The sequence below is a fragment of the Camelus bactrianus genome, chromosome 34 (genome assembly GCF_048773025.1).
Source record: "Camelus bactrianus isolate YW-2024 breed Bactrian camel chromosome 34, ASM4877302v1, whole genome shotgun sequence".
In the NCBI taxonomy this organism is placed as follows: Eukaryota; Metazoa; Chordata; class Mammalia; order Artiodactyla; family Camelidae; genus Camelus; species Camelus bactrianus.
In genome coordinates, this window is record NC_133572.1 from 16,588,680 (window position 1) to 16,660,768 (window position 72,089).

The 72,089-nt window shown below is 41.6% G+C and overlaps 1 protein-coding gene and 2 long non-coding RNA genes across 4 annotated transcripts in view; 1 reads left to right on the plus strand and 2 right to left on the minus strand.

Moving 5' to 3' along the window:
• Positions 1-512: 512 nt before the first annotated feature.
• On the minus strand, positions 513-8,229 carry LOC141575953 (uncharacterized). The gene is made up of 3 exons (XR_012504098.1): positions 6,482-8,229; positions 5,506-5,641; positions 513-4,817 (listed from the first exon to the last, which is right to left on the minus strand). It is a non-coding gene; the product is annotated as an uncharacterized LOC141575953 (long non-coding RNA).
• SSPN (sarcospan) lies at positions 6,078-43,737 on the plus strand. 2 transcript variants are annotated; one of them, XM_074357909.1, is made up of 4 exons: positions 6,078-6,400; positions 18,726-18,773; positions 33,306-33,392; positions 39,572-43,737. In XM_074357909.1, exons 1-4 carry the CDS (start codon positions 6,122-6,124, stop codon positions 39,935-39,937), a joined length of 780 nt encoding a protein of 259 aa, XP_074214010.1. In that variant the 5' UTR covers positions 6,078-6,121; the 3' UTR covers positions 39,938-43,737. The 2 variants fall into 2 exon arrangements, with proteins under 2 accessions (XP_074214010.1, XP_074214011.1); XM_074357910.1 differs by lacking the exon at positions 18,726-18,773 and having other exon boundaries at positions 6,084-6,400.
• A 15,412-nt stretch (positions 43,738-59,149) lies between these two features.
• LOC105062303 (uncharacterized) overlaps positions 59,150-72,089 on the minus strand; it is a 13,890-nt gene continuing 950 nt past the window's right edge. Inside the window, exons 1-3 of the long non-coding RNA XR_834683.3 lie at positions 71,346-72,089; positions 65,510-65,629; positions 59,150-59,285 (exon numbers count right to left, since the gene is read on the minus strand). The exon at positions 71,346-72,089 is cut by the window's right edge and continues 950 nt beyond it. This is a non-coding gene — a long non-coding RNA (uncharacterized LOC105062303). The remainder of the gene's footprint in view (positions 59,286-65,509; positions 65,630-71,345) is intronic.

Below are 72,089 nucleotides of genomic sequence, written 5' to 3' on the forward strand. Positions count from 1 at the left end.
CAGCTAAAATATAAATGGAAATAGTACTGGATTTACAGCAAGAAGAAAAGATGTAGCCTTGAGCAAGTCACTTAACCACTGAAGAAACTGACTTCATAGGGTTTTGGTTAGATTTAAAGAGTAATAATCTGAGTACTTTGTAACCTATAAAATACTTTGTAACCTATGAAAATACATGCCAGACATCATTGTTATTGTAATTTATAGAAAACTATGCTTTTGTTCTTTTAGAGAAATTTTTCAGAAAATGAAGTAGTTTCATTAAAACTTGCCTATACTTAGGAGCTATAACAAGAAAATGTGCCGTGGGACAGGCTACAGAAAGAGAATGGCTATGTATCTAAAATCTGCATCATTTAGAAGAATGTTGGTATTATGTTCATTGTATACATATCCTAAAAGAGGCCAGAAGATATGAATTCTCTCAACTGGCTTCCTCCCACACCTGCCAACTTAACTGTGTTTTATCTAGTCTTACGTTCTTTCCTCTTATCTCAGCCTGTGAAGGGACTTCCCTTCTGACTAATTCTCCCACCTTAAGAAACTTACCTGATTAGCTGTCCAAAAAAAGAGCAGCAGACTTTTCCTCAACTTTATATCATCCCTTTAGCTACCTCTTTCCCCTTTCTTTCCCTTCACAGCTAAGCTTTTCCATAGATACCTGCCCCCACCCCCCTTCATCACCTCCCACTCACTCTTAAACTCACCGTAATCTTGAAACTCTGTGTGGGCTTGCTCTTGGCAAAGGCAACCAGTGACCAGCTTGCCGCTCAGGTCTGTGGACACTTTGTGTTTATCTTACTTGATTTCTCAGTGGAGTTCAAGGACAGGGTCAATCGGAGCTACATCTGGGATATTCAGTGGAGCTGTGAGTTGGTATTTACATTTGCAGATCTAGAGCTAAGGAAAGAAGTCTGGGCTCCTTAGCTAGGCTTGGGATTCTTTGGTGAAGCCATGGAATGTGTAGCATAAATGCCATTTCTCTGTGAAGTAAAAAGTCGAACTCATCAAGAGATATACATTAAATTTGTGCAATTTTTTTTGTGTATCAATCATAGCCCGATGTGGTGATACCTAAATGTGTTGGTTTTAAAACACGTTTTTGATACTCCTTGATTCTGTAGTACTCCATCTTTGAATAGATGGCTTCTTAATTCTTTTCCCCTTGAATGTGAGCTGACTTGCTTCTAAAGAAGAGAATGTGGCTCAAGTGTTGCTAGGTGACCTCTGGGGCTGCATCATAAAAAGGACAAGTTTTATCCTGTTCTCTCAGTCTCTTAATCGTTCATTCTTGTTGAAGTCAGCCACCATGTTTTAAGGACACTCAACCAGCCCCGCGGAGAGGCCACATGGGAAGCAGCCAGCTCGCCAGCCAGAGGAGTGAGACACCTTGAAAGCAAATTTTCCTGCCCCAGGCAAAAATTCAGATGATTCCAGGCCCAGTCTTCAAGTCTTCAGCTAAGACCTCAGAAAATGTTAAGAAACAAATGATCCCCACTGTACCCTATTTGAGTATTTGACTCACAGAAACCAAGAAATAATAAAGAACTACTGTGGTTCCAAACCACTAAGTTTTGGGTGATTTTTTTATACAGCAATAGATAATTAATACAGAGGAACCGTTATGGCAGGAGAGAAATGAAGAGAGTTTAGCAAGATAATTTAGATTAAAAAAACTCTTTACTTTTTCCATTGTCAGAAACTGACGGAGATACAGTGGTTTCCTCTATTTCTCTTTTTATTACGTTTCAAAAATTGAGATATCATTACATGTAATAACATGCACCGACCTCAAGTGTTGTTCAGTGAGTTTTCACCATCATTTACACCCACGTAACCACCACCCAAACCAAGCTATGGAAGACTTCCATCATCCCAGAGAGTCCCCTCCTGTTCCTTTCTGGCCAATTCTCTCATCCCAACTCCACAATCACTTTTTAAATTCAATGATCATAGATTTTGCCTTTTTTATTTTTATATCAACAGAATTATGCAGTATGTTTTCTTTTGTGTCTAGTTTCTTTCACTCAGCAAATGTTAGTGAGATTCATGCCTGTATCAATGATTTAGCCTTCTTATTAGCATTCCACTAGTATTCCACTGTCTGCACACACTACACTGTTTATCCATTCTTCTCCCTGTATTTCTTAGTTATCATAAATTTAGTTATTTCTACCTTATCACATGCAGTATACATGAAAATTATATAGACAAAAATACATGTACAAAATTACATGCAGGAAAATTTGATATTATAAATAACATCATATAAAGGGGCAGACTGCATTAGGAAAGGATTGATAATTATCATCTCTACAGACTTTTTATAGAATGAGAAAGTTATAAGTCTTTGTTGACCATAAAGAGTACACTGCACATATGACGTTTAACTTGAAAACACAAACTGCTGTACAAAAATCATACATGGGTCAATTCTTTTGAGAAAAAAAATTGAGCCACAAGACAGACTTAGAATTAATGACATAGAAATGAAGAAAATAGAAAGAAATTAGAGATTCTCTTTTACTCGTTGTACATACACAAACATACACACACACACAATAGCATAGATCGGCAATATCCCTTGTACACACACACACACACACACACACACAAACGTACAGATCGGCAATGTCCCTGGGGTCATTTTAGATGTGGAGGCCAGTAAGGCATACATGCCAGTGTGTTGCATCTCACAAGTGAGTTCTCAACTGTTTTCTGTAGAGTATTTGATACTTCTTTAAATCACATCTAATCGAACAGTTAAATATATTTAATTACATGTTAAAGAGATTTGACAGAGACCTTGACACTAATAATTTTTCCTATGAAATCTTCTTGTTCTTAGTGAACCTAAGACCATGTGTTCAGAAATACATTGGTTTAGAAATTATTTCTAGTTGTATTTCCTAAGGACATCTTGTTAATGACACTGGTTTTAAAGAGAGTTATCTTCCCACTTTTGAACTAAATACATCCAAACAATTCTGAATTTGAGATACAGCAAACATAAAAAGTACTATGCTTAATTTTATTATTATCGGAATAGTCTCAAACCATATATTAACTACTCTCCTGCAATTTCTAATTTATCATGTCTGTCAGTGTTGAGTTTTGGGAGCAGCTGGTGGAGTATCTGAAAACGTTTTTTTCTACTCTGCCTTTCTTGATAATATAAATATCTGAAGAGGTCATTGCTTAACCTATAAAATGGAGACATTATAATTTATGAATACTAAAAAATCCTGTTCATTTCTGTTAAACTATGTGATGAGCTGGAAATGGTGATTTTTTTTTTCCATGGAAAGGATATATTAAACGAAGAGCTTTTTTGGTTGTTGTCCTTAAAGACCCTTTGATTTCTCTTTATCACTAACCTTTTGACAACTTCTCTCACCCTCTTTGTTTCTACTTCCCCACATCAATGAAGTGAAAAGACCGTTCTCAGCACTATCACCTTGTGGTATTGCCAGAGGCCAGGCCCCTTCAGAGGCAGATTCAAGCGTGCAATTGGGAATCCGAGCAGGTGCAAGGCTCCCCTGGCTACTGCCCTTCTTCGCTGGAAGTTGAAAATTGAAGTCGGCATTTGTAATCAGACTCAAAGGATTACAATTTATCTGGGCAGTTGTTCACTGCTACTGATTTCATTTGTAACTTGTCTCCGCTAGGCAATTAAAAGTAAGCCTTTATTAGAAAAATTTATGCACAAAATTGTAAGCCACACTGATCCTGAAACTTAAAAGACAAACCTACAGGAATATCTCATTATTTTGTTTACCCACTCTAACTTACATCTAATATAAGGCATTGAGGGAAAGGCTAAGAATATTTTATCCTTAACTAACTGACAGCCCAGCAGTGTGGTCAGCAAATAGCGTTTGTATCTAGTTACAAATTAGTAATAGAAATAACGGTCTCAATCAACTCCCGTATATATTATGGTGGTGGCTCAAGATATTTTTTTTGTAAAGTACTCAGGTACTCTTAGGTTCAAGGCTAATAGCTGACTCTGTGATGAAATACTGCCTATGCTCATTAAATTGTTTAAAATCACAAATGATTTAAACAGTCCACTCGCTTGTTTATCTACTGAAAGTAATTAATAAAACAGGTAATCCACAAGAGTTCACACTTGGTTCCCCTCTCTCATCCCTAACTAGATAAATAGCTTAAAAATCTGGTTACTTAATTTTGATACTCAATTTTTCATCTTTAAAAGTAGAAATGATAATTATAATAAGGTGGTTGAAGGGAGTTAACAGCCAAGGATGTAAAGCATCTAGCATGTGCTTGTAACAGAATGGATAGATACTCAGTAACTGGTAGCTGTGTTATTCATAAGAACAAATAATTAATTCCATGTAGTCCATTAGTTTCCTAAGAATATTTTCTAGGTTTACATGGAAAAACGAAGTATTGTTCTGTTTTGTTATTCGGGTTGTTCTCAGTCAGGCACTCGTCACGTGGGTGCCTTGTGTAACACCAGGCATTTTTTGTCCGTTCTCGCTAGAAATTCTAATAGTTTAATGGCCCCAAAGCTGACAACGACCTTCCCTCACCCCCTCTGCTCCTCTTGTGAGAGTGAGAGTGGCTTCTACTGCTTCTAGGTGGAATTCTGGGGTGTGTGGCTTGGTTTCTGCTTTTTAAGCTACTGCATTTGTTCCATGGACCATATTTTTCTCACTGATCCAGAAGTAAGATATAAAGAAAACACTGAAGTTCATAAAATAAGTAAGAATATATTTTATGCCTTCACAGGTACCTCTGGAGGGACTTGGCAGTTTTCCAGGAGCGCCAACGACGACTGATTCCTAATTCTGTGGAGACAAAGCAGGGAGTCAGAGTTTCCTCAAACTAGCTAATAGCAAACAATCTAAGAGCAGGCTTTACCTTAGCATCTTGACAACATCATTTATTTTTTAATACAGCTTTCTGAATGTAAAAATGACCATACTAAAGTAGATATAAATACTCCAAAGTGATGGGGTCATTTCTTAGTGGTTTCACTGAAATTTGCTCTGAGTGCTACTGAGGAGAGGTAAGTGGGAATTGATTTTATTGATTTATTCAGTGACTTTGGGCAGGGACCAAATCTACCTTGAGCATCCTTCTTTTCTCTTCTTTTTATTAAAAAATTATAACTTTGTTAATTTGGGGGGAATTAGATTTATTTGTTTATATTTATTTATTTTAATGGAGGTACTGGGGATTGAACCCAGGACCTCATGCATGCTAAGCAGGCACTCTACCACGGAGCTATACCCTCCCCCAGCATCCTTATTTCCTAGCACACCGTAGGTGCTTTGAAAATAACTCAAATGTGGACTCAGTTAAATTCTCCATGTCTCAGGTGTATAATAATCCCCCCAGGCACCTTGTGGAGATTAGCGAACACTGGCTGGGGACTCTCTATAAACGATTCAAAGCGTTTTAAAAACAAATACACGTAAGAGAGTTCGCATTTAGCCCAGCATCTCTATAAACAGTTATTTCAAAACCAAATACCTCAATGGGAAAAATGCCTTGATTTGTCAGCTGGATTGCAGAACTTAAAAAGAAACAGAGGAGCCCACGCCTTTGTTGGAAAATCAGAACAATTTGACTTCTGGAAGCGACTTCACAGCTTGGAGCCTAGCAATGCCTATGTTGGATTAAATTGTCTATTAATTAAACTTAAATGATTTAAACATTCATCACCTTACATTGCACCTCTCAGAAAACAAAAACAAAATCGAAGAATTGTGAGGAAAACAGACACCACACACAGGCAGACAGACAGGCAGATGCGCACACACACACACACACACACACACACACACACACCCGCGCGCGCGCGCACATTACACCCCCCACCCCCCGCGCGCGCAGCCTGTCTAAAGTGCTCGGGGTTTAGGAGGCGCCGGGCAAACCCCGCCCGGGGCCCCGCGGGCGCTGCGCCCCGCCCCGCGCGTTGGCAGTTGGCGACCCCCCTCGACTCCCCCTCCGCGGCGGGCTCCCCGAGGCCCCCGCGGGCTCGGCGGCGGGCCGGCTCCAAATGTTTTCCATATTTGTTCAGCCTCCGTAACTCGAAGAGCCGGGCGGCCCGCCCCGCGCCGCGCTCGCCGACGCCCCCGCAGCCGCCATGGGCAGGGAGCGGCCCGGCCGCGGCGCGCGGAGCCAGGGGGGGCCGCCGGCCGCCGACGCCGCGGGGCCCGACGACATGGGGCCGAAGAGGGGCGCAGGGGCCCCCAAGGAGTGCGGGGAGGAGGAGGCCCGGAAGTGCTGCGGCTGCCGGTTCCCGCTGCTGCTCGCGCTGCTGCAGCTGGCCCTGGGCATCGCCGTGACCGTGGTGGGCTTTCTCATGGCCGGCATCAGCTCCTCCCTGCTAGTCAGAGACACTCCATTTTGGGCTGGGATCATTGTAAGCATCGAGTCTGTTTTGCCTGAGCGCGTTTGCCGGACAGGAATGCCACGCCGCATGGTCGAGTTACCACTAACCCACCTGCATGCGCCCTTCCCCGGCTCCACGCCTCTAACCCGCGCTCCGCTCGGTGTCCGGTGTCCGATGCCCGCGCCGCACTGGGTCTGCCCGGCCGCCCGGCCGGGCGCGGCGGGGCGCGTGCCCTTGTTCTGCTTGTCGCTCCGAACGCCTCCGACAGGCCTGGCCCTAGCGCGCTGGAGCTGGGGAGGCGAGGCCCAGACTGCTTATTTTGTCACATTGACCATCCTCGATGACAAGAGCAGATTCACTTGGGCTTTTTCCTTCTCCTCGCCCGCGGACCCCACCCTTGTGCCTACGGAAGTAGCAAAAAGTGAATAAGTTCATCCTAGAAAATCAGGTTGGGAAAAAGGCCTGTACTTGGGAGTGGCCACACTGGGTAGTACTGAGTTTATTTTTTTAATCCGAGGTTCCATTAGTAAGTTTTATTAAAGAGCGGTCGAAGGCAGGAAAGGCGAATCCAGCAAGCACAGCCTTAATCCACTGGAGTCTAACGCGCTAGGGCGCTGGCCGTGGCAGAAGTCTATTTGGGACTCTGCTAGTGGACGTACTGTTCTAGGCAGAACACCTCTCGGCTGCCTACTTGGCTTAATTAAATGGATTCTCTGATATGAAATGGGTGCCACTTATTGAGCACCTACTGTGGGCCTGTCCCACTAGAGGTCTTACACACACTGCTTCCGATCCCCACATCAGCCTTATGGGAGAGTTACCATCCTTCCGTTTCTCACATGAGAGAACCAAGGGCAGACTTGCCGAGGGCCATGGGTTGGCAAAGTTGGCAAATCAACCCAGCTGATTCCTTACTGCACCAGACTACACCTGCCTTTTCCTCATTGAGCCACCCTGCTACCACATTTAGTTTATAATTTTAATATTATATTATAGTGCCTGGGGCTTACTAAAATCTCTTTCATGTGCATTACTTCATTTGCTCCATGAAACGACACTTTGAGGTGGGAACTGTTACTCATCTGAGGACGTGAGGACACAGGCTAAGAGAAGTTAAATGACATTCTCAAGGCCCAGAGGTGAACAGTGAGAGTCAGATGAGACCAGAATGGACAGATCTGGCTCCTCGTCTCATGTTGCATCATTCCTGCTATTCTGACCACAGGAACTATATCCCATAAAACAACCCTCAGAATAATTTTGTCTCAGGGACAGATGTTAAAAACACCTGATTAAATATGCATAGATGCAGGTATTTTCTCATTAAGAGTATTTGAACTCACAAATTCTTGCAGAGTAATTTAAAACTTTTAATTTGTGTACTAAGAATTCCCATGAAATTATCATGATTGGAGTTTTCTAAATCAAGTGATTTTAAAAATAGCTGTTCACTAAGATATACTGGGTATTTTTGTCACTTCAGTGACTGTCAACATACTCAGAGGAAAAAAATGTCTGGTCTTTGAGGCTAGGCGAATTCAGAGGAGAAAAGAATGAAACTTCTCTTGTAATGGTTCCAAATATCATTTGCAAATATGTTTCCCATCCTTTTTTAATTTCAACTTTAAAAAGTCCAGGACCAGAAAAGCATATTAGATGGGAAAAATTTTTGTCTTAATGTTTAAGGCATGAATGAATACAAATGGTGCAACTCTGAAATTTCATGAGATTCTTGTAGGAGCATCATGTGCTCCTAATTGCCCTCAAAGCTCCCTGGGTGTGGTACACAGAACATTATTTTCAGCCAGTTCTGTCCCCCACCCCAGTGTTCTAGGTTATAATCTGGGATCCACTTGAAATTTGCTGTTAGTGAATCCTGTACTGATGAGATCTGTCATCTTTTCTTTCAACAGCGCATGTGTAGAGCAGAGCAGTTAGTGGAGATGGCCCGAGACAGGGGTCCTAGGGGAGCCATGCAAGGAAAGCTGAGCCCCAGCCGGGCCAGAGCTGCAGGCTACGTGTCGCTGTCTCCCACAGACACCGAGCTTGTTGTCCCGTTCCGCTGTCTGTGGTGGGTCCTGGGGCACTCTTCCAAGCTTTCAGGGAAGGGAGAGGACAGGGAGGCAGGGTGGTGAAGTACAGAAGCGTAAACACTGCACCTGGTGTGGAGCCCCGGCTAGACCGTTATTCACCGAATAACTTTGGGCAGATTACTTAACTTCTCTAGGCTTCTATTTCTTTACTGATAAAATCAAAATGGTAATAATATCTCCTGCCTTTGAGGGTTGTCCTGAGGATTAAATAAATGACTACACGTTCTAATGCTTAGAACTGTGCTGGCTCACAGCAAGCATTCGGTGATTTCCCACTTTTTATTAGCGATGAGTGGAGCGGTCACTGGTAGTGGCATTCCTTGAAACAAGTGGCTCTGTTTTATCTCTTGCAGAACCATCATTTTGGGTTTGCTCCATTTCCCAGACCAGTTTGAACCCTGAAGGCGACATCACCTCGGCATCTCACCTTTCTCTGTTCTCGGCCATGTTACTATTAGCAGTCTTAGCGGTATCAGATGAGTCCAGTACTTTCTGAATCCCCCTGGAGGTTTCTAAAAGTTAACTTGGGGAAGATGGCCGCCTTAGGGTCCTCTTCCCTAGGGACATGGAGTGATTCTGGTCTGGTATATATTCCCCCAGAGAATTACAGGAACGTTTGCCCCGTTTAGTAGACCTGTGAGGCCAAAGCAGTACAGGTCAGTCCCTGGGGCTGAGGCCAAGTCAGTGCTTCCGGAATTTAGCTGAGTTCATGCAGGTCCCCCACACTTGAGCTATCTACCCCATCAAAAGCTTGACCTGCTCCCCTCTTCTATTTCTCTTTGTACTGGTTGCCTTTGACCATGTGGTACTCACTTCGTTTACAAGGGTGGCTGTCCCATTACATTGGGACGTAGCCTTCACTGTCTCCCCATGGTAGAATCTAGGAATATGGATAAATTCACTTAGGTAACTTCTTGTTTACCAATACCCAGGTGAGCTGATGAATATTCAGTGAACTTCTAGTTATAGAAAAAGCCACTGGTGGTCTCTGATCAGAGATTTATGTCAGTGGAATTTTAGAAAAATAAACAGGTTATTTCTTACCTACCCAGAAATCTGACTCCTCTGACTCCCCTCTCTCTCCGTCAGAGAGATGTCTGGTTACTTTTTACTTCAATTACAAAGATTCTGTTAAAAAAAAAAAAATAGAATGGAGCCACTATGGAGACCACGTAACCTGCAAAAGTGCCATTTTGCCCTCAAAATTCTTAATACATGACTTGAGTGTTTCAAGTCACTCCACAAGGACAATACAAAGTGAAACAGGGTCTTTGAGGATGAACTTGGCTAAGGGCAAGGGATCCTAGGAAATAGAGATTTACTCTACATTTTATTCTGTCAATGGCTTGAGTAGACATTCAAGTTTGCTTATCATTCCAGAATTCTTATTGGTGAAAAATGTGTATGGATTGAAGGAATCTAAGAACTTTGGGGCCTTTGCTTGCTTCTTACTCAAAAGAATACAGTTTTGGTTTAGGCAACGCATCGCATGTTCAAACTTTGGCTGATTCTTCTTCATTTGGTAGCATTTGTTGGGGATGTCTGCCGCGTGGGCATCTAGTCTGAAACTAACGCATCATATACGAGGAGGACCTCCCCAGAGGCCCTGATGGACAAGTGCCCTTATCACATCTGACAGTAATGAATACTTCCGATTAGAAAATTTAACCTACACAAATATTTTTAAAGTCCATTTACCTTTCAGAGGATTTCACTTACGGTGATTTATTTGCTTTGGCATCTCTACTCTGAAGTCAATTTAAGAGCAAACTCTTGGTCCTCATCCGCAGTGGGGATGTTTAGTATCTGTGAGTCCCTTGGCCCTTGCAGGGAGTATTCCCAGGAAAAGTGGGGATTTATTTGCCTGATTGTGGTTTTTCGTTTTCCTCACTCTCGCTCCATTGCTCCCAGACCCCATGTAGCTGGAAGTAAATTCCTGAGATGTGCACCACATTAATCACATTAGAAAGTTTAAGGAAAGGGCTTACAGGGAAGAATATTTCCTTTCCTTAATGTCACACATAAAACTTACTGTGTGCATCTGTAATGATTAAGAGTCCTGTCAGGAATTTCAATGAGTTTTCATACGTTAACTTACTCTAAGGAATTCAAAATGCAGGTGTATTCAGATTTTTAAAACCTATTTTCACTCTTGGCTTAATGAAAGGGAAAATTGAGTGGTTATTTATTTCAAAACCAGAATCTATCCTGAAATTCATAGGTAGATGTATGACATATAGCAAGTAAGGAACAGATATTGTTATTGTCTGTAATTTATAAGTGGAGAAACTAAGACATGATGATTTGGCTAAGTGATTTGATCATAGTTATGAAGAGAAACTGCGAGAGAGACAGATCTGGCATTGGGGCTTTGGAAAGACCCTAAAACAAACCAAGAAGCAAAAAATGGTGTCAGTGTTCTATATAGGTATATTGACACTTGAGAATTTAACTGGAATTATATTTTTAGGAAGACATTGCATGGTAGTACATTATTTTTCTAATAATGCCCCCAAAACTTAATAGAGCATCTCTGGTACTACTGGGAAATAATTTTTATTCTAGCAACTATCACAGGATTGTTAGGGGCTGAGGAGTGGTAATTGCGTGGCCTAACTCAGTCTCCGCTCAATATGTATAATAAATAATGGGAGAATTAGCTCATAGGTTCGTGGCTTTCTCGTAGAAAGTATAAAACTGGAATGTAATTGTATTGACTTGGCAAAAATTAATTTTAGTAAGTGTGTGAATGTTAAAGGGTCAAGAATTGGGCGACATGCTCCTTGAGACAATTTTAGGAATACCTAATAAAGAATAAGTAACGTTAAGGTGGAATTTTAGGTGCTCAGACTCGTTAGGAGATTGTATTTTCACTTCTGCTTCTTTATGCTAAGCCAAATGTGCAAAGGCCGAGGGAGCGCTCATACAGTGAGGACGTCAGCCCTGAATCATCTTTCTCTTTCTCTTTTTAAAATAAGGAGGAGAAGGGACAGGTTCTCATAGCTCTCAGTCCTGTAGAGTGGATATATTCAATTTAGAAAGTCCATCTCTAGAAAGTTTTGATATGACGATCATCATTTGGGTTTATTTTTTATGTTAGAAATAGTAGTGCATAGAATTCAGGGACAGTCAAATTAAAAGTAAAGCCATTAATTCTCTTTAAGTAGATTTTGCGTCTTTATGGCCTTTATGTATCCCCAACACGTAATAGTATCCAGTAAGTGTTGAGCTGAACTCTACTCTGACCTTGCCATCATTAGAGCTTCTGTCTGAACCTGTACACACCCATTTTTAAACCAGGGTTCGAGAAATGACATATAGTTTGTATTTTTCCAATACAGAACAATTTAAGTTTATTGATAATGTTTAAAAGAATTAAGAGGCAGTGACAAGGAGCATGTTATTACTCCATTTTGGGCTCTTGAGTTCCAAAAATATTCAGAGCGTGTTAACTTAGCATTGTTGAGATATTTTATTTCACGTTATAAAATGACTACAGGATTTTAAAAAAAAATAGGAAGAGGTCACTTGACTTATTTTGCATTCCCCTAATTGGAATAAATTAGGATTGATGTGGCTGAATGCTGTATGTTGACATGACCAACCTTACCTTCCACAAAGGACGCGGCAGCATAGGTTACTTAACATTTGGCCTAATGGCTTCAGAGATTGCCAGTCTGATGTCTACTTTCAACTTGGTCTGAGGACATGGATGCTTTTTTCTTGCTGTTAGCCTTGGCCAAGGCATTTCTGTTCAGGCTGTTCTTTAACTGGGTCCTTGCCTGTTTGTACCCTAAAGGGTTGGCATCAACCTTAAAGGATACACACGAGGGTCTGTGAAGGGTTGGGTATGCATATTTCTGCGTTGTTGTGGGATAGGAATGCAATCTAGTTATTAAACTGCAATCAGATACCATTTCACTGCAAAGTACAGTTCACTTTTAGGGCCCAGATCCTGGCAAACTAGAGCAATGCGGCTCAAAGGAGCCCATCAAAACCCAGAGCTGGATGGGACCTCACAATGTCATATTTAAGCCTCTAGTTAGTCCTCGCTGTGAATGTTCAAGTCTAGGTTTATTACAGTGAGTTCGTAAGCTGAAGGCGAACTTCTTTTGAAAAAATCGACGTTGGGAACAGTAGTTGTAGCATAAACCATATAAAAGCCTATTTCAGAGGCACGTCCTCTTTCAGATGATCTGTATGCTGCTTCAGATCTCAGTGCATTGGGATAAAACTTGCCAGGAGTAACTGTCAGATGCCTCAGCAAGGCAGCTCACTCGATCAACCTGTTGATTTTAAAAATCCTATGTGTACACTTACACCTAAGGCAATAACCAAGATACATTTTTCTTTCTGTCTTAGTCTGCTCCAGCATGGTGGGGTTCTGGGGAGGGCTCCCTTCCTGGCCTGCAGACGGGTGCTTTCTCTCTGTGTGCTACTGTGGTGCTTCCCTGGTGCATGTGCACGGAGAGAGGAAGAAATCTCTCTCTTCCTCTTCTTCGAAGAGGAAATCTTCACCCTTATAACCTCATTTAACCTCCTAAAAGCTCTGTCTCCAAATACAGCCACATTGAGGATTAAGGCTTAAACATATGAATTTCCAGGGCGGGGTGGGGCGGGAGGGTTACAGTATTCACTCCATAGCCCCTTCAAGTGAGGGGTATCAATTTGTACAACCACCGTGGTGATTCTTGAGTATGTTTCTCAGCTTGTGGCCCTCTGGCTTTCATGGAATAGCGAGGCGTCTGAACATTTCTGATGAGGGTTCTGAGCCAGTAAAGCGACCCTTGGCAGCCCAGCGGGGTGGCGTGGCTCTCGTTGCTGTTGGTGGTGAAACGTATGGAGGAGGCTGTTTCCCATACATTTGCAGATGGCCTCTCTTGTCAGATTTCAGTAAAAATAAAGTAGATTCCGTCAGTGAATATTCTAAGTGAATATTCTAAGGGTAGCTTAGGCATTTCATTTGTTGTCTTAGCTCTTTAAGGCTTAGCACCTACCGTTTAGTAAATCTCCGCCTTTCTTTACTGCTCCTGGAGTGAGTCGCTGTCAAGATCTAACTAAATGACACCTTGGCTTCCAGGCACGGAGGGGAGGGTGGGTGGCTGAGCTGTGCCAGTGAGGGATGCTCAGGTTTTCAGCAATTCGATGAGCCCTCTGGCCTCTGGGGGCAGTGATCTCAGGCTTGGTCTTCCTAGAACTCAAGGGAAGCCACCTCTCAGGTCTTTTTTATAATATGCAGCTGATGTTTTTATTTTGGGTGATGATTCTGAAAATTAGGTTAACACTCTTTGTTCTGTGGAGTGGTTCAGATTAAAACCCTGGTCGTGGTCCCACCTGGGGCCTCAGGCTGTCACAGCCTCCAGCAGGAGGGTGCAGCTCCTGGTGGAGATCCCCCACCCCCTCTTTGGTTCGCCATCAAGGGCTTCTCATCCGATTCTGTTCTCCCAGCTTAAAAATCCTGAACTGGGCTCTGCTTTACTTTAACGAGTACTGCACAAACCCAAACCATCCCAGAGGGAAAGACAAGAGAAGACTGCCTAAAACTGTCCAGTATGCTGCCTTTCAATGCTTGGTCCAGTCCCAGTCCAAAATGAGGAACGACAACAAAAAAAGGCATGGCTGTGGTTCCAGAGGCTGCCTGTAATATCTCTGGTTTGACTTTTGAGCATATTTAAAGTTGATGCTCTCAGATCTGAGATTGTGAGAGCCACATCCTGTGCCTAATGCAGCCAGGGGTGTGCTTCAGGGCTGTGTTTCCTGCACTCTGGCAAAAGGCCGGTCAATCACTGGACTTTAGAAAGCAAATGGTTTCACAGATAAGCATCCTTACGTTCTGCTGAAGAGATTCTGTTGGGCCGGCTTCTGTTGCAGAGATGAGCAGCTCCCCTGCTGGCTGGGAGCGCCAGGGGGCTGGGAGAGACCTCCAGGAAGCTTAGGGGCATCCAACTCCACTGTTATTTTCAAAGCGTCTGATTCTGCATTCACTGCTTTGAGATAGGTTGTTATCACGGCCTCTCTCTCGTGTGGAAGATAATGACAGGTGACAAGAAAAGAGGGGGAATTGCTAATGTGTTAACTAGACCCTGACTAGCGAGAGAATTTTCACTTTATTACCAGGGGAAAAAATACCACTTACCAGCTTCCTTCTCAAGTAGCAGGTGTGGCACACATATCAGGCCATTAGCTGTGCCATTTAGCTGTGCCAGGAAAGCTCTGAAGGAGGCCTTTTCTAAGCTAAGGGAACAGCATTTGAGCCATCATCATTTCTGTTGGGGGGAGGAGGGTGCCGCTCAGTTAGGGAGAAGAGCACAGGACACCGTCCCTGCCTCCGGGGAAGGGGGGCAGCAGCCCAGGCAGGAGAGGGCGGACCAGGTCTCCACTAGGTGAGCGCTGTACAATCAACGCAAAATACCTTATCCATGACTGCGTAGGGATGGAAGACAGAATCTGACCGTTTTCAGGTACAGCTTACACGCTCAGTAAGTTTATGCCTGTCTCTCATGCTCGGCTACTCTGAATTCTGCTGCGATCCTGAAACAGAAGGATCGAGCCCACACAGGTTAGCTTTGTCGCTTAATCTTTTCATGAACAAGTAGTTTGGGATGCCTCTGAATGGGTTTCGATCTCAGTTAAGGGCTCCGAGACCCAATATAATTAAAAATCTGAACACAGGGTGGCCGTAACTATTGTGTTAGAGAGCCCTCAATAAATAATTCTCATTCAGCCCTCGAATCTAGTGCGTCACAGATTTTTCCACCTGGAGACCTCCCTGAAGCCTCGCTCCCCTCTTCCGCATCCTCACACACACATCACAAAAAGCTCAGTGTCTGGCTAACCCATGTTGCCATGGAAGGGAAGAGGAGAAGCGCGGGAGAGGCTGCAGGCTGTCTGGGGACACTGACCTCCTCATGATGGAAAGGACAAAACCCTTTTCAAAGAAGTAATGTTACCATATATTACTTAAGTCCCATTATATCCTGTTTTAATGGTTTTATTTATTTATTGGTTAAAAAATGCTCTTAATTAGAAAAGCCACTTGATAATATTTTTCAAGATTGAACAGGATGGTTCTCTCATTTATGCTCCTGTTACAATGTTCTATAATTGAATTTATATTTTACTGTATAATTTTTATATGCTGTCTCATTTCATCAATTTTTTTTATTTATTGGACTGTTTCAGATATATGGACCCAGGGGTAGTCATGTAGGATTATCCACGCAGTCATTTATAAAGTGGGACCTATTTTGAGGACCTGCTTGATTATGCCTGGACGATAAAATCCGGCCTATACCCACACCTCCGGAGTAGGCTAAATCCACATTTACAGGATGCCTTTCGCTTCTGAGGACTTGAAAAATCCCAGAGTGAAGCAAATGAACCATAGTTTATTTATTTTTCCCACAAACACGTAGCCACTTTGTGTGGATTCTTGAGAAAGGCTAGGACGCAATTTTGTTTCTCTTATATTCCTTGCAAATGGATTATTTTGCAAAAGTAGGTATTTAGAGAATCTATTGGTGATTAGTTTCTGCTAAGTCACCGCAAGGGTGAGTCAGGGGGTTGGGAAGCAACAGAACAGAAGCCTATGGAAGAGAGAGGGACTTGTAACACAGAAACCTTTCTCATCTGGCCGTTCCCCCTTTGTCTGTCCATGTGCCCAGTGCATGGCCCACAGGGGCTGTGTCTGGGAGAGGACACGCACATTCAACCAACCACAGTGCTGTTTGAAAAACCAGGGGCTAATGTGGCGCCCTCAGGAACGTGGCACAGGGGAAGGTGTGATTAACTCCGTCTGGGGAGGGTCAATAAAGGCCAGGAGAGGGGGCCTGAAATTGTAGGAGGAGGGGCTCCCGCTTTGGAGCAAACAGTGTGGGTAGAATCCTGGCTGTACTGTTTTCCAAAAAATTTGGTTATGATTTTTATTTTTGTGTGGGTTTCAACAAATATGGAAAATTTTATACAATCCTATGATCTTCATTATGAAAATTTCTAAGTATATAATAGCACACACAGAATAATAAAACAATTTCCTACGTATACCCAGGTTCATCAAGTTTTAATATAGTGTCATAACTGCTTGTTTTTTTTTAAAGAAAGAAAACACTGCAATACATTGAAGTTGCCTGTTTCCTTTCTTAATCACACTCTCCTGCCTCACCCTCCTTCTCCAGAGGTACCTGCTCTCCTGAATTCGGTGTTTTTCATGCTTAGTCTTGTTTTCATACTTTTTAATATGGATATATCCAATAATTGATATTGTTTTCTATGTATTAAATTTTATGCAAACGGTAGCATAATATCATTTTTGTCCAGTATTGGTTTTGAGATTTATTTATAATAATTCCTGGATACCATTCATTCATTTTTGCTGTACTATATTTCACGATAGAAATACACAACAATTTACTTATTTATTCTCTTGTTGATGGAAATTTAGGTTGTTTTCAAAAGATTTATTTTTTCCTTGCAATTACAGTGATACAATGGACATTCTGTTCCATGGCTCTCTATGCATGTATTTCAAAGTTTCTTAAGGAATGTTCTTAGGAATTGAATGATTGGGCCTTAAGATAGAGGCATCGGTGCCACAAACCCAAAGTTGTACTAATTTATACTCCCAGTAAGTCAGAGTTCCCATCAGTCTACATGCTTGCCAACTTTTGTTACTGTCAGACAAGTTTAATTAAAAAAATTTTTTTAATTAAAAAAAATTGTGTATACAGTTTGAAAGGTTACTTTGCATTTATAGTTATTGCAAAATATTGGCTGTATTCCCGTGTTGTGCAGTCCATCCTCAAGCTTGTCTTATAGCCAGTCGTTGGTACTTCCCACGCCTCCAGCCCGTCTTGCGTCCCCTCAGCTGGTCACCACTACTTTGTTCTCTGTATCTGTGAGTCTACTTCTTTTTTGTTATATTCACTAGTTTGTTGTATTTTTTAGATTCCATATGTAAGTGATATCATAGAGTATTTGCCTTTCTCTGTCTGACTTATTTCATTTAGCATAATGCCCTCCAAGTCCATGCATGTTGCTGCTAATGGGAAAATTTCATTCTTTCTTTATAGCTGAATAGCAGACAGTTTTAATTTTCTCCTATCTTCTTTGTGTGCAGTGACACCTTATTTTATTTCATGTTTTTCTGATTACTACTGGAGCTGAACAGATATGTTTATTGACCACTTTATTTCGTTTTCTATCCTTTATTTATTCAACAAATACTTTCTATGGATTGTTTCTCTCTTCTTTATCGATTTATAAGATTTGTTATCTTTGTCACTTAAGCTTTGTGGTTTTAGGTACTGCAGATGTCTTCTCCTTGTTCATACCAAGTCTTTTACTTTTGTTTATGGTGGCTTCGTTGTGAAAAAGATTTGATTTTAATGTATTTGCATATATTAATCTTTTTATGGTATGTGCTTTGATATACTTTAAAGAAATTTCTCCCAATTCCAAGGTCAAAGAGATATTTTTCTGTATTGTTGTCTGAGAATGTTGCGAGTTTGCTTTTGTGTTTGTATCTTTATGTGGTCTTTTTGCATAGGGACATGACGTAGTGTCCATATTTTATTTTTAGAATGTTAATTGACCAAGCACATAAATAATCAGCCCGTTTCACACTGATCTGCTATTTCCATTTATCTCATCTATCAAGTTTCCATATTAGACTTGAGGATTGCGTCTGTGATTCTCTTCAATTCCGTTGTTTTCTTTGTCTATCACTGTGCTGATACCACGTTGTCCAAATTAAAACAGCACCGCGATGTGTCTCATTGTCAAGATGACAGCGTAAGCAGCCCACCCCCCTCCTCCCCACCCGCATCTTCTTCTTCTTCAAAATCATCTTGCTGAGTCTTAGCCATATTTTCTTCCATATTTATTTTAGAACTGCTTTCTCGAGTTCCAAGAAAAATATTTTTGGTATTTTCATTCAGTTTTTACTTTCTATGCGAGCAGAGACTAGTTCACCATTTATTTGGGTCTTCTCCAATGCCTTTTCTGATTGTCTTTTAATTATTGATTTCAGCTTAGTTGCTTTTGTGCTTAGTTCACATGCTTTTCACACTATCAATTCTTTGCTATTATATGAGACTTACTTTGTGCCCTAGTGTGTGGCTGTTTTTTATAAACATTCCATTTCTGCTGGGAAAAAAAAAAGTGGATTCTTTCTTTTTGAAGTTTGGGGTTCCGTATTCAACTGAGAAAAACAAGCTTTTAAATTGTGCTGTTTAATTTTCTACATTCTTACTAATGTTTTTCAGCTTGATCTGAAGGTTACTGTGATGTGTGTTCAGCTTTCCCAACATCATGTGAGTTTATTTCTCCTTGTTTTCTTCCCATTTTCATTTAACATCTTTAGTCTGCTTAATAACTACATACAAGTTAATGGTTATAAACTATTTCTCTAGTTGAGGTTAATAGCTGTCTTCTCCCATTAAAATATATCTCTCATTGCATTGTGTTCTGACTTTAGTTATTGCTGTTGAGCAGTTTGGTAGATACCTCATTTTTGTTCCTTTATAGATACCATGCTCCTTTCCTCTGGTTGCCTTTCTGACTTTCTCTTTGTTTTCGGTGCTCTGTGGTGTAGCTACAATATGCCTATATGTGGATTCTCTTATCATTTATCTTACTGGGGACTTATTATGTTCCCTGAATCTAACATTTTTGTGTCTTTCATCAATTCTGAAAAAAATTCAGCCATTATTTATTCTTTCCAAATATTGTCTCCCTCAACTCTTTAGTCCCATCTCCTGGAACTACTATCAGATGAATGTTTGGACATTCTTGTTTTATCTTCCTTATTTCTCAGCCTCTCTGTTATGTTTCATCTCCGTGTATCTCTCTGTGCTGTATTTTGGGTAATTTCCTCAGCCCTATCTTCTAGTTCACTATTCTCCTTTTCAGTTGGGTTTAATCTGCCTGTTACTTGTCCATTGAGTTTTTAATTCCAATGCTTTTATTTTTCATTTCTAGAATTCCTATTTTGTTGTTATTGATGGGTTTTTTAAAATATATTCCTTGTATTTTTTTTAAAGTGCCCTGTTCTTTCTTTGTGTTTCCTATTCCTTCTTTCACATCTGTTTATTTAGAATGTACTTTTTAATGTTTATTTATTTATTCAGATATATTCACAGTAGATGGTTATGTAAAAATAGTTACAAATCACATACATAATATAAAATCATTTTGTGAACAAATAGTATAGTTATATATTGAATTTTTTTATAGGCGCTACATGTTAGTGCTGCTATTTGAAATTCACATGAGAGAGGGAGGATGTGTGTGTACACGCACACACGCATAGATGCGTGCAATTGCAAGTTCTTCATATGTTTGCTATAATTAGTTTGTGAGTTGATTTTTTTCGAGGCTTTATATGTGATAATTCAGTGTGGGCCATTTGAGGGGGTAACCCTTCCAGACAGTTTGTCTTGCCAAGTGTCCCCTTGATCATGATCCAAGAGCCACCTTTTTTTTCTCTTTACCTATTTATTAGGGACAGTATCAAGCATACTGAAAAGTGGATGAAATAGTATAATGAATGACCATGTTTTTGTCATCTAGCTTCAGTAATTATTAAGTGATGATCAATGCTGCTTCACTGGTATATTCCTGTACTCCCTCCACACCCACACACCACACACTGAGTTATTTTGAAGTAAATTCTGTCATTTCATCCATAAATATCTCCCTGTATAAGTCAAAAGGGGAAGACTGAAAAATAATCAAAATAGCAATCACACCTAACAAGTTAACAGTTTCTTAATAGGATCAAATCAGGGTTCAAATATTCATGATTCACTCATGAGTATTTCCTCACAGTTTGCAAAATCAGGATCCCAAGAAGATCCGCGTACTGCAGGTGGCTCCTGTATGTCTTACATCTCTTTTACTCAAAGATTAACCTTTTCTCTCTCCTTTCTATTCTCTCTCCCTCCCTTTCTCCCTCTCTCTCCCTCTTACAATTTATTGAAAAAATAGGATTTTTTTTCCTAAGATCACTTTTATGTTACTTTCTACTTTCTTATCTTCATAGATTCCAGGACTGTGTAAGGAGTAGAAAAGCCCTCAAAATCTTTACCCCTACTCCATCACCTTGATGACAGAACAATTTTCTTGATGGATTTCAGTGCTAGTGGGTTAATTCTTTTGGTCTTAGTTCCATCTCTTAGCCTGTAGAAGCTCAGAACAATTGGAAGTATTTTATTGGAAGAAGGGTTTCATATAATTTAGTCCTTAATGCTATGCAAAAATGAGACCTCTTGATGCTTTTAAAAAAATCTTTCAATCAACTTGCAAGAGTCTTAACCTCTCAAGTCACACTTTTCTGTAAAAAGAGGTAATTCTTTTTTAACATATTGAGTTGTTTGGGGGAATAAACAAGCTCATGTATACAAAGTGGGTAATGCAAAAAGGATAACTTTTCTGGATAGAGAAGAACTTTGATCAGGGTTTGAAGAATGAACATTACTGGATTCAGAGTGGTTGAAGGAAGAGTACTATATACGCCAGGATGACAAAGAAGGAAAAGGACATTTTGGGTCAAAGGCACAATTCTTGTCCTGTGACTGTTAAGCTCAGTTTTTATCCACAACCAATTTTATTGTCCACCATTCTGTTGTTTGTCCTGATTCAATCTTCTGAGTCTGTAATTGCAAAATTCCCAACAGTTCCTGTAAAATAGGAATCTTAACATAGATACACAAATCTGTGTTGTAATATTAAAATAAGACCCAGACAAAAGGGATTCTACTTGAATGTCTGCATGATAAGTCATGCACTAGGGTAGTTGTCAGATTTTTGTCTCAGTTTTCTGTAAGCGATTTGATGAAACACTCACTTGTGAGATTCACTGGTTTAAAAAAAATGAGCTATTTGCCATCATTTTCAAGCAAGGTTGTTGAAACTTAGGAATTGTAGCAGCTTTGTGCTGGCACATCTCCTGCTGATTTCCTTAGCTTTCCAGCCTCACTTTGGCAGGAACATCAAGGAAAGTACACTATATCCATAGGATTTGGGGGATTCGTGCTCCCTTCATCCAGCTGCTACTCACAAGTTCCAACTCTTTTTTCATCAGTTCCATCGGGATGGTTTTCTAATATCTTATAAAGTAACATGAGAGATATAAACGAACATCTGCAATGCACAATGTGTGCTGAGAAACAGGGCAGTCACTTAACAAGCCCGTTTTCCTTCCGCCTCTTTCTGTGTTTGTACAACAGATCTGGCTAAACTACATAGCAGTGAAAATTACTATACAACATGGGTTCAAAATTGTTTTAAGTCTCTCTCTCTCTATATATATATAAAATCTGTCTGTATATCATGAATTATACATATATAATCTCTATATAAAGATAAATTATATATGAAGATATATAGCTATATTAATATCAATATAAAGATATATATGGATATAAAATTAGGGTTGTTGGATAGTTTCAAGTCATGCTAAAAACCACCACTTGGAATTAGAAAGGATGTATCTTAACTACACGAAGGACTTCAGTTTGATACGTAAGGGCTTCTTAACACCCCGTACTTCCTGACCAACCAATCAGACTTCTTATCACAAAACAGCAGGTGAATCCACTCTCATTGTTGGCAAAGGCATGAGCAATAATTTCCTGAAGAATGGCCTCATCAATTCTTAGAAATTTTATTTCTACAATTTCTTTTCCAAAGAGATCTGGAGTTAGGAACGTTTTAGGTGACACTTGGCCTGCTTTTGTTTTTCAGTTTAATTAATTAGCATATAAATAATTTGGTTTAATCGGAATGACTGCATACTCATCCCTGAAAAGTCCCTACAGTTACAGTCATTCAGAGATAAATCTGTCAGGCACCAACTCCTCAGGCAAAAGGATAATTATAATAATAAAGGGGGAAAAAAGATTGAGTGGATGTTATAGATGAGCTAAACTTAGGTGTGGTTAAGCAAGTGTCTTTTCTCTTTAGACTCTGCAGAGAAATAATTTTCTGTGCTAGAATTCATCGTCTAGAATTACCTTTTTGCTGGGAAATTTTGACCTGGCTCTCTACCAGCTTCTTTTAAAAATAACCTTACTCGCAAACTGAAGATTACAATTCATTGCCTCCAAGAAATACGTAGACATGCACAGATGGGGATGTGTGTTGTAACCCAAACTCTTCCTGGGCCAGCAGAACTTAATCCTTAGATGAACAAGTATTCTGCACCACAGCTCTTCACTGGCAACTTTTACTCCAATGGAAAAATAAAAATAAAAAGTGTAAAACAATGAAGCTCTGGGGTTGGAGATTCCTACGGGGAAAGGAAAGGCAACTTCCTAATATATGATGGGCCCAAATTAAACCTTCCTTGGCAAAACTTACTTGCTATAAAAAGTTGTTGCTAGCTATAGTTTTATTTGTGGTGGAAGAGAAGCTGCTATTCTGAGCTTAGTTTAATAAAAACCAAACATTTCTTCAAAGTTATAATTAGTGTTCTAGGTTTTAATGCGTGTGCAGTATATTTGTAGTGTTTGGAGACAGATTGTTACCGCTTACCCCCTCATCTTTTTTTTTTTTTTCTGGTTGGAATTTTTTTATTGAAGTATAGTTGGTGTACAATATAGTGAGTCATAATTTTTAAAGATTATACTCCATTTATAGTTATTATAAAATTGTAATAAAATATAATATAATAAAAAGGCTAGATCCCTTACAATATATCCTTGTAGCTTATTTTATACGTAATGGTTTGTACTTCTTAATCCCGTACCCCTCTACTGCCCCTCCCCACTGATAACCAATAGTTTGTTTTCTCTATCTGTGTCTGCTGCTTTTTTGTTACATTCAGTAGTTTGTTGTATTTTTTAGATTCCACACAGAAGCAATTATCATATAGTATTTGTCTTTCTCTGGCTGACTTATTTCACTTAGCATAATACCCTCCAAGTCCATCCATACATGTGTCCATTCATTTGCTGATGGACACTTTGTTCGCTTCCGTATCTTAACAGTGGTAAATAATGCTGCAGTGAACATTGGAGTGCATGCATCTTTTTGAATTAGTGTTTTAATTTTTTTCAGATAGATACTCAGGAGTGAAATTGCTGGGTCATATGGTAGTTTTTTGAGAAACCTCCATACTGTTTTCCATAGTGACTGCACCAATTTACATTCCCACAGACAGTGTAGGAGGGTTCCCTTTTCTCCACATCCTTGCCGACACTTGTTAAGTGTGTTCTTTTTGGTGACAGCCATTCTGGCAGGTGAGAGGTGATATCTCACTGTGGGTTTGGTTTGCATTTCCCTTATGACTAGAGATGTTGAACATCTTTTCATGTGCCTGTTGCCCATCCACCATTTCCTCTCTGGAAAAATGTCTCTTCAGGTCTTCTGCCTAGTTTTTGATATGGTTGTTTGGTGTTTTTGATGTTAACTTGTATGAGCTCTTTGTATATTTTGGATATCAACCCCTTATTGGTCATATCACTTGCAAATATTTTCACCCATTCAGCAAGTTAAGTTGTCTTTGTTTTGTCACTGGTTTCCTTTGCTGTGCAAAAGCTTTTAAGTTTAATTTGGTACCATTTGTTTATTTTTGCTATTATTTCCTTTGCCTTAGGAGACAGATCCAAAAAATATTGCTACGATTTATGTCAAACAGTGTTCTATGCTTTCCTCTAGGATTTTTATAGTATCTGGTCTTACATGTAGATCTTTAATCCATTTTGAGTTTGTTTTGTATGTGATGGTGTTAGAGAATGTGCTAACTTTCATTCACAAGTAGCTGCCCAGTTTTCCCAGCACCACTTATTGAAGAGGCTGTCTTTTCTCCATTGTATATTCTTGCCTCCTTTATTGTAGATTAATTGACCTTAAATGTGTTATTCCCTCATCTTGATGTTCAATTCTGCCATAAAGTCTGGTTGATTTTGAATCTTTTCATTTACATGCCTGTACCATTTTTGGCATTTCCTATTAATATCTGAGCACTAAGTTTGGCTGAAACAATTTCACCTTTTAAAAAAAAGTAATATTAATTTTGGATCTGTTATGGACAGAAATATTTTTAGCTGAACGGCTGTTTTTTTCCTTCAGAAATTAAATGCTTATCTTTGCAAAACTATACTGGTGTAATCAGAGAAACATACGCAGCGTAGTTACCAAGACTGGCATTTCCCAAACAGCGGATAATAAATAGGTTTGTAGCAGAAAGGAAAAGAAGCAGAAAAAAAGTTTCATAACTCTTATGTGTCTGCAAACTATTTATGTCAACATTAGAAAGATTTTTGAAAAGTGGGTCCTTGCTCCCAAAGCAAAAGTAGCCCAGATCACTCAGTGAATGGGTTTATTTATTTATTGGACAGATACACACTGACCGCTTCCCATGTGCTGGTACTATAATCAGTCTTTTACGTTCACTGTCTTATGTAATCCCCACGGCAATGCATGAGGTCGGCACTGTGGTTATCCCACAGGTGATGAAACTGAGGCTCAAAGAGGTTAACTTGTCCAAGGTCAAAAGCTAGGAAGTGGTGGAGGTGGGATTTGATCCCAGGGCTGTCAGATCCAGAGCTAAGAAACACCGCCCCAGTCTCTGTCCTCTGGATGCAGCCGGTTTTGCTGTAAAACTTTACATAGTTATCCGCTGTTGCCCCTTCTCTGGGGGCATGTGTGTGTTCCCGTTTATAGAACCTGTGAGGTCTTAGGTAATTTATAGTGAATCCATGTTGTTGGAGTAACAGACTCAGCAAGCAACCACCTTGAGTCTACCATCTCTTTTTAAGAGGTTGCTGGGCTTTACCAATTCATTTTTTAGGGAGAGCATATCACTTTAAGGATACATTGTATTTTGCTAACTACTATATGTCATATGTGTGAGAAAAAAAGCTCTTTTCTCCATAGCTCTTCTCAACAACTGGCACATTGTATTTCTGCTTACTTATTCGTGTATGGTCTGCCTCTCCACTTTAAGGCACTGGCTCTATCATGGTAGCAGTTTTTGTCTCTTCTGTTCACTGCAGTATCTCCAGAACCTCAAAGAATATCTGGCATATGGTAGATACACAATGAAAACTTGCTAAATGAACTGAATGAGATTATTTCTAAGATGTGACATATAGATACATAGATATATATATTTCATTTCAGCTCAAATTTCAGAGTGAGTTGTACTGGCACAATTGAGGTCCTATTAAATGGAAAAAATTAATATTTACTGTAATTCCAGGCACATTAATTATGATCCTTAAAACAAAGTATAAAGGAAGTATTATTTTTATTTTCTCTATTTCACACATGATGAGATGCAGTCTCAAAGGCTGTGTCCCCTTACCCTACCTTGGACAGTGTCTGGATCTCAAAGACTGATCTTCACACGATGCCTCTGGAGCAGGGCTTCCTGCCATCCCACACAGGAGAGGAGCAGATAATAGAATGTTCTTCAAATTTCTGCAGTTCTCACTTCACTTAAGGGCTGTTAAAATTCTTCCAGAGAGGCAGACAGGACGTGTCCTGGTTAAGAGCCAGGCTCTGTACTCTGACAGGTACAGCTATGAGCTCTATATTTGCTTTGTGACCTTGAGCATAAAACCTTTCTGAGCTTTAGTTTCATCATCCGTAAAATGGGCTAATAACAGTGACTACCTCAAGGACTTCTATGAAGACCAAAGAGGATAATTTACACAGGGTGCCTAGTTTAAAGTCTGGCACATACAGCAGATGATCAATATTAGCATTAAAGTGTCAAACCACCTAGACTTGATAATTAGCTTTCTTACATAAATATAAAGATCACACCAAATAGCCATTGGTGCCAATAAAAAAGGAGACTATGTGATATTTGTAAACAAGACAGTACATGTGTTATCAGTTCCAAACCTGGTTAAGTTGGTAATACATTTATGAGCCCTGAAATATACTCTGACTTTGACCTACTCTGATACACGTATGAGTGACTCTAAATGCAATAATAATTATGGGAGTAACCATCACCAGTTATTCTCCAGCTATTTGTTAAGACGTTATCCTAAGCATCTTACTTACACTATCATTAATCCTTAAATTAATGATCAAAAGAAGGCATTATTGCTTCCATTTCACAAATAAGGAAGCTGAGGCTAAGAAGAATTAAATAACGTTGTCCAAGATCATTTAACTAGTAAAGTAACAGAGCCAAGATCCAGACTGGAAAGCTCATAGGTTTTCCCCTAAGCAGATGTCTTTTTAATTATACTTAGAGTTCTAGACTTGGTTTTAACAAGACTAAAGAAGCAGTTACCACTTGTTGAAAGAATTGTTACTTGAATGTGTCGTGTGTTTTGAGGGTTATTTTTACCTTTCTTACCTCATTTGACTAGAGTATTTTTTAGTTCTTTTATCTTGCTTTTACCCTAAAATGCAATTTAAAATAATAATGAATAATAATAATAGATGTGGGGAGGGGATAAACTTTATCATTCTACCATATATAAGTTCTATCTGATGAATAGTAAACATTTTGTTGTCTTTAAAATATAAGACACAGCAGGAAAACAAATCACAGTTGATCCAAGGGTCCTTATATTATAGAAAGCGGGACAGGTTTTGATGAGTGATCAGGAAACAGGGCTTTGAATAAGCTGCCATAGGCTGCTGTTTTTACACCTGGCCGAGACTGGTCAAATGGCATTAACCGTGGTAATTAATTTTCATGTGCCTCAGTTTCTCTGCAAAGTGGGGGTCAAGTTGTAAATTTCTAAAGCACAAAGACCACCTCTTATTCTTCAGACTCCCCGTGCCTACCTCGATAAAGGCTCTGAGCTAAACTCAGCTGGGGAGTGGTACCTACACTGGGGTGGCTGTGAATAGCAAGATCTCAAAGATTACATTGTCTCAATTCTTACTCCATTTCACAAACTGGGAAATGAGTACTAGGATTTCTCCCTGGTTCTCTCTCCTGTACCTTTATACTGATTCTGTAGGATGGTTTCTGGGATTCCAAACAACTCATAAAGAGTAACGTGCCAAACTTTACTCTTGCATTGCAAACTAATCCTACTGGATAACCAGATGTTTGCAAAGTAAGAGATGGAACTCCGAGGAGGCGGACAGTGCAGGAGGGGTGGGGGTTGTGCAGGGTACCTCTGATGGGCTCCTGAAAGCTGATTGCGCACATCTCTTCCCAGCTCTGGGCTCAGTGACTTCACAATGGCGGTTTGAAATCAGCACTGGTAGAAATATTTACACCACGGACGTTAGCAAGTGCTCCACCCTGCAGCTGGTGGTTAAACATTTCCCAGCACATCACTGCACAAACGGTCCAATTTTGGATAATTGCTTTGCTTTGGCGTGGAGTGGAGTGGGCAATGCTTGTCAACAGTAGCAGAGAGCCACATCACATTAATGGATAACTTAGGGATGCTCCCAAATCATCAACCACACACATCGAGGCCACGGGCTCTAGAATGAGGTCCTATTTAAGTAGTGATGATGACAAAGGGTTTTCCCCTCCGATTTTAAGGAATTTTGTTGAGGAACTCCTCTACTAGTCATGACAATTTATTTACGGAGAAACTCTTGTTGTTGGTCCATCTCATTATTACTTAGAATAAACATTTCTTCCATAGGGAACTCCACTAGTCAGTGTATCACTTCTAGCCCCTAACCATTCAGATAAACCCCATACCAGGCATCAGCAATTAGAAAACTATGTTTTTCACTTAGACTAGTGGGTCCCAAAGTCTGCTCTCGTTTCTTAGAAAAGCAAATCCTTGATCTCCACCCCCAGACCTACTGGATCTGAAATTCTGGGGACAGGGGCGTTTTCACCAAGACCTCCGAGTAACTCGGAGCTGCCGGCCTAGACTTTGTCTTACCACAGGCAGTGAGAATCGAGGAAAAGTGCTTCCGTTACGCTAAAGTATTCTATCCCATCCTTCTGAAATCTTGATCCAATAAACATCCTTTAATAGATTCTCATGAAATGTTCTTTTGTATGTTATTGATATCTCTGGTACATGAGGTATTAATCAGCAATTCTCCTGAGGGAGACTGCATTCATTTGACAGATTGCAATATATCTATCATTAGTTGAAAATGATTTCTAATACTCGACCTTAAATTCTATGAAATAGGTGAAAATCCATAGAAATTCTCTTAAGAAGTATCCAGAGGAATGTGTACATTTCTGCCTCATCTCTTGGTTGATCAGTTGGCTGAGCAAATGTGAGAGGAGTTCATCCTGTGACTGTACTGACCGAATTAAAGCTCTTGAAATCCAAAGGAGCAAGCTGATCAACTTACAGAAATAGAGTCACATTGCAGGTTCACAGATGAAAGCAGGGCGGGGGATGGGAGGAGGAGAGAAACCTTGAAAGGCATTTGACAGTGGAAGGTTGAATTCCCCAGCCAGCCCTGTCAAGCAGCTCCGTCAACAACAAAAAGAAGAAAACAAATAAACTGGAGGTTGTGTGAATGTCACAAGACCAGCATAGAAATATGGCACGGAGGGAAGTAAATTCTTTCAGGGTGATACCTCCCAGCTGTGCCAAAAAATGAAAAGGAAAAAATGATACGGAGGTAAACCTCCAAGACCCGGGTCCAGCAGTCACTTTTTCTTTCTAACGCCAACCCTCAAAAGGTACTGCTGGAGATACAACAGGCCGAGTAACACAAAGACAACGTGTGACAAGACCCAGGACACGTACATCTAGAAATGGATTTAACATTCAGAGAACATTCCAACTCCGCTTAACGTTCTAACTCACAGGAGAGACTGCGGTCTTCACTCTGAGCAAAGACTAGCAGCGACAGGATGTGGAATTCAGGACTTCTCTTTCCTCTGTATGCTAAACAGATTGTAGAAATATGCATCCAAAAAAATAGGTTCACAATGATGGTGGGCTTTTTTTTTCTTTTTTTCTTCATTCAAAATATAATTTCAGGCTTTTCCTATCACCGTAATTATCCATCCAGATGTGAACTTAATCATAACAAGCTCTTAAAGGTTAGCTGCCCTTTTAGTGCAAGTTTTCCCAGGACCCCCCAGTTATCGTCTGCTTTTGTGCTCAGTGCCACCACCTGTCTGCCCCAGGCCTGGGTATCTGGTCCAATGAGTGCTTTCTTGAAAATCTTATATAACTACCTTTTTCCTGTTCCGTGGGCTTCACCTCACCATACCTAATGGAAGCCCTGGCCCGGAATCCAGGAATGTTGTTCCAGAGAGGCCTGGCAAGGATCACTTCTCATTAACAAGAGCTCCCCTTTCCCTGCCCTCGGAAGCCAGAACATCCCGTCTTGCTGCCGCACCCTCATCGTGCGCACTCCGGAAATAAGACCCTTAGTCTGGCATGAGAAATCTGGTTTCCTCCTCGTGGCCATTAAGTCATCAGTTTTATGTATTCAATAAATACTCCTCTTCTATAAGGTGCTTACATTTTGAAACACCAATGAACTCTCTGATAAAGAAGTATTGTTCTAATATGCAAAGCTGTAAGTAAGAAAGTGAAGACCCCCCTCACCGCACCCTCCCCAGAAGCTATTGAGTCCTATGAGAAGGCCAAAAAATTGAAATATGTTGGATTGATCCAAGCTTTATAGCAAATATCCTGCACTAGGACCCAGAAATGAAACTTTCAAAAATCCAAAGGAAAGATCAGATTGGTTTCATAATATTTAGATGTATCATAATGTACAACCAGAGTTAAAAGAAGTGTATTTAATATACTTTCGGTTCAAAATATTCAAAGATTCCTCAGAACTGGGTTTCCTTGGCCCTTTTCTGTTTTTCCTGGACTGTCTCTGGGTGATCCCGTGTTTCTAATGGTTTGGATTGCTTCACATATGACTAACAAGGGCTTATCTTCAGCTCAGACCCCTTTCCTGAGTTCTATGCTCATGCAGGTGAGCTTTGAGTTCATGGGGGCATCATCAGTTTCCATCCCCATTCTGCTTTTCCTCTTGTATTTTGTGTCTTATTAAACGTGAACTCCATCCACCTGGCAGCTCAAGCCAGGTATCCGAGCACCTTGAAGACCCCTCCCCCTCCTTCAGTCCTCACAGCTGATCAGTTCTCAGAGACTTTGGATTCTGCATCCGTCACATCGCTCAAACACACCTCCTCTCTATCTCGACTGCTACCTGAACTCAGGTACTACTCATCACTTCTCCACAGATGGAGAATAGCCTCTGAGCTGGTCTTCCCTTCCCAGTCTATTCTTCACAGCCAGAAAGGCCATTCTAAAAAGCAAAGTTGATCACACCGTTCCCCTGCTTCCAATGTCCGAGAGTGAAATAAAAGTCCTTTGTGACCTACTTCCTCTCCATCAATGCGAGTTCATCTTTTCCTTTCTCATCTCCCATCCTCTGCACCAGAGCTGTGGGAGTCCTCAAATGTTTACCCTGCATTTCTCCAGCTTTTATACGTACTAAGAGTCTCTCTACTCTTCCTCACGTCCGTCTACTTAATTTCTGCTTACCTTTCAAAATCCATCTTCCTCCAGGAAGGTTCCCCAAGTTGCCTTCCGGTTAGCAGCGGACCTGGTCCTAGTCCTTATCTGGTATTGTGACTTCACTCTCCTCTCTTTCCCCATGGGACTGAGAGCTCCCTGAAGGCTGAGATGGTTTTTCCACCTCTCAATTGCCAGGGCTGTAAAAAGAGTCCGGCCTCAAAAGAAGTTCTGTTGATGGACTAAGTGAAGTGCTCTAGAATGAGGGCATGTGTTCCTGTGCAACTTCTTGCTGGAACTCAGGCTAAATTAAGGCTACAAAGAAATAGATACGATTGAAGTAGAACAATTTGTCCAAGGAAGGCAGAGTCAGATTTTTAAGCTGCTGCTCAGTTAAGCCTGATTGCTGGAATGTGTCTCTCATAAAGACAAGGAGGGAAGTCTTGGCAATTACAACCTCCCAGCAGCCTCTAGGGACAAAGACAGCTATGTGGGCGAGAGGGCCTGACCCCGTGCACCTGCAGACAGATGCTAACAAGGGGGCCCAGGCACGCGCTTAGGGATCTCACAGTCCCCACAGAAGCAGGCTTAGAAGCCCCCATCTGGTTTGTTGCCAATACACAAAAGAAGAAAGTATGTCTTCCATTGTTTCAGTTCTGGAGATTCTTAATGGGAAAAAACAGACCGTATCAACCTTACACCTCAATTAGAAATATTTTTTAAGGGCTTTGAAAAAGAACTTCATCTCTGACTTGGAAATATGGCCACGCTGAGGGCTACACAATTTCAGTATCATGACCTCCACATCTGCCGGTCCTCTGCTGAAAAGCTGCCTCTCTGGGTCCTAGCTGCCTGGTTTTCCACCCAGACTTCTCCAGCCCACGCTGTGCTCACATAGTTTAAAGCTGTGTCTCCACTGGGAATGTCACCTGTGCTGTTAAACCATCAGCCAGTCCTAATGGTGGAAAACCCTGCAAACAGCCTGTACTCAAAGAAGGCTTTGGCTTTTGGCTTCACGGCCGGGAGGGTAGGAGTTGTGAATATCATGAAATCAGCCATCTAATGACTTACTGGGTGATTCTCAGTTACTCTCCCACCATCTGTCTTGAGGAAAATTGTGCTGATCTAAGAATGCAATTCTGTAGCTTATGTTTTCCATCCTAAAGTAGGACTGAGCAACATTTTAAGGTTTCCAAAGTTGAGAGTGTGAATAGATATGCTTTGATTAGAAACACTAAATCACAGTTTAAGAAACTTCTGTGCACTAAAAAGAAAATCGAATCAATTATGGTTTCTCTCAAAGTTGCCACGCCCCCTAGAATTCTTTCAGCCAGGTGTACCCCTTCTCTTTCCATCACTGATACCCAAGAACTTGGAGATAGATGGCTTCCTGTTTCTCCCACTCCAGTGGCCTCCTGTCCATCATGCAAGAGCCAAGGTGTAGAGATTTAACTTTTACTACACATTTCCTCTCACCTCCTTCTCGGATTTTGCCTGCCACCATCTGAGCTCTGGCCTACCCGAGAGATTAACCTTGTTTAGCTCAGCCAAATAAGATTCTGATGTTCTCACTGGCAACCCACCCGCCACCGCTGCTCATTTTCCTGAAACATGTCTTGAATCATGCCATTCCCCTGCTCAAAAATTTTCAAGGGAGCCCCCACTACTTCCTAAACCAGTACCACGTCCCCAGATCTTCAGCCTACCTTTCTGGCTCCATATTTTGTTATTTCAACTGTGGGGTACGTGCTTGTTATTCTTTCCCCACAATTTGTGCCCTCCTGCCTCCGTGCTGATTCCCCCAAGCTACCTGGTTCAGTGCTGGTCCCATCACTTACTAGCTTCGTGCTTCCGTTTCCTCATTTATGAGGATCATAACTGCACCTACTTCATAGCATTTTTTGCTGATAACACGAGGAAATCCATACAAAGCCCTTAGAAAAGCCCCAGGACAAAGTAAGCACTCAGTAACAGTTAGTCATCATTATTACCATCATCTCTTTCAAGGACCATTTCAAATCCACCTCTTTAGTGAAGGCTTTTTTAATCGCCCAACTCCATGTTATTTTTTTCCACTTCTCTGAATAGCATTTGACATTAATGCCCTGCCTTAGAACAGTGTGGGCACTTATCTTGGCCTGGACTGGACTGCACTTACGGAGGTTGAGGAAATTCTGTTCAGCATTGTATGCACTGAAGGACCTCGTATAGCACCTGGCACGTCAAAAGGACTTAATAAATGCTGGCTACACTGAAATAAATTGATTTGCCTATTTTTAAAACTCTATTCCACAAGCTGAGAAAAAATAGCACATAAAGATAAGCAAATGAAATGAACACCCCGATAAGAAGGATGTTACTGGTGAAAGACAGAGAGATTGATGTCATTAGAATGCACAACTTGCCCTGATAACATCTCTTCGTCCCTGTTCTCCATTGCAGGTCTGCCTAGTGGCCTATCTGGGTTTGTTTATGCTTTGTGTCTCGTATCAAGTTGACGAACGGACATGTATCCAGTTTGCCATGAAAGTAAGTTGTCATTTTTCTTTCTCTTCTATCGACGCATAGAGAGAAACACAAGTACAAAATAAAGGAGAGCTTTTTAAGGAGTGGTAGATCTGATTATTCTAGAAATTGCATTTGTAGGCAGGCCAAAAAAAAAAAAAAAAAAAAAAGGTTTGAGGAGGGCATTCATCCAGATCCCAAAGGTAATGCTGATTTTTGTTTTTTAACAGTCTTTATTTCCATGAACTGGGTTGGCATGGAGCATATGATGTCTGTCCTCCAATGCCCTTAAAAGGAATATTGAAAATTCATCAGTTCAACAGAACACTTGGCCGGGAAACGGTGTCTATATCAGTGCCCACTTCCCTATCTTGGAATTTTGTTTAGAATGTTTTAATAGTGAAGCAGTCTAAGTGTATTTCCCCTTGTAGGTGGGATCACTGAAACAGAAAAAGTACATTGGGTGCATCCAAATGATCCGTGCCAAGAGTCTGAGGGCAAAGGAGGGAGGTCAGGATAAGCATGGTTTAGCAAGTGTGTGTCTTTCCTGTGAATGTCTTTTTTACTGTTAGAGACAGTGTGTTTGGTTGGAGCCAATTCAAGTACACAGCATTTTCACTGCCCAGTAGAATGTGCTCTGAAGGGAGACATAGACACACCCTTTCTGAGTTTAGGGAGATAAACACCCCACTCAGCAATCAGAACTAGCAGAAATCAAATTCCTACATTTTCTTTCAACTCCTGTAGCAGAGAACAAAAAGCTTTCTGTAGTGTTGGTTTGTTTTTTTTGTTGTTGTTGTTGTTGGTTTTTTTTTTTTTGTCTACTCACATTGTTTACTTTTCTTCTGCAAGAAAACACATTAAAAACTGGATATGCCTTTGTTCACTAAAACAAGAAAGCATAAAGCATAAGAGTAAGTTAACTGTATCATTTGGAAATTACAAAGATGCAGAAAATAAGATGTTAGTATATTCTAGTATATTGACATAAAAACAGCTGATATAAAAAAGCAAGGTGCTGATCCATATATATGTATTTAAATCATGTTGTAAAAGAATAATTAGTGAAAAAAATTCAAATTATTTTAACTAGCTAAAAACCCTGCCTACACAAAATGTTTGGTCTGATCCTACAGAAATTTTTTTAAAAAATGGCTCTTATGTGCATAGAAAAAAAATTATCTGTGAATAGTGGGATTATAGCTACATTTTCTAGCTTTTTCCTTCAGTTTTGAGATGTTCTCCAATAGTTAGATGTAACTTTTCTAATTTAAAAAGTTAATGGACGACATTTTAAAAAAAATTGATAGAGTTAGAATTTTGGTGAATATGCCCCTACTTGGAAATTGCACTTTTTCTGTCTGAGGGTGTTCCTTAAAAGAAGGCCAGATGGAGCAGACATCAGTCCATGTTTACTTTTTTTTTGGTTTTTTGTTTTTGTAGAGGGTTGACTCAACAGGAAGGCTTAGTGATGATTTTTTTAAAAGGCAGAAATCCTAGTAAGAATTGTCCTGTTTTATTACGGGAACTTCATTCACCAGGTAAAAAGAGCTCTGGAGTCGGTTCATCAGTTTATGTGAAATGTCCTTATCACCCTCCTCGCCCTCGCCCCCCCCCCCGCCCCCGCCATGATCCCAGGAAACACCAGAGGCAACAGCATTATCTTCACAGAGGCCTCCACAGCCATCTCAATGTCTGCACTTAAAATCAGGAGCAAGGCCAGAAAAAAAAAATTAAAAAATAAAATAAAAAGTCACTGCCAATGTCAGTCAGGGTGAGAATTCCCCACCAGGAAGATCTCATTAGCTGTCTTTTTTCCCCACCTGTGACAGACATTGACAAATATAGAGGCACTTTCTCTTCCCCTGGATGTGACCTTTAGTGATGCTTCCTGCCAGCTCTCTAAGGTGCCCGCTGTATTATCTTCAGGTGGAAAATGAGCTTCAGTCAATCTCCAGGGTTTCCAACGGCACAACAGGTCACAGCGGACTTCCCTTGTGCTTCTCACATCATTTAGGGTAGGAAGGAGGGAATGCAATGCATCTTCATGTGGTGTTTCTCACCAACATAATCGCATTTTAGTGCTCATGTGTTGATACTCTGGCCCAAGCCTTGTTGGAGAATTTATTTCCTTCTGCTGAACGCCCGGAGAGCCAGGACCAGCAATCCGGGGGTGATGACAGTGTCTCACTGCAGCCTGCGCTAGCGTGCGCGGACACACACACAGACACACACACACACACACACACACACACACACACACACACACACGAGTTCCATTTTCTCTCAGACAATAGCCGTGGGGGCTTGTCTTTTCTTCCCAAGCTAGCGCAGCCTTGTCCAGCCCTTTGGCAGGCCCTGTAAGCCCCGGCGCTGTCCATCTTTCTCCCTGGGCTCTGCTCCTGGGCTCCGCGTGCCATTTGGCCACAGATCGGGCCTCCTTCCTATTCTCGTGGCCCTGTTTTCTCGGGGCTCACCTTGGTGATTTGCAGAAACGTGTCCGGTTCATGTGCTTGCGGAAACACTCCGGGACACATCCCCCCACCTCCCCGCCCCGAGGGCTCGGAAGGCGCAACTGCCCGGTGCCCGCTCCCGGAGGCCCCCCGGGGCTGCCGCCACCGCCTCCTCCTGCAGCGGGCAGCAGGGGGGCCTTACCCTGCCTGACACCAGGGAGGTAATTAAATCGAGGCCGAGCCTCCTTCCTCCCGGAGTCACCCCGCGTTGGAAGCGGCAGCCGGGTACCAATTAGAGGCGCGAGCGCGGGGCGCGCCTGGGCGCCGCGGTTACATAAGCGCCGGGGGCGCCGCGCCTCCGCCGGCCGCTGGGGCTGGGCTGACACGGGCGAGACGCACGCGTCCCAAGCCCCGCAGCTCTCGGGGTCTGTTTGCTCGCTTTCCCAAGGTCATCGTAAACACTTCCATTGACAGTTTACTTAGTGCCGTGTAGGTAAAACAAGCCACTTGATTTTAAATTACAGATTCTAACCCAGAATCTTGCTGCTGTCAGATGAGTTAAAAGGAAAAAAAAAAATTCTCCAGCGCGTCAGACGTAGCCCGCAGGCTTTGGCGGATCAAGTTACATTCACGTCTTGAAACGGATAAGAAACTCGATTCTGCGGCTCACTCTTGTTTACTTGGCCTGATGCTTTCAAGCCGTGGGAGAAGCAGAATCCCGACGTGGGAGACATGCACCGACGAACATGTGTTCAGATTTAAAGGAGCGGAGGGGCATGGCTCTTCTTGGTGCTCTCGAGGCTTCTAGCGCATTTAAGATGCTCGATGCAAACGGGGCAATCTCTGTTTGCGTAAACATTGACGTCCTTTCTACAAGTCAAGTGTGCGCTCTTCCTCCCACATGAGATGGAACAAGACAAAGCAGAGTTGGTGTCCTGACAACAGTCCAGAGACCTGGCAGCTCTGTCCACCTCTCCTAATTTATCTATTTCACAACACTTAAATAGTGCTACTGTTTACCAGCCACCGTTCTAAGCCTTTTACGTGTAACAGCTCTTTTGATCCTTCTAATAATCCTGTGACGTAGGTGCCAGGTGAAAAAACAGAGGTACGCATGGGACTGATTAATTTGCCCAAGGTTTGTAGTTAAGGAGGAAAGAACCAGGATCCCAACTCAGGTGGCCTGACTCTCCAGCTGGTGCCTGTTACCATCACCCCACGCACGGCTGTGCACTTATTAAATGTCTTAGGCAAATCTTCTGAGCCAAAAGGTTATCTTTTAAAAACAGACACAACTCACATTTCAGCAAATGGATTGTTGTGATGATTATAAGAGAATATTTTTTGCAACTGTTTGAATTATTTACAGATTGAGAATGAAGGATCATTGTCATTGTTTCAAGACAGTGCCACAGTGAATGTTATAGAAATTCTCTGTCTAAGGAGGGGTGTGTGTGTGTGTGTGTGTGTGTGTGTGTGTGTGTGTGTGTGTTGGAGGTAGGAGGGTTATGACAAGACTTTGTCAGTCTCATCCATTGATGGCAGTAAAATGTGTAGAGAAAACTCCAACTGGGGCCATTCTACGAAGCAGAGGACTCTCAGGTGGGAAATTATCCCTTTAATTTGGGCCTTCCCTGCTGGTAGAGTCACTGATATATCTATGTTATCAGAAGCAAATAGTTCCCAGTTCCTTGCCACTCACAATGGAAATGCAGCTGCAGTGGGCAGACACGCACAACGCACCCCACACAACTTAATTTGGCCCTTGGCATTAAGAGCTTAAAATCACTCATCAGGCCTGAGTATTTTAAAACAACCCAGAATATTTCAAACATTCTGCTCTAATAGCCCCACAGAATAAATCCATACTTTTTAGCCTCAGAACTACATTTTTTTTTTTTTTTTTTTGCAGAAAATATGGCCACTGAAAATTTTGGGGACTGGCAGGTGATGCATTCAATGTCACAAATCAAATGTTTCCATTTTAAATTTTAAAATGGGGTCACTTTGTGTTTTTCTGGTTCCCTTCCTCCAAGAGAGACAAAATATGTTGGCTGTAAGTTACCCTTGTTATGTCCTTGAGATAGAAGATGTTTCAATAGACTGTTTCACAGATGGAGAAACGTGGGCTATATGTGACAATCCTTCAAATGATTTTAAAGTGAAAAGGAGTATGTGTGTTTAAGATATCTTTGATGAGAAGGTCCAAAGAATCCATGCATCCCCTGCTTGTGCAGCCCTGTTAGGACAAAACGGCTTTAACCAGTTCCTCTCTGTCCCTGTGGTGCCCTCAGTTAAGCTTCCAAGCAAACCAGACACTTGCTCAGCGCACCAACACGCACACACACACACACCCCACTCAAGAAAGCAAAACTAAATTTTTAAGTATTGAAAACTTGAAAACACTTGAAATTGTCCCTGTGCGGAAGATCACTCATCTGGAGGACTTAGACACACATATTTTATAATCTTGTATTTATGTTTTTATTTTGAGTTGCTTTTAGTTGGAGGTGGTGGGAGGGCGTAATCTTTTCAGAGCAACTTTAACCTGAACCTGGAAGGGACTTATCTTCCTTGGAGGAGTTCACGTTCACCAGAACTGCTCTACCAGCAACTCTGGACTGTGGGAATGTAAATCTGGCACTAAGAACTGGGCCCGGGACACTAGCCCCAGCAGCTGGGGACTGCGTTCCTCATCTGGCCCTCAGAAGGCTGGACCATTAAGAGAAAGGTTTCCAGCAGAGAAGTCCAATCGCAGGACAATTTCTTAAAATCTGTAAAATGGTTTAAATTGTGGCCATGTCAACACGCACTCACAATTTTTGATCAAAATGTCTCAGATGTAGGATAAATGTCTGAGCTGTTCAGGGATTCCATGGTTCCCTAGTAGCAGAGTTAGAACTTTAACCAGACTTTTCCATTCTGAGGCTAACACATAGGCCAACAGTGTTCAGAATCTTGGTGGCTGAGGGACCATTTGCAGTTTATTTTTATTCTCTAGAACTACATGGTTATAGGGGAACCTGGGATGAGATTTGCAGGTGATGAATCTGGCATCAAGATGCCTGCCTTCCGGAGCCATAAATTTTTTTGTTCTCCCAGCTACCTCTCGCTGGCGATCCTGGCATTCCTGGACACACTTCGGCAACCACTGCATCGAACATAGTCTTTTTTTATTAACCCATATTGCTAGTTGACCAATCATTGCCAATTTTGACCAACACAGTGTTTACACTGAAGAAACTTGTCCTTTGCTTCCGAGTCTCATTTCAGTCTTTTTTTTTCCCCAGTGGAAGTACTGAGGATTGAACCCAAGACCTTGTGCAAGCTAACCATGCGCTCTACCACTGAGCTATACCCGACCTCCCCAACCTTGGTTCAGTCTTTACACCAGCAGTGGTTAAGGTCAAAACAAGCCCAGCATGGCTTTCAGGGATGGCGCTCATGTTTGGGATGCATCTAAGCTTCCTGCTATATCCATACACGAACATCCTCAAATCAAGCTAATATTGTTGGCTTGATTCACGAAAACACCCGACATCTGTACGACAAATGAGACTACGATCAGAGCTCGCTCCTCACTCACAATGCTTAACAAGCCATTTCCCCGTCTTGGGTACCAGGTTTTAGAGGAGAGACAGCCCCTCCCTTGGGGAACTTCCTGAGAGGGAACAGCTTCCCTTCATTAGCTCTGTCAAGAGTCATGCAGTGCTCTCTGTAACCGGAATGGTTTTCTTTGCTCTCTTGCAGCTGCTCTACTTTGTGCTGAGCGCCTTTGGCCTGGTGGTCTGCGTGCTGGCTGTGGCGTTTGCCGCCCACCACTATGCACAGCTCACACAGTTTACCTGCGGGACCGCGCTCGACTCCTGCCAGTGCAAACTGCCCTCCTCCGAGCCCCTCAGCAGGACCTTCGTGTACCGGGATGTGACCGACTGTGCCAGCATCACCGGCACTTTCAAACTGTTCTTGCTCATCCAGATGATTATGAACTTGGTCTGCGGCCTTGTGTGCTTGTTAGCCTGCTTTGTGATGTGGAAACACAGATACCAGGTCTTTTACGTGGGTGTCAGGATATGTTCCCCGACACCCTCTGAAAGTCAGCAGCAAAAGGTCTAACATTCTTGCTCAAAGGTGGGAGAGAGAAGAGCACACTGACTAGCTGAGATTTTTTTTTTTTAAGAAAAAAAAGAGATAAGAAAGGAAGAAAAAAATTAGCTTTTGACAATGAAAAATAATCACTGTTCTAAATGAATATTTTTATATTTTTCAGGAAATGAAAGAACAGTTCCTTAAGTTTCCATAGTATTTTTAAAAAATTCTTTAGCTCCAAGTTGACTTGGGAGTATTAAAAGAACACAGAACAGGAAAAGAATGATGTAGATCTATTGTTAGAGTCTGGAGTGGATTCCTAATACTCATTTTATCTATCATTTATATAATCTTCTTCCCTGTTAGTCCAGTTTGACTTGGACAGTTTCAGGCCCACTTGCTGAATTTTGTAGCATCTTCCTCCAGGCCTCCCACCTCCCGCCATGATCGTCCCTACAACTCTGAGAAAGACAGGGGGCAGGGGAAGAGCTGAACTGCCAGGATGACTCTCTTTTTTCCCCTGGTAGGATGATTTCAGGGCATGAAACAGCTTAAAAGAGCAGAGTAGAAAAGAAAGAGACTTTGCAAAAGGCTAAATAATTATAAACACCTGGACTGGGGCGCGGCCTCTTCTCCACACCCTTGCTTTGAATCTGTAACTTACTAAATGCTTTGGATGATTGTCTGCCTCTCAATAATTGAAAGTTGGTAGTCGTTGTACTTCTAATGATGTAGAAGGTTTAAAAATAATTACATTATGCTTCTATTCTGTCATCTAAAACAAGTCGTTAAAACTAATTTCTAGCTAATTGTTAATTATAATTATGCTCAGAAGTCTATTTAATGAGCCCTGGCTGCATTTCCATAGCACCGGGGGTATTAGGAGAAATTACTCTCACAAGAGAGGAGGCTTAAAGATCCTTTCTTCTGAAAGCCAAGCTTTACAAGGGAGAAAAAAAAATTTTTTTTTTATTAATAGCTCAGGTTAAAAATACTCACTTAAACAAAACCAAGAGCATTCATCATGGGAAATGTTTATACAAATGGCACTTTTGTGATATGTTGTGAAGTATCTCTCTTGGCAGCTAAGTACTTTGGAGGAAGATTGGTTAGTGTTGATGTGTCCCATTCATGAAACTGTATCTGATATGGAATTCTATTACTTATTTGTATGCACAGTCAACTAGAGACTTAAACCAGTGTTTTGAAGTCCTCATTTGAACATTTGACCATTGACTTGGAGGGTAGTTTTTTGTTTGGTTTTTTCAGTCACTGTGACTTAAAACAGCACAAGTACCCTGTGATGGGAAGACTTTTTTCTAATTATTGTTATCATTAAATTTGGAACAATATCAGTCTTTTAAGGAAGGAGCTCAGAATGCAAATTCATGTAGCATAAATGTTACTAAAAACTTTTATCAGTATGCTCTGCTGAGAGCAGAAATTCAAGACAATAATTGAGCTTAATTTGCTTCTCCACATTGCATATTGACATATGTTTACTAATCATTAAACTCTACTCTAAAAGAAAATCCTTTCCTTGTTTGCCTTAAGATAGATGAATAATTCCATCAGTTGTGATGATAGTGTCAATTATTACACAATATAAATATCCAGATAAAAAGGGAAATGTTAAATAAGTTAGTTGGAGGATTGTAAATTTTTTTATGCCCTCCAGATAAAACACTTGATTAACAGATGTTAAAACCTTTTTATGTATTGGCTTGCTTTAAATATGGCCTTCCTATACACTAGCTCAGGCCAAGAATGCACATTCGGGGACTTAGTGGATCAGATTCTGGAGCAGAGATTTGATCACACACAAATTACATCAACTCAACACCAAGACTCCTGAAAAAATACTTTGGTCTCTGTTAAAAGAAAAAATCTCGGGGGGAGGGTATAACTCAGTGGTAGAGTGTGTGCTTAGCATGCACTAGGTCCTGGGTTCAATCCCCAGTCCCTCCATTAAAATAAATAAATAAATAAAAATAAATCAAATTACCTCCCCCCACCAAAAGTTTTTAAAAATAAATACATAAAAATAAAATAAAATTTAAAAAATCTCAATAATTGAATCCATCTTGATTTTGACAGTTTCCTACCAAAAAAAAAAAAAGAGTGAGAATCTTATGGCTCTTTAAAGAGTGAGAAACTAGAGCTTTAATGCTAATTACTATGAATCAGGCGCTCCTGCAAGCACACCTTGAATACCTTAACTTTTTATAGCAAACACTACAATTTTTTTGTATCAGAATATTAAATTCCACACAACATTAAGGTGCTCTATGCTTCACAGGCGATTCACAGGGTAGCTCAAATGGCAGAATAACTCTAGCTTACATGCTTCCTTTTTCTAAATAATGCAGCCATTAAGAGCTGGTGTGGTGATAAGCTTGATAATAATCAGGAGATATATATATATATATATATATAAAATGCATATATAGCGGGGATTTTGCTATTGTGTGATCGAATAATTCTTAAATCCCTAAAGAAAGAAAAAAATCGTAAGTGAAAGAAGGAACAAAAAATAAAATCAAAAAGGAAAAGAAGTCAAGGTTTCCGTGCTGCAAACTCACTGTGTATTGATACGTGTGAGAATTGTGTCGCTTGAATAACAAACTGCTTTGGGCTGGATCTGAAGTATTTTGGGGTTGTGTTTTGCAAATATTGAAGTTACAGTGACGGCAACAGAAAAGGAACAGATACACAGCTTTACACTTTAGCAAAATGTTACATTTGAAATCTGACAAGGCGCCAAGATGGTGACTGTCTCATCTAAACCATAAAACAGGAAGGTTTGCGCAATCATCCTCCTCTCCCACCACCTTCAGGAGAATTAAATGAATCAAGACTTTGGGGAAAAAAAAGGAGGATAACAGCCGGGACTTGGCAGCACTTGAAATAGGAGGAACACAGCAGCCTAAATGTGCAGACTGTGTAAGGGAGCCCACCCGATCCGTCTGCGCCCTCACGTGACCACCATCTGTGCCTGCCTCGCTCCATCCAAATTTGTGTAGGCAGCTCCTTGGAGCCATTCCTAAAAATAGAGCTACACCAGGCCCTGGAAACCGTAGTCAAGTAACAGGCCTAACTCTTTTCCCTCCTTGAGTTAAACCTCCGTAGGATCTCTTCTGAGGGCTTTCCGGCTGCAGACGTCAGTGCGTTCGGACAGCGAGGACCCAATATATGTGTGTTTTCTATTTGTGTCCAGGACATCAGAATCTGTTAATATTCTCGTACTTCGTATCTTGCATACGCAGCGTATCTGGAATGCGTTTACAGATTTTTTTTTTTCAGTAAAGGTTGGGATGGAGAGTATCCAAGGGAGATTATGAGGGACAGCAGTAGATCACTTAATGATAATCAGAAATGAACTAAAAAGTTGCCCTGAGAAACCAATCACATCCTATCATGAAGCACACCTTTTACATGTTCTAGTGATTGTCGCTGAACTATTGCTCTGTAGCCGTACATTTCTGTAAATCATGCTGGCCCTCAGGTCTTACTGTTCTCAAGGAGATCCATCATGAGTTTAGATGTATGCCGTGTATATTCAGGGTAGTGTTACAAAGAGCTGATGGCCACGTATATTGACTCACAGTGGAATCATTTGTTTGGATAAAGCCTCAGCCTGGGAAATGAATACCTTGACTGATTTTATTATCTAATTTTCTAGTATTTTATTATCTCAAACGATCTAATTTTCTAGTATTTAATTATCTCAAACGATCATCCCGATCCAAAATATTGGTCTATGCTTTGGTGTTGTGGTTTCATTCTGCTGGCTTTGAGGGTATAGTGAATAAAAAAAGTGTTTTCTACCCGTCTGAGGTGGTTGTTTTTCAGGGGAATGCGGATGATGCAGAATTTCTTTGTTAATAAAATTTTCATAATCTCTGAAAACACCGTGTGTTGATGTGTTTTAGAGTGATGACACATTGCACATGAAGTGGTCTACATACAATCGCTCAGCTGAGTGTTTACTTCAAAAATCTGGTTTTGGAGTAGACGAGGTCTAGTATGCACTTTGACTCCTTTGGTCCAGGAACTGTCACTATCTTGGTACACTGCACCCATCGTGGAAGGCACGGTGCAAATGCTACCCAGGCAAAGGGAGCCTGAGCTGGTAAAAAAAATTTTTGCAGAAGATACTTGGGATGCTGATCCTCATTTATATCTATTAATGTCAAGTAACATTTGGCCTGGAGAATGGGCTACGTATTAAGTGTTACATGCTCAGTCATATTCAACATTTAATTATATAGAAGAGCAGCCAGCCTATTCCATTTCAAATCTGAAAACAAGGGTTCCTTCTTACCAAGTCTGTGGCAACTTAAATAGTTGATCATACTATAAAATGCAGTGGTTCCTCTTCTATAATTTAGTTAGAAAAGCTTGTAGAAAGCCAAAGGAAAGGGTTAATGATTTAGGACACACATGTCGAGCTGGACTTCCTGCCCTTGGTGTTAAGGCTGCAGGTCCTACGGTTGGAAATCTGACAGCCGCTTCCTGGCTGAGTGACTTGGGACACACCATTTAGTCTCTAGTTTCCTCATTTGTAAAGAGGAGAGAAACATTCTTGCCTCATAGCATCATGGGAAAGGTTAAGTGAAACAGCACTTAGCAAAGTGGCTCCTGGAGGAGGGGGCTCAGTGAACACTCAGTCTCTTCCTCTCTTCACTGAGTTCTGCAGAGCCTTCTCATTGCTGCAGGCTCCTGTCCCCACATCCAGCTAGAAAAGTGGCTCTGATTTTCTATCCCCTTCTAAGACATCCTTTTTATAAACCAGAAACATTATCAAATGGACTTCAAACAGAACTGCTTTTAAAATAAGAGCGCACCAACCCTTACTGATGTGCGTGGAACCATGTGTTGGCTGGCGTCCTATTTGTTGGTTTACGTATCTTGAATGTGGCCACCTTCTCTCAGGCAGAACTAGAAGCTGAGACATTTCTCCTGATTTTCATATCTCTTTGAATTTAATGTAACAGAAGCACGTTTAATGCTAACTTTTAAAAGTGAAACTTTATGGAGCTTTGGTACATGTTAGGTTGTAATGCACAGTCCCCCATTTATTTAAAAAACAATTATCAAACACCTTTAACAAGCTCGACTCTGTGGGTCACTGATTCTCATTTAGAATCCTAAAAAGATTTAGAATACAGTCAGAAAACACCAGCTGGGGCTGCATTCTCCAGGCTGGATGGGAAACATTCATATGAACTTTTAAATTTGTGGCAAATTTAATTATTAGAAATATTCAGCCAGAAATCTACTTTTTCTCCTTGATAGAGTCTATCTTTATAGTTCATGACACATTGCTATGTTATTTTTTCATTTTACAGATTCATCTTTTATAAATTAGTCTTTATAAAGGGCTAATTCAGATTGTAAGCGAATGAAAATAAAATTAATGTGTGGTGATACCATCTTGAAGATAATAATTCATTCATCCATTTCTTTCCAACAAATATTTCTCTGTTATTGATCCCTTCCAAAGCACGGATCCTTCTCAGATGTCTTCTTTATTTGGAAAGGTCATCAGAAAGATCCTTTAATCAAAGGGATGTGGGATATATACCCATCTGTTGTTCTTGGGGGCAATAATCCAAATACAAGATTTCAACTGAGATATGAAGCCTTTTGTTTAACAGGATCCTCTAACTGGGCAGGGGATGAGGAGTCCTGGAGATTCATTTGTGGGACCTGTGCTGGTTCCTCCCCTTCTGCATGGAAGTCTGCTGGAGAAGGAGGCAGGGGTCCCCAGGATGCTGCCACAAGAATTGTGGAGGAGGCTTGGATGGTATCTGAGGAGGGGCTGAACAATGAGACACTAGCAGGCAGTTTGGGGTTTCTGAACGTGGACACTTTGGGTACACCTCTCTGGGTGAGATGCTCTGTTTACTATTTGACTTTCTATCCAAACCCTTCTCCCCAGAAACTCCATGTGTTATTTTTCCAACCAGGTGTGATGGTAGTCAGCCAGAGGATGACTCTCAAGGATCACAGGAACCAGTGGCACTTGTGATCAGAGAAATTGACTGTAATCTCATGAGACTCACCCCCAACTGGTCCTCCTAAGCAAGTGTGTAGTAGACTGTTGGTTACCCAGGAGGGTATGAAGGTGGTGTGCCAGCCAGAGCGAATCATCAGAAGCAGAGGACCCAGAGTCTGAAAAATTATGGGATTAAAGTTGTCACTAGCCTCCCTAGTCGATTACTTTTCCTTCTCTTTCACTCAGGATAGAATTCACATATTCTTACAAAAATAGGCAGTGTTCCCTCAGATAGCTTTATGGCCAAAAGTAGACTTCCAATTTTTTATTAAATTTCTTTCTAGATTGCAACAAAAATGACCAAAGGATGGTTCTACAGTTGAAAAGAGAGCGAGAGCAAGCTTATTTATTTTAATGCAGAGAACTTTAGAACATGGGACAGGGAGCTTGGCTATTTAAGTGGCTGGGAACGTGTCTTTGGACAAATGGAGGGAGGAGGGATGTCCTGAGTGTATTTGGGGCTGGACGAGGGGCCCACAAGTGAACACCTGGATTCCATTTGGCCAAGCTTGGGTTGGAGTAAGAGCGACCATCCTGGTACCTCCCTCACAACCCCCGTGGCCAGAGTTTAAAGTTGTCTCAGGCAGCTCTGGGTCCAATGACCAAGAAGGCCACCTCCTTCCTGGACTGTCTACCAGAGAAGAGACTGCTCCCCCCACACCTCATTCCACAGCAAAACCTGCCCCTCCTTCCTCCCTGGCCCATGTCTACGAGACTCCGCTAAGGGGTTGTCAGCTCCAGCGCTGGGGGTGAAGGCCTGAAACGCAGAGATCCTTATAAACATGGCTTTCATTTTCATAGGATATTCCTAAATATCAGGAAACTTCTCAGGTCCAGAGAAATGAGGCAGGATGCCAAGGAGGGGAGACATGCCCCGCTGGCCTTCAAGCCCAACCGTGTAGGCAGCCACCCCCGTCTCTGGGGGGAGGAAGCAGTTTCAGAGCCGGCGGGCCTTGGAGAGCATTTCCCCCGGGCCCGGCTCCGGCCGTCTGCGGAGGCACCGGGCCGCCGGTTCCAGCCGAGCGAACGCGCGCTCAGCGTCCTCGCGGGGCGGTGTGCAGCCGTCTGCGGGCAGCGCCTCCGCCGCCCGCCGTCTCGGGGGGCTTTTTACTGTGGAGGGCAGAGGGAGGGAGCAGAGGGGACAGTCCATGCAGAACCGGGGGCCCCCAGTGCCTGGCTCCCTGAGCATCTCTTGTGACAACTCACCGAGGTTGACCGACTTTGCTCGGACCCCCGGGCTCCTCTGCTCATCCCACACAGAACACCCTCGGAGCCTGGCGTGGCTTCACACGGCTGCCGGGAGAGGACGTGTCAGGCAAAAAGCAGGGAAAAAAATGCTCATTTCTTGTTGAAAAACGCCCAAATTGTAACTGAATAGGGTGATTTTTTTTTTTTTTAATTTCCAAAATGTGCTTTCCCCCCAGAGTCCTTGAGCACAGACCTGCGGTTTTCTCTCTTGGGTTTTACAGTCTTTCTGCCTTGAGCCAAGAGACTTGGCTCCGCTCCCCCTGAGTCAGAGTCTCGGCTGGTAGCTGAACCCAGGAAGCCCTGGCCCCGAGTCCCTCCCTGGAACCACCAGACCACACAGCCTCCTGCGCGCAGCCCTTGGCTGGGTGTCCTGCCTCCTCTTTGTTTGGAAAGAGATGTCTTACGTAACCGCACAACCTACTAAATGCTCCATTGTCTTCCACTTGGGAGAGCTCAGAATAACCCATTAGTGACTTACGACTTATCGCGAAGATAAAATCTACTCCCCACGTACCTACAGCCCTCGTGGAGCGAGCCTCACCTACCTATCATAGATCAATGATCAACACCGAGACTTAACGACTGTGGTCTTCGGGGAATCGTCATTTCAGGACAAGGTGCAGGAAATACAAAGCCTGGTTCATCTATAGGTCACAGTATTTTGCTCAACGAGAAAGTCATTTGTAATTCAAGATGGAGAGACAGGCATAAACAATTCTGATCTGGTGATTCTTTTACTAATCGGATTTTGATAAACGGCTGATAAAAATGGAAGGTGTCTGGTCACCAGAGGAGAGAGACCTAGGCAATGAAATCAGTTTCTCTTATCTCACCGGGCAGGGATTTGTTAATGTTATTTCCTATTCATAGTCTGCAATGCCAAGAACCGTGGTAACTGCCCTGGACTGCAAGAGCCTTCTGAGCAGAATGACAGAAACCCACTGGGTGAGGTCTTCTCCTCCATCTTTATTTTCTGTGAATCTCTGATTAGCCTTGTTGGGAATTCTAGTAATTACTTTAAGCTGGCACCTCTAGAAAAAATATATGCCTCTTAAGATTCAACTAAAAATAAAAAGAACCTCTGCATGGTGTAGCCAAGGAGCTCTCACTGGATAAGGCAGAGGTGTAGACCAGGACAGATAAAACTCTGCATTAGGTGACATTTCCATCTGGTTCTGCTGCCACAGCAGCCCTGGGGAGAGGAGCAGGAGAGACAGAGAGGGACAGCCCGCTCTGGCCTGCTCTCTCTCCCCCGTGGACCTCACCGTCTTTCAGGGAACCCTCAAAGCGCTTACTCATTTCTTCCTGCGGCTGACATTTTCTCACCTGGGACCAGCTATGTGATCAGTTTCAGGTGGAGGCACATTTCTGTCCCTGCTCGGTAACATGTGAGCCCTCAGCAAAGCTTTCAGAAAGGGTCCCTCCTGAACTTGATGGAGTGCAGCCGTCTCCAACTGTCTTGTGAAGGCTGGAGAGATGAGGTGAGGGGCCACCTCCCTGCACTCAGCGGCCCCTGCCATGTCCTCAATGCCTCTGTACCAGGCACCAGTCCACAGAGTTCAATGCGTGGATCTGTGGACAGCAGACATCAAACTAAGCACATGAGAAATTTTGCTCTGCTCAGTCTTGTGTGCAAAGGTGGCTTTGAGTCTCATCATATTCGGCTCACTGAGTTAGAAAAAGCTGAGAGTAGAAGGGGGCTTCCATTCTGGCTTAAGAAGCATGACTTCTACCAGGATTTCAAACCCAAACTCCCATGAGAAGTGAGAGCTACACACCTATATTACAGGGAAAAATTTTAGGGCATGTAATTTGAAAATCCCATCAACCTTGAAATAATACAGTAAATTTGTTTCTTATCATTTCTTATTTCCAGGAGACAAAGTGGAGTTCAAGTCTACCTCGGGTGAGAAAATTGGGTAGTTTCCATTTTATCTGAATACAACCTGCATCCAGAAATGGATGGGAACTACTTTTACTGCAAGAATGACTCAAAGGCAGCTCAATATAGCTCAATATAGCTCATTACAAATCCATCTTCCTTTTGAATGCTAACTTGCTACATAAGAGGGATTTACAATACATATCAGAATGAAATTCCTAACTATGAATGTGTAAGATATGGAAGAGATTATCAAGGGAAACTGTAGAACCCCTAGCCCTCCAGAATATTTAATAATCTTATCTGAAGATTACTAATAAAATAGTACACAGCTCTTTTTCTAGAATGGTTTCATTCAAATCCTACCCAAAAGTTGCAAGAAAAAAAATTCTTCCCACTGGAAATCATGGGACTTTACCAAACCAACAGACTTCTAATGGTGTCACTGTCCCTTTTTGTCTTGTGACCTCTTCTATCTTTAAAAATACTCCTGCCTCAGGGAATTTTGGAGACAGAATCAAAAGTAGGGAAATTAAGGGACAGTAGATAGGCGTAGATTTGAAATATCAAATTATTACTTCAAGGTAACAATAAAAATAAAATTTAATGGAAAAAAAACCTTAAGAATAGACTACATATTTTAAGTACAGGCATGGAAAAGCACTGACCTGTTTAACTAGGCTTGGGGAATCCCAGAATGTTATTTTAAGGACCCTTTGAATTCAGTGTTCATATGTATCTGAGAGGACAAATGTTATGGTCATTAAGAACATGGTTCTAGAGCTAGCCTGCCTGGATTTGAGTTCCAGAGTGTGGCCCTGGGCAGGCCATTTACCTCTCTGCACCTCTCTGCCTCCATTTCTTTATTTGAAGGAATAATAGGGTTTTTGTGAAGAGTGAACAAATGAATAAATGATTATCTGTAATAGATTTAGAGCAGTGCCTGTGGGCAATGCTATGTAACTGTTTGAAGATGATGATGATGATGGCGATGATGAGTATAAACTATAACAAGCTGAAATCAGGGATGCAACAGGAAACCAGGCAAACAGTGGTAGCACCTGTAGTTTCTATAGCAAAGCATGGCGCAGAAACACACACATTAGTAGTTTCCATCTTCTGGAGCCTAAGTACAAAACAGTAATCCCCCTGCCCCTTGCAAACATCAGAGATGCAATTCAGATGATGTTTTCGTGTTTATTCCCCAACCATGACCTCGACTCCGTGGGCAAACTGGATCAAGGCTTTAAAGTCCTGGCCCCTGGGAGGCCTGAGGCTTACTGACCTGGGGGATGACATACCAGGGTCAGAGTAAGACTTTTAGAACCCAGAGCCACCCCGTGGGCCACTCCCCTACTCCCGTAGGGACAGGTGACTCCAGGTTATAAGAAATACATCATGTAGCCTTTCAGGGAGTATGAAAAATCACAGCCTCCAAAAACAGGCAGTACACACTGGAAAAGGCAATCCACCATCTCTGGATGGAGACTCTGGTGGGTTTAGTAAATTAGGTGTTTGCACAGATACATGTGACTTCTTTCTTCCAGTTTGCCTGGCAGGATTGTTTTCTCCCTACCCATCCATCCGCTCTGCGCCCAGCCCACCACCAGTGACTCGGGTTCATGCAGAAACAGGACCTCGGCCAATAAGATGGCTCACAGCAAAGTAGGATCTTTGAGTTTTATGGATCCATGTCTAGATAGCCAACATCAGTCCTAGAATCCAGGAGGTAAAAATCCGCAGAAGACCTTTTCTAATGTGTTCTTACCAGGCCACATTGCCTGCTCCAGAGGCCCCGTGGGCTAGTGCCAGAAGCAGGCTTAAAACGCAAGCCTCCTGGGTCCAAACCTAAATGCAGAGTCCTATAAACTGTCACCTTGGGTCCTCTGAAGAGCTAAGATAGATGAGATTTAGATTCACAGCATGCCTGTGAATTAAAAATCGACATTAAATACAGACATGAGCAAACTCTCCTGTTGGGGGAGGCACCTCCTCTGCCTTTAGAAGAAATGTAATGGGGACTGGTCTGACCACCAGCAGACACTCCAAGCCACACTCATTACTTCGACAGGAGTAGAAAGCCACGTAGCCAATACCGCCCTGGACCCCAAGCCGAGTTTACTGTCTTCCACTGCTTTCCTTCCTGCTTTCCTCACCGCGGTGGTGAGGGCTGGGGGTGGGGGTAGGATACCTGCCTGCAGAGTTCTGTACTCTTTCCTCCTACAACACAAAAGCAGCTCTGGATTAAGGAGAGTTGGAAGGTCAGAGTGAGTAAACACATGAGGGGCTTAAAGAGAAGCCCAAGGATTTTGTACACTGTGTTCTATGGAAACCTAGGATTTACTGAAGGTTCGTGTGCCTTTTTGCAAAAGGAATTAAGCTTCAGGTGGGTTTTTTTTTTTTTAAATGAAATTATCAGATTTTAAAATGTTTTTTAAAAGTAGTATTTCTCTTCTTTGACCCTCAGATTAATACTCTCATCCACACTCTACGTCTGTGCATTTTTCTCCAAGTGCCATCAGGGCCTTGAACAGAAATCAAAAAGGAGAAATGTTTGTGTGCTCTCAAGTTCTACATAAGGAGTCTCGCTATTTCCAGTATAAGTTATGTATTACATTTGTTTGATTGCAATAAGGAAAAAATGTGAAAAGCGAAAAGAAAATGTTCTACAGTTTCTTTAGTTTACTCCCAAATGTTTCTCCTTAGCATTGACTTCCTATCTTAAAATCTTTGCTTTGGAGCTGGAAGGAAACCTTTTAGAGAAGAGCAGATTGATGCCGAGCAAGAGTAAATGACTTGCTCCCAGTTACTCTGCTCAATCTCTCACTCTCTTTGTTTCTTTTTAGCACAAATATTTGGCATTTCTTCTTTCCTTTTTTTCTTTACTCTTTGCCATATGAACTGAAATATTTTACTGTTTGCTTGGGACCTGCAATTACCCACACTCTTGACTCCAACAAATTGGAAACCGTCAATCAATATTCTCAAGGAGGCTAAACAAGGTCTTGCTTTTTCTGGGACAGGGTGAAAACCCCACGTTCATTTTGCTAATATATCCCAGGATATATTATATGTTTATTATTTATTATATATTATTTCTTCTACACATTCTTTAGAAGAAAATAAAATAATAAAAATAAAATAAAATAAAAGTTACTCATCTGCTCCCAACCTCAGTGACCACAGGTGGGCAGAGGAAAGGGAAGGGTGATTCAGGGGGACCCAAGAGCCACCTTGAAGAGGAGTAGCTCTAGGTGGGACTGGGGACATGGAGGGGCAGACCAGAGCAGTCCCTCTGAGGATGTGCACTCGGTGGTGTTATGTGATCCTCAAGGGAGCTTCAGTCTGCCTTGGTTAAAAACACAGAATCCAGAGCCAGTCAGATTGCTAAGGGTCCAAGTCTAGGTTTTGCAACCATTTTCCAGCTATAGACACTTGTGCAGATTCCTTAACGACCCTGTACCTAAGTTCCTTCCTCCATAAACTGGGAGTATTAAGAGCACCTACCTCACAGGGTCGTTGTGAAGATTACATGAGTTCGTATCTCATGTAATGTGCTGGAAACACCACCTGGAACATCCTAAGGGCTCAGTCTATGCTTATCATTATCGTTACCTATTATCAACCCTGTTTCTCAGCCCATCTTTGAAGCTGAAAATATCTGCCAAAGATGGGAGAGGAGGGGAACTGTTTTATTATTCTTGATCCAGTGCTCAAGGAAAACAATGGTTATGGCTTGACTGGACAAGGAGGAACCCTTTCTCCTAACCATAAACCCAGCTTTAACCATCAAGGCATACTTGCCTACAATTAACATTCAAAATCGAGAGCAGTTTCTAAGACGTGCTTTCTTAGAGAACTTTCTGGAAGACTTTAAATTTTGTTGTTGTTGTTCTGCTTTATTTTTACCCAGCATTAGACCATCAGCTGCTCGCTGTGTTGAGACGTGCTCCATGGCTGTCATTTTAAACTCACAGGATGTTCTCCCCAAGGGGCATACAACAGTTTCCTTAACCGTTTCTTATTGTTGGACATTCAGAATTTCCCCATTATTATAAATAACAGTGCCAAGAACATCTTTGTATGAGGTATTGTTTTCACACTTGCAAGTTAAATTCTTAGGATGTATTTCTAGAAATGGGATTTCTGGGTCAAAGTATCAATTTTTTTTAAATTGCAATTTTTTTATTTTTTATTTTTTAATAGACTTTATTCTTTTAAAGCAGTTTCAGGTTCACAACAGAATAGAGCAGAAAATACAGAGTTCTCACATGGCCCTCCCCACCCACACATATATACTCCCCTACCCGCAACAGCCCTCATCAGTGTGGCATGTTTGGTACAATCGATGAACCAACATGGGCACAAAATTATCAACCAAAGTCCATAGTTTACATTAGGGTTCATTCTTGATGTTGTACATTCTATGGGCTTTGACAAACGCATAATGACATGTAGCCACCACTATAGTGTCACACGGAATAATTTCATTGCCCTAAAAATCCCTTGTGCTCCATCTATTCATTCCTCCCTCCCTCCCTCCCTCTCCCCAAGCCCCTGAAAACCATATTTTTAAAGTCCCTGATACATACTGACAATGGTTTGGGGAAGAAACAATATGATACACATATGTGCTGCCCCCAGCAATACCAGTGAGCCATATTTTTGCAACTTCATCAGCACCAAGTCTTATTATTTTTTTCTGGTATTTTAATAGTTTTCGTGTAACTATTTCCCCATATACCTATTATTTGTGTTTTCTCTCCTTTAAACTACTGTCCAAAACTCCCATCTATTTTAAAAAAACAACCTGGAAAGTAAGAAAGTTCAGAACCGCTTCAAACTTTTAGATTAAAGGCTGGTCTCCGGTTTATATACCAAGGCTCTCTGTAACTAATACGCACCCGGTTTTCTCAGTGTGGCACCAGATCTGACACAGGGAACGACAGCCCCACCAACCTCAAGTCTTCAGACATGGGGTTGGTTTTAGACTGCTCCGAATGCTCCTTGCCCGTAAGCATTGGCTGTTTCTTCCCGGTCACTTTCAGTGCCTTCCGTGATGTCACTTTCTCAGCTGGACTTGTCCTCTGGGCAGCTACATGCTGGTGCTTCTACAGAGCGTCAGGATCTCATAGCCACCGTTCTAGATGCCTGAAAATGTTTGGTGTGCAATTAATGAGACATGTCTCTCCTTCATCAAATCATCAATCTTTCCAGTATTGGGTCGGTTCTTTTGCCTTTAGTGGGGTTGTGGTGAGCCCCTCAGGAAGTATCACATAACACAAAGAAAGTATGGAGGGCATGTGAAGAATATTTCCAGTGGCATTCATTGGACTGACACCAGCAGATTCTGAGGGCCATTTTATGCTAGGAAGAACAGTGATCCAGGAATCCCCCACGATGGTAACAAAACTGTGCTGCAGAACCTTCTACTGCGTCTGATTTTCCATCTGTCTTGTGTACAACCACCCATGCAAACGCACAATGCATGCAATGACAAGAGAAGCTGGCGAATTGTGAAAACTCCTTCCAAAGCAATCAGGGTTATCCCACCCCACTGCATTTGACAGAGACATCAAATACGCAATTTAAAGCTAGAAAAACATTAGACTTTGGAGTCGGTAGCTAAAACAAGCACCATCATTGGTCAATGCCGCCAAAACAGTTAGAAACATTCTTCACCTGCTCAGTTTGAAAAGAAAAAAGGACCCAGCTCCCACTTATCTCCTGACGAGTAAGTGACTAATGTGAAATTGGCCACGGGGAAGCCTGGCTCCCCCGCTCCGTGCGGTACCCTTGGCAACACAACAGAAGGCTGGGAGCTGGGAGAGGCCTGACCCAGGAGAAGGAAAGAATGGAATGAAATACGGTGCAGCTGCTGAACTTTCTTTTCATTAACTTTAAATTATATCAATTTCTAGGCTTTGGGATACCTTCTGAAAGGAGGGGGAAAAAAGGCTGAATAGACAATCTGTCTGCTTTTAACCTAACTCAAACTGAGCAATAATGAAACTAATTCAGCCTGGGGCAGAAAGACAGGACCACCACAAGCCCTGCTTCCCACCTCCCAATTTTATTTAGCTAGAAGTTTCCATTTCAGCTCTCCTCCTCTGAGACAAGAAAAACACAGCTCCAGAAGGAGGCTGTCTCCACAGCTGGCTCCTGTGCCCAGCCTTCCCCCCACCCAGAGTGACTCAGCAAAGCAGCCCCCTGCGGGCTGGGAACAGGGCAGGGAGCTTGTCACGTGGCTGTAGGAGTGTGTGCCATCTTTCCAGCTTGCTTATTCATGCTGCCCCAGAGCTCACCTCCTAGGAATGGCAAATAGCACCTGGATCATTCAATTCTTTGAGTATTCCATACCCCAAGTGTCTTTTGGGGAAGAGATGATCAGGAAGACGTTTCTTGGCTGCGTTAGGCTAGCTGAGATTGGGGTGGAGGGATGGGAATGTGGTGGGTAGAAAGGCAGACATGAGCTCTCATCACCAAATCCCCAAGTATTCAAGATCTTAGCACTCCAAGCCCTTCCCTGATCTTCTGCGGTACCTTTTATTATAACTGGATCCATAGGTCTTTGAATGCTCTGAGCTTCTCCAAAACACCTGTGCCTCTTGGTCACGGGATAAAAAACAGGGGCAAGAGGAAAAGGAAAATGTAAAAGATTCAATACTCCAATTCAGTATGTCTGTTGAATACATACTTTGTGTCAGTTATCATTCTCAGAGCTGGATGTATAGAGATCAACAAAGCTTACATTCATGTGGGAGAAACAGACAATGAAAATATAAGCAAATAAATAGAATATTTTAGATGGCAGTAAGTACAGTGAAGAACAGAGTCTTACAGGAGACGGTGAAGGGGCAGGATAGCACTGAGATAAAAAGGGAAGACCTCTTTCAGGACATGCAATTTGATCTGGGACCTCAGTAATGAGGAGGAATGAGCCAGGCAATGACCTGGGGGGAAAAGCATTCAGGGCAGAAGGAACAGCAAGGACTTATGCCCGGAAAAGAGGCTGGGCAATCAGAGAGAGAGAGAAAGAAGATGAAGGAAGCCTGATTAGACTGTTGGAGGGGAAGGCTGCTACCGATGGGAATGGGGAGGAAAGTCGGAACCAGATCCCAGAGGGGCTTGTAGCCCAGGGAAAAGAGTTTGGGAGCTACTGGAGTGTTTGTAAGCAGTGCAGCGACAGGAGGTTTACTCTTCTGTTTCCCATTCCCACATATCATGTACACATATGTTCACACACGTAGGGAAGATGCCTAGTTAGGGTAGACATTGAGTTTGAGTTATGCAGATGTTTTATGTTTTTATAATTGGATGTTACTTTAGATTAGCTATTTAGAAGGCTAAACACTTTCTCAGAAATGCAAGAGGAAAGGCTAGGTTGGAAAATAAGGCAAAGATTTCCTTGAAGCCCTTTTATAAAATTAATACCTGAAATGGAACAGCACCATCCACACACCAGTCGCGGGGGATGTTAATCTTTCAAAGACAACTCTTAAGATATTTTGTTATGGCTAGAACAGGGACACAACAGGGAAGAGAAAGCTAGATGGCTTTCTCACTAAGTCCCCAGGGCTTGCATGTCCATTAAGAGAAGGCACGACTTGGTTTAAGAAACCAATAACCAGTAATTTACAAGTGATGTGATTTATCCATATTTGCACCAAGTACTGGGCCTCCCTCTTAGATCCAGACAAGACAGTTTTACTCACTTTTTAAACCACAATGGTTTCTCTTTGTTCCAGTACATTGGCACCAACCTGGAAGACCCAGTCGATGAAAGGACTTGAACAAGTAAATGTTTTGGGATATTGACCTGTGAAACTCCTTCAAATATTCTTTCTCTATGTCACTTTTTTTCTTTCCTCCCTTCTTTTCTTTCCTCCTTTCTCCCTTCCATCCTTCCTTCCTTTCTTTCAAGAATTTTAAGGAAAAGAAAGGAAAACCTGACAGAACAGGGAGATTTTTTTTATTATGAAATGTGATTATTTCTAATATGATTAAAATCACATAATACTATTCTTGTAAAAGGATGGAGTTTTAAACACCTGGTGATTAGAGGCATTTTTCAGACTATGAGTAAACAGACACTGCATACCACCGAATTTCTTGTTGTCTAAAGCAAATGTGTACCAAAGTCAAACACATACCTTTTTAAAAAATAAATTTAATGTTTGAAGAAAACCATGATGAACTTAGCAGAGTAGCTATTAATAAGGAATAAATGAAAACATGAATTACTTCTAGGTATATTTTTATTCAGTTTATCATATTTATTCTCTGCCAATTCAATGACATAAAGAAAGACAATATTTGAAAAGAGCAAAAAAAGTTCAAATCTTAAATAATAGGAAAAGTGTACATAAAATAGTAGGAAAAGCAAATAATTAAGCAAAATACTTAACTCTGAAAAATGTGGACACTTTCTGCCATCATATATTTTACTTTCACAGTGATTCCTGAGCCCTAAGTAAATTAGATTTTTAAATTTTATTTTTGGTCCCTCAGAGATAGTTCCCTCATTTGAATAGACGTTGGAAATTAGCTCAATGACTGAACATCTGAAGAACAGAAGTTTGGGAGACTTGACATTGTCCCCTCATAGATATCCATGTCCTAATCTCTGGATCCTATGAATGTTACCTTAAATGGCAAAAAAAAAAAAAAGGACTTTGCAGATGTGTTTGAGTTAAGGATCTTGAGATGGGGAGATTATCCTGGATTATCCTGGTGGGCTCTAGACATAATCACATGTATTCATATTAGCAAGAGGAGAGGGAGGTTTGGCACAGAGGAGACGACAGTGTGAGCACTGAGCAGGGGTTGGAGGGATGTGGCCACAAGCTAAGGACTGCCGACACCCACTCTAAGCAGACGCGTTCTTCCCCGGAGCCTCTGCCGGGAGCACCTGGGACTTGAACTCCCAAATTGTGAGAGGACAAATCTCAAGTGTTTTAAGCTACCCAGTTGATGGTAATTTGCTACAGCAGCCGTAGGAAACCAACACAAAAAGCCATTCTGAGTAAATACCCAGTGACATCTTAAAAGGAGTAAAAGTAGCCGTGAGGGGGCGGGAGTTTTTTGTTTTTTTTAAATGACTAGCATTGAAAGTGATCTGATTTCTACATCAGAGGAGTAATGCACAGGACTTATTTCACTGTTTCACACACACGACTTCTTTCAAATGGATAATATCCAGATCATATTGGCTGGTAAAGTTTTAGTACTAACCATACAGAAAGCATCGATGCTTCACTTGGTGAAAACACTATAAACTCAAGCTAATTCTGCTTCCCCAGTCTTCATGGCCCTTACCCTCTCTTCAGAGGCAGCCGCATTAACCCTTTCTGACTTCATTGCTTCTGATAACTGTCTCCGTGACTCTGATAAACATGGTTATTACCTCTATTATTTTCTTTTATCAACCTTAAGGAAAAGCAGAAAACCCTACTAACTCTCCATTAAGAAAGAAAGATAAAGACTTAGCTCAGCGGTTTTGTACCTGGTTGCACATTACAATCGCCTGAGAAGCTTTAAAACTGTCTATAACTAATCCCCACGCCTAGACATTCTGATTTAATTGGTCTTGAATGGGACCTCAGCATCACTTATCTCTGAAGATATTCTGGTGATTCTGCTGCAGAGCTTAGAACTATGAATTTAGCTCTCTTTATCTCCTTCTTCCCAACATTTGCTAGTTATATTATTAATTTCTTTTTTTTTTGCCATTCTACAGTTATGCATTATTATATGTCTTAACTTTTATTCATTTAATCTTCATTTTAAATAATAATGGTTAAATATCTATCTCTTGACCATCAACTTTGGGTTTTTTTAGGAGAAGGTAATTGGGTTTATCTGTTTATTTTTAGAGGAGATACTGGGGATTGAACCCAGGACCTTGTGCATGTGCTCCACCACGTGAGCTGTACCCTACCCCAGCCTTGCCATCAGCTTTGGATCATATGATCTGATTCCTAACTACAGTAGGTAGAATTCTAGAGAGCCTCCAAAAAATTTCAATCCCATAAGAAAGAGGCCCAGTGTTGAAATCAGACACTCTTGAATTTTAATCCTACCTCTCCCATTTCCTCTTCGTGAGTGTACAGGCAAGTGATGAATTTTCAGAGACCCAGTGTCCTCATCTTCAGAATGATGATAATAGTACATGGCTGATAATTCTGTACATGGAAGATTAAAATAAGCATGTGAGTACAAAGCTCTGTTCATGGTACCTGTTAATACTAACTCTTACTAAATGGGAGCTATAATCATTATTAGCCAAGGACTGCAGCTAATCTCCCTCTCAGCACTTAATTAACCCATTTGAAGCAAATTATTTATTTTTAGCTTTTAAGTTCTGGAGTATAAAACACATAATAAAAAGCACATAAAATGTAAATGTTCAGTTTAACCAATAATAATAAAATGATTGTACAGATAACAAACACAGAAAAAAAGAAAACGCATTGCCAGCATCCAGAAGCCCTCACTCCCCCCAGACCTTTATTTTTTCCCATTAGAAACACTTCCTTCCACAATAAGGGTAACTTGCTAATTAATTTTAATTTTTGATGTTCTTAAGTTGTATTGAAAACACTCCCCATTCTGTTTCTTAGTCTTATCACCTAAAGAGAGATATCCCTAGCAAGATTTAAAAATTTATGAGTTGTCCAAGAAAGTATGGTGGATTGGTTTCATATTTATTGAGAGCCATAGTGTGCAGAAACTAGTGAAGTGATATACTGCTTGCCTTCCAACAGCTTATAGTGATAAAAAATAAAGCCATGCTCACAGCTAGCAGTTTGCCTGATGCCCTTTATGCCACTTTCCTATGGAGTACAACAATATTTACTAGAAACAAAAATGACATCAGAAGTTGCTCTTTGTTTTCAAAACCAACTTTGTACCCAGATCCCATAACATAAAGAGAAGGGGAAATGAGAAGGGACTTCACATTTATTGAATATCTACTATTAGCCTATCACTGTGCTAATTTTTTTCCATTTTTCCTATTAATTGTTACAGCAATTGAACATGATAGATATTATTTACCCTATTCAACTTCTGAGGAGTTGAAGCAATAGCTAGGAAGTTATAACAATGTAATCTTAAAAACGGAAAACAGCCAGACTTCTATGTCGCTACATAGGAAGATATAATACTTGTGAATGTAAATGCACTTAACAATAGAGCCCGAAATTTCATGAAATAAAATCTTACAGAACTGAAAGAGATCAGACAACTCAGTTATAGTTGGAGATTTCAATACCTTATTCTCAAGAATTGATAGAAATACTAGGTGAAAAAAATCAGCAAGAATATAGAAGACTTGACAACACTATCAATCAATTCAACCCAACTGACATACAGAGACATTCTACCCAACAGCTGCAGAATGCATGTTTTTTCAAGCACATATGGTTAGATCAGGATCAGCCATATGCTGGGACCTAAAACAAGTCTCAGTAAGTTTAAAAGAATTTTAAGATCATACAGAGAATATTCTCCAATCACAACATAATTAGAAATCAACAACAGAAAAAAATCTGGAAAATTCCCAAATACTGGGAAATTAAACAACATATTTCTAAGTAACTCATGGTTCAAAGAAGAAATCATAATGAAAATTAGAAGACATTTTAACAAATAAAAAATTAAAAATATAAATATATAAGGATATTAATATATTTAATTAAAATATTAAAAAATAAAAATAACATATTAGATTTAAGAGATGTAGCTAAGGTAGTGCTTAGAGGGAAATTTATCATTTTAAACACTTATAGCAGAAAAGAAGAAAGGCTTCAAATCAATTACCAAAGCTTTCACTTTAAGAAACTAGAAAAAGAAAAGCAAACAGAAGTTAATAGAAGAATGTAAACAATAAATCTTAGAGCAGAAATCAATTAAACAGAAAACAGAAAAGCAACAGAGAGGGTCAATGGAACCAAAAGTTGGGGTTTTTAAAAAAAATATTCAGGAAAATTGACAGACCTTTAGCTAGACTGCCCGAAATAAAGAAAGAAGACACAGATTAGAAAATCAGGAATGAAATGGAGGACGTCACTACCAACTCTACAGAAATTAAAAGTATTAAAGGAGAATTTTATGAGTAACTGTATGTCAATAACCTCAACAAATTAGGGGAAATGGACAAATTCCCAGAAAGTCACAAGTTACCAAAACTGACTCAGGAAGAAATAGAAAATTGAAATAGGTCTATAACAAATAAAGAAGTTGATTTAGTGATTTAAAATCTTGCCACAAAGACAAGCTCAGGCCTAGAAAGTTTCACTGGTGAATTCTATCTAATATTTACAGAAGTAATAGCAATCCTTCACAAAGTCATCCAGAAAGTAAAAGAGGGAACACTTCCACACTTATTTTGTAAAGCCAGCATTACCATGATATCAAAGTCAAACAAAGACATTGCAAGAGAAGAACTACAGACCAATAACCTTTATAGACAGAGACACAACAATAATTAAGACCATTTTAGCAAATTGAATTCAGCAACATATAAAATGAAAACACGGCAGGACTCATCCCAAGAGTGCAAAGTTGGTTCAAGATCTAAAAATCAACCTAAAATGTGAAGGGCAAACATCACATGATCATCTCAATAGATACAGAAAAGGCATTTGACAAAACGTCATATTCATTCATGATTAAAGACTCTCAACACACAAAGACTAGAAAGGAATTCCTCTGGCCTGTGGATGTTGTGATGTGTTCTCAATCCTCTAAATTTACTGCAATTATTTAATTCTGTATTTTTATTACATACAAATTATCCCTCAGTGTAGCTATTATACAAATTTTTTTTAAATGCCTAAGGTTTCTTATCAGTGGAAGCTACTATAAGTAAGAAGTGTATCTTTATTACGTTCTCTCCAGCGCACAGCTCATTAAGGTTGCTTAGTCAATTTTTAGTAGTTTATACAATCGAGCTTCAAAAAATTAACCATGTTCCAGGAACTATATACACCCTGTAGCCTGGCTACAAGTTCTTACTACAACTTACTCTGTTTTATCTACTCTGTTTCCCTCAGAGCAGCTTTTTGTACCCATTTCTCCTCTCTGAGCCCTTGCCCACGCCATGCCCTTCATCCACTAGGTGGTACTTTTGGCACTTGTAGTTTCATTGCCAATCAAAAGACCTCAGAGTACTTAGAGGGAGAACATAATGTAAAGAGGCCATTGGTTAGCGGGGCAGTCGCAAGCTGGAGAGGGCGCTTATCAGATACGATCAGACAACTTTAACTCACATTCATAGAATAAATTTCTTTCTTTTCCTCAGCAGAAGTTGCACATGAAGTTTCTCATGTTTTAGAATTTTTCCAAAATACGGGTTCCTGGGGCTGTGTGCACACAGAAGCCAGTCTTATAAGGGACAAATGGGAAGCTGCACTAGTAATGAACCTTTCATTCATTCATTCTTCAACCAACATTTATTGAGCAACTGCTCTATGCCACACCCACTGTTCTAGGTATTGGAGCAGCAGTATACAAAACAAAGTTCCTGCCCACATTGGACGTGCAGTTGAGGGAGAGATAATCACTAAACAAACAATTGCTGATGTCTGGTCTGTAAGGGCTTTGGAAAGCCTTGAAAGGCAGGAAAGGGGAAAATGGGGGTGGTAGAGGCGGCGGTCACCATCGCATGGGGATTGGACGGTCAATGCTTTTCCGACAAGATGACATTTAGTGCATCTGAAGAAAACGAGGGAAGGGGTCATGCAGCTGAAAAGCAACCCAGGCAGAGAGAAAACCCAGTAAACAAAGGACTGTAAGCAGGAGGACTCTTGGCATATTCATGTAAGAGCAGGAAGGGCACGTGCGTGGGTGTAGAACAGGGTGGAAGGGCATGCATGGTGGAGATGAGTTCAGAGAGGCAGAGGTGGTGTGGCTTGTAGGGCATGATGGTCCTTGCAGGGCATCTTTAAGGCCTTTGATTTTACCCTGAGTGAAACAGGAACCACTGAAGGATTTTGAGCAAAGAAGTGGCATGTCTGACTTCTGTTTTAAAGGGATTATTCTGGTGGCTGTGTTGAGATTGACTCTAGTAGGGCAGAGGCAGCAGCTGGGAGACCAGTTAGGACACTATTGCAATAATCCAGGCAAGGGGTGATGTGGCTTAGACAGGGTGTGAGCAATGGGAGAGGTGGGACCAGACCACATTTCAAACATACTCCTAAGGAAGAACCAGCATGATCAGCTGATGATTTGATAGCAGGTGTGAGAAAAAGAGAAGAGGCAGAGATGATGATTTGTTTTAATTGTTTAACAGAAGTTTATGTAGCAGTAATCACATGCCAGGCACTGTTCCAAGTTCTTGGCAAATATTGACTCATTTAATCTTTGCAATATGCCTATGAGATAGGTACGTTTTCATCCTCCTTTTCTTGCCTTCAAGGGTTTGGCTCTGAGATGCTGGGAGAATAAGCTGTCACTTACTGAGAAAGGGAAGACTATGTGAAGAGCAGGTTCAAGTTGATACATTACGGTTGAGAAGACTCAAATAACTGTGTGAAGATGCCAAGCGGGTGGCTGGTTATGCAAGATTGGAGTTAAGGAGACTTGATCTGCTCTGGAGATACACACTCAGGGTAAACATGGTATTTACAACCATGAAGCTGGATGAGATCTCTAGGAGAGTAGAGATTCGGAAGAGAAGAGGACCAAGGAACAAGCTTGGGGCCATTTGGTATTATTGAGGGCGTAAGGATAAACTATCAAAGGCAGAGGAGAGGCCAAAGAGCTTGGCATCCTGGAAGCCAAGTGAAGAAACCGAAGGAGGAGAGGACGTCCAGCTGTGTCAAATGCTACAGATGGGTCCAGTAGGAGAGAGCTGAGCATTTATTTCCTGTTCACTTTGAAAAGAGCTATTTCACTGAGTGGTAGAGATGAAAGTTGGGGTCAAAAGAAAACAGGAGGAACAGGATAGACAACAATGAGTAAAGAGAACTCTCTTGAGGCATTTTCTATAAAAAGGAATAGAGAAATATGGAGACAGTCAGAAAAGAGATAAGGTCAAGAGAGGGTTTTGTTTGTTTGTTTTTGCTTTTTGCTTGTTGTTTTCTTTTAAAGATGAGTGGAATTTACAGCTTATTTGTATGCTGATGGAAATGGTCCAGGAGAAAAGGGATGAAAGCTAATATAAGAGAGAGGAGATTAAATGATGTTAGTGAGCTGATGAGAGAGAATGATACAGTACAGGGCTTGGACTTGACAGAAACAGAGACAATTCATCCTTAGTAAATGGAGGGAAGGCGGGATATATGGTGATAGATGCCATCAGGTGGGGAGATGTGGCTGACATTTGTGGACACTCTCTTCTGATTGCTTCTTTTCTCAGTGAAATAAGAAAAAAAGTCAGGAGCTGAAAGAGAAGATGAGAAGGAGTATTGGAGTTCTGAGGAGAACAAAGCTGTGAAACGGACATCTAAGAAAATGAGGACCATCATCCAAAATGTTAGCTCAACCACAGGTCAGTCCATCATTACCATCCCATTATTTGGATCTAGAAAAGTTTGATTTTCAAGAGGACTTCGTTAAAAGGCAGATACTTGGAAGCCCAAATGCTGTTCAGCTGGCTTTCTGGTGTAACACATTTGTATCAGATGGCGTCTGAGCTGTCAGACCCCTGGGAGTGAGATCCCTCAGGTCATGTTGATTTTACTCTCTTTTCCCTGGGAAATCTAAATTTCACTTCATTTTATTTTATGTTTTTCAAGAAAACTAAGTTGTTACTGTAGAACTGATTGTAATTCATTTGAAAGCATTTCAAGATTTAACAGAATTGAATCCACGTGTTAGAAAAATAGTTCATCAACCCACTTGCCCCATTTTTTCCCCCAGAAACATGACAGAAGTCCAAACCCTTTTGGCAGGAATCGAGGAGTGGGGTAAGGAAAGATATTTGTTCTTAGAAAGAAAGAAAGGGGGCCTCCTACAGGAGGTGAGGAGTTGTTCCAGGCCAATAATAACACTTAACAATTGTGGGGGCCTCCTTAAGTACATGTCATTTAGTTAATATCCCATCCCAAATTAATAAACACTGAGCCGGAACACACTTAGTTGTTTTCTTCTGTACAATTATGGCCAATACATTTCTATGGACTTGTCTTTTTAAAAAATGCAGTTTGGGTCGCTTATCAGGTGGCAAAAAAATGCTGTCCACAAGACACAAGGCTCTGGCATACCCTGTAAGCCTGACATAGAATCCCCGCTGTGCCACACCCAGACTCTGTGATATAGGGGGAGTGTCTGATTCTCACTGAGACAGTCTTCCTTTCATAAATCATGGGCTACTGATGGCTGTCGTAAAATTAAATGAAGCAGCCTGTCAGAATACACATGCAACCCAGTATGTATCTGGCACATGAATGGCTACTCTTACCGTTTGTACGTTGCTAGATGCCTAGGTGGTATCTTCCCTTGTACCTGAAGAAATGTCTAGAGGATGTCTGTTTCCACTCAATTCGGTATCACTGAAGAGAGGCACGTTGATGGAGAAGAGCTGCAAAGTGAGGAATGTTCAGGCTACGTTTTAACATTTTCTTTAGAAACATCTTTATTACAAGTGTTCTTTTTTAAAGGGCTGGATCTCACTAGGTCTCACTTTCTAAAAACTTGAGCTGTAATTGACATACAACGGTATGTTAGTTTCAGGTGTGTGACATGATTCAATATATGCATCTATTGCAAAATGATGATTACAATGTGTCTAGTTAACATCCATCACCACACAAAGTTAAAAAATTGCTTTCTTGTCATGAGAACCTCTAGGATCTACTCTCTGAGCAGCTTCCAAATATACCACACAGTGTTATTGACCATGGTCACCAGGCTGCCCCTCACATCCCCAGGACTTACTTATTTCACAACTGGAAGTTTATATCTTTTGACCACATTCATTTTGCTCACCTCCCACAACCCACCTCTGGCAACCACCAAACCATTCTTTGAACCTATGATTTTTTTTTTTTTAAGATACCACATATAAGGGAGATCATGCAGTATCTATCTTTCTTTGTCTGACCTATTACATTTAGTATAATATCTCAAGGTCCATCATCCATGTTGTCACAAATGGCAGAATTTCTTTCTTTTCTATGGCTGAATAATGTTCCACTGTGTGTGTGTGTGTGTGTGTGTGCGTCTCACATTTTTTAATCTATTCAACTATCAGTGGACACTTATGTGGTTTCCACATCTTGGCTATTGAAAATAATGCTGCAGTGAACATGGGGTGTGGATATCTTTTTGAATTGGTATTTTCATTTTCTTTGGATAAACACTCAGAAGCGGGATGGCCAGATCATATGGTAGTTCTATTTAAAAATTTTTCAGGAAGTAGCCTTTTCAGACTATGTTTTTAATTGTCTCCTTGGTAATATAAACATGTCACGGACCGCTATATATATATATATTTTTTTTTTTTCATCTCTAGCTTGCCTAAGATTCTGGGAATTTTTACCCAACTGATGAGAAGGACATACTCATTTTCCCGTAATATTTAAGAAGTTCCGGAAGGGTGGGGACCGTATGTCTAAATGAATTCAGTGGGGCTACTTAATAACTCATTAAATGAAGAATAATAATGTAATAGAAACGTGTGAACTTCCTGAGCAGTTGGGTTTCAAAGGACTGTGGCCGTGCGCTCCATCTCAGACTGGCTCGGCCCTGGGAAGTGAGTGGGTGTGCTGGCTGCTGGGCTTGAAGCTGGAGCTAATGATGTCCTCAAACACTGCATCCTTTGCTGATATAGACGTTTGAATCCTGCAGCTGTTTTGCTGCTATATGTGTTTTTTTTTTATATATTACAGTTTCAAATGAGGAGAGCAGGAAAAATCCTTGGAGCCACATAGGGCAGCCCCCAGGGGCAGAGTGTCCTCAAGCTGGGATGCTTGGAAAGCAAGAGAGCCAAGGTTCTGGGTTCCACAGAAAGCCTGTCCTCTGTGACCTTTGTGTATCAATCAGCCCAGACTCCAGACTCCCTGGCTTCGGGAAAAGGCTAGGGGCCCAGGACAGCCCTACCAGACAAACCCCCAGCCGATAACTCAAACTGTTATCCATTAACCTGAGCAGGTAGGAGGGAGTCAGTCTGTGCCTGACACACCGGTTCACAGGCCACAGACATTTCATGGGTCACATATCTTTTACACCAGTTGGAGTGTGGGGCCACTCCCCTGCTGGTCACCTGGCCCTTTTCCTTCCTGGCAGGTGATTATTTGCTCCTTTTCCATTCCTCCAGAAGCTAGGCTGGGATCCTCAGTGTAACACAGGTTTTGCTCTTCAAGGGCTTTTAGCATCTTCCTTTAGCTGTGGAAACTTTACTCCCAACAAAACCTCATACCAAAGTCCAAAATTTAAAACAGTTAATGCTGGAAGTATTTGACATGAAGTGGAAGTAGATGATCCAAAGAGAGACATTGCCAGCCCTCCCAAATCCATCACACACACTCTTTCTTTCTCTCACTTTTTGAGGCACCTCTAAAAAATTCCTAGGACTCGAAGGAGAGAAGTTTGGAAATCCCCAAGGGTCTTAACCTCTCATTTCACAGATGAGAAGACAGGTCCAGATCTGCTCTGTCCAACATGGTAGCCACTAGGAACACACGGCCATGGAGCATTTGAAATGGCTCGTCTAAACTGAAGTCGGCTAAACGCCATTTGCAGCAACATGGATGCTCCTGGAGAATGTCATTCTAAGTGAAGTAAGCCAGAAAGAGAAAGAAAAATACCATATGAGATTGCTCATATGTGGAATCTTAAAAACAAAAACAAAAACAAACAAACACATACACAAAAACAAAGCGTAAATACAGGACAGAAATAGACTCGTAGACATAGAATACAGACTTGTGGTTGCCAGGGGGGTGGAGGGTGGGAAGGGATAGACTGGGATTTCATAATTGTAGAATAAACAAGATTATACTGTATAGCACAGGGAAATATACACAAAATCTTATGGTAGCTCACAGAGAAAAAAAATGTGACAATGAGTGTGTATATGTCCATGTATGACTGAAAAATTGTGCTGAACACTGGAATTTGACACAACATTTTAAAATGATTATAAATCAATAAAAAATTTAAAAAAATAAACTGAAGTCAGCTATAAGTGCAAAACACACACAAAATGTCAAAGACTTGGTACCAAAACAAAAGGATATAAAGTATCTCATTGATACATTTTTTTTAAATTGATGGTACTCTAAAATGGTAGTTTAGATAGACTGGGTCCCATAAGATTTTTACTAAAATGAATCTCACCTGTTTCATTTCATTTTTTTTAATATGACTCCTAGAAAATTCAAAATTACACAAGTGGCTCTCCTTCATGGCTCATGTTATAACTCCATTGCATAGCACTGATCTAGAGTTTTCTACCCAGATCACGGGAGGCAAGTCGGGACGCGTGGTCCTAACTCCGTGTTCTCTCCAAACCACCATTCTCACATTACTCATTGACACGGAGACATAACTGACAGCTAAGAGCTTAAAGTGGCATCCCAGGGCAGCTTCCCTTAATGCGATGGGATGAGAGAGAACTTGCAGGCAGAGGTGAAGTTTGGGTAGGATTAGGCCCACAGATCACCTTCCCAATCACGTGTGTGTGTTTGGCGTCTGGGAAGAAACCTGCCTATGGGAGGAGCATTGATTTAGAAATAAGAAGGCCTGAGTCTTAGACCCTTTGATGGTGACCTTCTTTCCTTAGCTGGGTCACCAACCTTCTCATTTTCCTTACCCGTAAAGGGAGGGAATATGTTTTTCAGCAGTCAAAGTCCTCTTCCTTCTCTGGAATTCTGTGATTTGCCATTTACGTATTCACCTGTATTCTTCCCTGCCAGCAAATACTTTCCAATGAGGTGTTCCCACATCTACTTCTTTTCCCTTCCTATTCCACTCCTCCTCAAAGCTAATTTCAGCAAAGAGGAGTTGGGCTGAGAAGGGAAGACAACTCCAAGTCACTTCCTTTTACCCTTGGCCCTGAGAGCAATGAAAGAACTGTTGTTCTCTTAACCTCTAGCCCAGTAAAGGAGGACCTGGAGAAGGAAAGGGCACAGAATGGATGAAGCGTGGGGTGGTGGGGGAGTGAAAGGATAGGGGAAAGAAGAAGAAGGAGGAGGAGGAGAAGGAAAAGGAAATGGGTATTAGAAATATGTATCTGATGACTGGATAAAGAAGTTGTGGTATATTTATACAATGGAATACTACTCAGCCATACAAAAGAACAAAATAATGCTATTTGCAGCAACATGGATGGACCCAGAGATCGTCATTCTAAGTGCAATAAGCCAAAAAGAGAAAGAAAAATACCTTATGATATCACTCATATGTGGAAGCTAAAAAAAAAAAAAGACACTATGAAATCATCTACAAAACAGAAACAGACTCACAGACTTAGTAAACAATCTTATGGTTACCGGGGAAAGGGGGTGGGAGGGGATAAATTTGGGAGTGTGAGATTTACAAATGTTAGCCACTATATATAACAATAGATATATTTTTAAAAATTTCTTCTGTATAGTAGAGGGAACTATGTTCAATATCTTGCAATAACCTTTAATGGAAAAAATATAAAAATGGATATATGTATGTATATGCATGACTGGGACACTGTGCTGTACACCAGAAACTGACACGTTGTAATTGACTATACTTCAATTAAAAAAAAAGAAATATGTATCTGAAGGGTTAATTAGCCTTCCACCTGGACTCCTTGGTTTATCAACTCCTAGAGAGCAGGGATTACATCGTATTTTTCTGGAGGGGGCTTGTATACAATACCCAAGCCGCTATTACACCCGGGACAACAAACACGAAGCAATCCTTTCGTGGAGCTCACTGAGTCTGTTTACCGCCTGCCTTTTATGGCAGGTACATTTATAACAGGCGTGACGGTGAAGGCAGATGAAGCATGTAGTTACGCAGGATAGGAGAAGTTAAATTAGACAACAAATGTATTCAACTTTTCACCCTCCTTCAGAGCTCCTGTGAAGCAGAAAACACCCAGACATTGTTTTAAGTCAGGGAGTTTCCAGCTTTGCAACTGAAGTCCTCGGCAGAGGGCCAGGCCCGCCGTCCGTGCGTGGGAGACGGCTGCGTTCTCAGGGCTGTGCTGGAAGCTGCAAGTCTATGAGGCATTTCTGGCAGGATTTAGCTATTACCTGTGGGTTCGGGGTTGAATTTTTCCTCAAAAATAAGCTTCATCTCTGAATGGCAGCCCATGCAGAGACACTGGTCCTCCTCTTAATGCTTCTCTAAATCTGATCTGAGATAAAATGATGAGGCCTGAAGCTTCTCTCGGGCCCCACCCACACCTGCCAGCCCTGCGGGAAGAGCCGCATTAGGGGAAGTGGCTCTGAGGACTGTCCTGAACGCTGGCCCACAGTGCCCTATTGTCCTCATCCTCACGTAGGCGGCGGGTAGGAGGAAGGGATCTGTGCAGCTTCGAAAGGCAGCTACAATGCAGCCTTTCCTGGCTGCTCCAGGGGCATGAACTGTTGAGGTTAGCTTTGCTGGGAGCCAACAAGCATTTAATTAAATTTTTTTTTTTAAAAATCCTTTTTAAAAAAGGAATAAGGGAAGGAAGGAAGAAGGCAAAACCAGACTATTTAGTTAAAATATCAGATTTAGGGAAGGCTAGAAAAGACTTAAACTGGCGTCACTGAGATGGCGGTGGTGGTAAGGGTGGAGGACCCAGGCATTAATACTTCCGACATATTATCCTGTTACTGTCGGTGCCCGACCTCTGCCTCCCAGGAGAGGGAACACAGAACCAAGCTTCAGCAGAGCTAACAGCCAACCAGCTAACACCGAGTGTCAGGCAGGCTTCCTTCCTGGTGGTCCACTAAGACCCTCGCAGCCAAAGCCCAAGATGAGTTTCCCCTGATAGACTCAAGGTATATGGATAAACCATCCCTTGGGCAGTTTCTTAACTGAGAAGGGGCTGCTGAGGGCCTGGCCGGGCCCTGGGAAAAGGGGGGTGCAAAGTGGGGCCCGTGGAGCACACCCCCTGGGTTGAGCACGCCCTGTTCAGACAGTGCTGAACATCCTAGAGAAGAAGGCCCAGGAAGCACACTTCCTTCCTGGGGGAGACTCCTCCATTTCTCCGCACTGGGGCTTATGAGCCTTTGTAGTTTTTCTCAAATTGCTCAGGAACCCCATCTCCACAGCTCCACTCATACTCAGGACTGTAATGAAGGGGAGGAAGTCCTCTCCCCTACCTTAGCTTGTCTTCCGAGAACTTCCTGTAAAACGGACAGGCTTGGAGCGGCAGAGAAAATCCCAGGTGTCCAAACGTAGGGGGACTGCAGGGTCACCGTGTGTGTCAGCCCGCCAGGGCCGCCACAGTAAAGCTCCACAGGCCGGAGGCTGGAACCACGGAATTCAGCATCTTGCTGTTCTGGAGGCTGGAAGTCCGAGGTGAGGGTGTTGACAGGGTAAACGTCTTCAAGGCATTTCTCCTCGGCTTGAGAGTGGCCATGCCTTCCTGTGTCTTCACCTGGTCTCCCTTCTGCCCATGCCTGTGCCCTGATCTTCTCTTCTTAAAGGAGACCAGTCAGACTGGAGTAGGGCCCGCCTTACGACTTCAGTTTAACTTTATTATCCCTTTAAAGGCCCCGTCTAAAGTATAGTCACATTCTGTGATCCTGATGGGGTTAGGACTGCAGCGTGACTTTGGAGGTGGGCGGTGGGGTGAGGGACACACAGCTGAGCCTATCACACCACGTCTGTGACTTCCAGGAAGGCAAGGAACCTGGAGGCAGCCCCCTACTCGTGGCCGCACACCACACTTAGATAACCCCACAGTGCCATTCGCTCTCTGTCTCTTTCCAAATGCTCCAGCTTTCCTGGCCTCTCTGAGCTCCTTGGGCCAGTCTCCTCCAGAATCTCACTTCTCTCTGTGCCGGGGGATGTTTCCTGGAACATGTCTCTCGAGGACGGCAGCATTGCCAGGCTGCAGGCCG

What these genes read in the sequence shown, in the direction of transcription:
- SSPN (XM_074357909.1), top strand. Translation starts at nt 6,122, where the DNA reads ATGGGCAGGGAGCGGCCCGGCCGCGGCGCGCGGAGCCAGGGGGGGCCG. An exon ending in CATTTTGGGCTGGGATCATT is followed by an intron (nt 6,401 to 18,725) that starts GTAAGCATCGAG and finishes AATGTTTTTCAG; the next exon opens with CTTGATCTGAAGGTTACTGT. An exon ending in TTCAGCTTTCCCAACATCAT is followed by an intron (nt 18,774 to 33,305) that starts GTGAGTTTATTT and finishes TCTCCATTGCAG; the next exon opens with GTCTGCCTAGTGGCCTATCT.